This window comes from Trichechus manatus, unplaced genomic scaffold (assembly GCF_000243295.1).
Source record: "Trichechus manatus latirostris isolate Lorelei unplaced genomic scaffold, TriManLat1.0 scaffold00048, whole genome shotgun sequence".
Classification (NCBI taxonomy): Eukaryota; Metazoa; Chordata; class Mammalia; order Sirenia; family Trichechidae; genus Trichechus; species Trichechus manatus.
The window spans coordinates 2,772,584-2,842,565 of NW_004443984.1; the positions used below are offsets into that span (position 1 = coordinate 2,772,584).

The 69,982-nt window shown below is 47.3% G+C and overlaps 4 protein-coding genes across 5 annotated transcripts in view; 3 read left to right on the forward strand and 1 right to left on the reverse strand.

The window, feature by feature from the left end:
• The first annotated feature begins 15,596 nt into the window (after nucleotides 1–15,596).
• Nucleotides 15,597–25,886, forward strand: KDF1 (keratinocyte differentiation factor 1). Its single transcript, XM_004377068.1, has 4 exons — nucleotides 15,597–15,661; nucleotides 23,221–24,291; nucleotides 24,856–24,930; nucleotides 25,489–25,886. Exons 2-4 carry the CDS (start codon nucleotides 23,253–23,255, stop codon nucleotides 25,569–25,571), a joined length of 1,197 nt encoding a protein of 398 aa, XP_004377125.1. The 5' UTR covers nucleotides 15,597–15,661; nucleotides 23,221–23,252; the 3' UTR covers nucleotides 25,572–25,886.
• A 2,443-nt stretch (nucleotides 25,887–28,329) lies between these two features.
• NUDC (nuclear distribution C, dynein complex regulator) lies at nucleotides 28,330–43,826 on the reverse strand. Its single transcript, XM_004377069.3, has 9 exons — nucleotides 43,621–43,826; nucleotides 41,265–41,342; nucleotides 31,556–31,759; nucleotides 31,396–31,461; nucleotides 30,501–30,623; nucleotides 30,213–30,407; nucleotides 29,227–29,310; nucleotides 29,013–29,131; nucleotides 28,330–28,597 (listed from the first exon to the last, which is right to left on the reverse strand). The coding sequence occupies exons 1-9, from the start codon at nucleotides 43,699–43,701 to the stop codon at nucleotides 28,546–28,548; spliced, it is 1,002 nt and encodes a 333-aa protein (XP_004377126.1). The 5' UTR covers nucleotides 43,702–43,826; the 3' UTR covers nucleotides 28,330–28,545.
• A 12,990-nt stretch (nucleotides 43,827–56,816) lies between these two features.
• Nucleotides 56,817–58,572, forward strand: NR0B2 (nuclear receptor subfamily 0 group B member 2). The gene is made up of 2 exons (XM_004377247.1): nucleotides 56,817–57,357; nucleotides 58,331–58,572. Exons 1-2 carry the CDS (start codon nucleotides 56,817–56,819, stop codon nucleotides 58,570–58,572), a joined length of 783 nt encoding a protein of 260 aa, XP_004377304.1.
• A 4,826-nt stretch (nucleotides 58,573–63,398) lies between these two features.
• Nucleotides 63,399–69,982, forward strand: part of GPATCH3 (G-patch domain containing 3) — an 8,927-nt gene continuing 2,343 nt past the window's right edge. For both annotated transcript variants that reach the window (XM_004377070.2, XM_023732080.1), the window contains exons 1-4: nucleotides 63,399–65,725; nucleotides 67,433–67,854; nucleotides 69,414–69,588; nucleotides 69,941–69,982. The exon at nucleotides 69,941–69,982 is cut by the window's right edge and continues 18 nt beyond it. In XM_004377070.2, coding sequence (XP_004377127.1) covers nucleotides 65,275–65,725; nucleotides 67,433–67,854; nucleotides 69,414–69,588; nucleotides 69,941–69,982 — 1,090 coding nt within the window. In that variant the 5' untranslated portion in view covers nucleotides 63,399–65,274. The remainder of the gene's footprint in view (nucleotides 65,726–67,432; nucleotides 67,855–69,413; nucleotides 69,589–69,940) is intronic.

The following is a 69,982-nucleotide window of genomic DNA, read 5'->3' on the forward strand; positions in this document are numbered from 1 at the left end:
ACCTGGACCAGAGTGACCTGGTGACCAGAGAGGAAGGGCTTTGTCCACGTCTGCTTCTGTAACACCTCTAGAACTGCGCCCAACTCCAGGGGCTGCTGGGGCTGAGAGACTCAACAATAATGGAGACTGGATTTCCCACCAGCCAGGTGGAATGAGGGCTCTGAGTGGGTGTCTTAGTCATCTAGTGCTGCTATAACAGAAATACCAAAGTGGACAGCTTTAACAAACAGAAATTTATTCTCTTACAGTCTAGGAGGCTAAAAGTCCAAAATCAGTGCACCAGCTCAAGGGAAAGGCTTTCTCTCTCTGTTGGCTCTGGAGGAAGGTCCTTGTCATCAATCTTCCCAGGTCAAGGAGTTTCTCAGCGCAGGGACCTCAGGTCCAAAGGACACCGTATGCTCCTGGTGCTCCTTTCTTTGTGGTATGAGGTCCTGATGTCTTTCTGCTCGCTTGTCTCTTTTATATGGCAAAAGAGACTGGCTAAAGACACAACTAATCTTGTAGATTGAGTCCTGCCTCATTAACATAACTGCCTCTAATCCTGCCTCATTAACATCATAGAGGCAGGATTTACAACACATAGGAAAATCACATCAGATGACAAAACGGTAGACAATCACACAATACTGGGAATCACGGCCTAGCGAAATTGACATACATTTTTCGGGGACACAATTCAATTCATGACAGTGGGTTTAAAAAATAAATAGTTCATTTCTTGCCTACCTGTTTGTGCACCAGTATTCGTGCCTTTTTGCCTCCATTCCATCTCTTTCGGACTTTCTAGGTCTCTGTCTCCACTGCCCTCTCCAAGTTTTTTTCGGATTCGGCCTTCCACTCTACCTCCGACCCCTCCTCCTCCCCACCCTGCCCCCAGTCGCTCTCAGGGCTGACTTCCAGACCACCGCGAAGCGCTCTGATTCCAAGGAAAAGAGGCTTTAGTTGCAAGTGCACCAGATGTCAGAACCTTCCTTCCCTCTCCTTTCCTCCTCATCCATCCTCCTCCTCCTCCTCCTCAAACTCAGCAGCTGCCCCTCACTCCCACCCTGGCCCCAGACAAGCTGGGAGGAGGGGCAGCAGGGCTCTGGCTGCGGCCGGTTGCGAAGGAGCTTGGCTGGCTCATGTATTATTGAGCCCCTGTGCCGAGTACACCATTGCCAAGCACTGGGGAGCCCTGGAAACCAGCCCAGAAGAGCAGGACAAACTCAAGGTCACTCAGGTTGAGGCTATCAGCTCCCCTTCTATCCCCCCACCCAAGTCCCTAGGACTAAACCGGGCCACCACCTATACCCTTCTTAACCTGACAGAGAATGCTGCTCAGACCAGCTAGAGGTACCCCCTGACATCCACACAGTTTTCCTCCATCTTTCATCCCTTTAAACTGGGGACCCCTGAAATCACACCTGTGTACCCCCCACCCTTTCAAAGACTTTTCAGATTCCCTGCCTCATTTGTTACCCCTGCCCCATTCCCGCTCCATCCTATCCCAGCCTCACTGTAACTGCCAGGGACTTTGTGTCCCCACTGCTGCTGGCTCTACCAACCCTAGTGTCCTCCTCAGTGTCTAACCTGGGGCAGGGAAGTCCTGGGGCAAGACACTGTGCGCACACACACACACACACACACACATGCACACACACACACACACACACACACACGCACACAAACACATACCCATGTCCTTTAGAAAACCCCATCCCTTCCTTCCAAATAAACTCAAACCCGTTGCCACCAGAGCAGCTGGTGGGTTCTAATCACCAACCTTTCGGTTAGCAGCCGAGTGCTTTAACCACTGTGCTACCAGGGCTCCTTATCCCTTCCAAGTACCCTTGAATTTCATCCATTTCCTCAGGCCAAAAAACCGAGAGGGTTGAGGTAGACTTACATCAGTGACTTCCAGTGAACCAGGTCCCCTGCCCTTGTGTGGTCCCCTCCCACACCTGCTCTGGGCTTGGCTGTGTGACTTGCCTCAGCCAATGGGATATCAGGAAGTGTGAAGCAAGCAGAGGTTCAAGAAACAATTGCACATTGGGGCTTGTCACATTGGAAGCCAACCACCATGCTGTAAAGAATGCTGGTGTGGTAGGCTGAATAATGGCCCCCAGAGATATCCAGGTCCTAACCCCAGGACCTGTAAATGTTACCTTATATGTCAGGAAATACTTTGCATATGTGATTAAGTTAAGGATCTTAAAATGGGAAAATTATCCTGAATTATCTGAATGGGCCCTAAATATAATCACATGTGTCCTCATGAGAGAGACTCAGAGGGAGATTTGACACAAAAGAAGGTAATGTAACCACTGAAGCTACATTGCTAGCTTTGAAGTTGGAAGAAAAGGCCATGAGCCAAGGAATTCAGGCAAGGAAAGGAATTCTCACCTAGAACCTCCAGAGGGAGCAAGGCCCTATAAACACCAACACCTTGATTTTCAGTCCAGCAAAGCTGATCTCAGACGTTTAACTTCCAGAACTGTAAGAGAATAAAATGTATGTTGTTTTAAGACACCAAGTGTATGGTAATTTGTTACAGAAATGGTGGGAAACTGATACAGTCAGCTAGACTTCTGAATGATGAGAGGTCATATGACAATCTAGTCCCAACTGAGCTCCCAGTTGAATGCAGCCACAATGAGTGAGACCGGGTAAAACCAGCAGAAGAACCACCCAGCTTGAGCCCCAGCTATACATCATTGTTTGGAAATAATGATAATTATTTTTATAAGTAATACATTTTTTATTGTTTTAAGCCACTATGTTTTGGGGCACTTTATTTCTCAGCAATAGGTAAATGAAACAAGGGCTATCCTTAAGTCCTCTCTTCCCCTTTCCTCCACATCTAGTAATGTGGGTTCCACCTCCAGAATATATCATGTATCTGACCACTTCTCACCACTTCCACAGGCTCCATCCTAGATCAGGCCACCATTGACTCTCACCTGCATCATTGCAACAGCTTCCTCACTGGGCTTTCTGTTTCCAGTCTTACCCCACTGCAGTCATCATACAGCAACCAGAGTGAAGCTTTTGAAATACAGTTCAGATCAAGTCACCTTCCTGCTTATGACTCTTCAGTCACCTTAAAAACATCATGATGAGTGAAATAATTCAATCACAAAAGGACAAATATTGCATATCCCACCTATATGAAATATCTAGAATAGGTAAGTGTATAGAGACCAAAATTTATTCGTGTTTACCACGGGCAGATGGAAGAGAAGGGGAGGGTAAGGAAGACACAATGCTTAGAGGATACTGAGCTTCTGTTAAGGGTGATGGAAAAATTTGGGAACGGTTATGGGTGATGGTTGAACAACATGTTGAACGTAATTAATGTCACTGAATTGTACATGTGAAGATTGTTGAAACGGCAAAGGTTTTGTTACCTTTATATGTACCACACATACACAAAAAAGACTCTCCTGTCAGTTCCCATCTCACTTAGACTAAAAACAGAGTCCTCAGTGGCCTGCAAAGCCCCGTGGGATCCCATGCGGCTCATCCCTCCATTGCCTTTTCCAGGCTCTCTCCTCCTGTCCCCTGCACTCACCTGTACACTGATTTTCTCTCTATTTCTTGAACTTCCAGACTCCCCTGGTTCCCCCTAGCCTCAGGACACACTATCCTTTGGCCAATGAAAGGAAAAGGGAGAGGCAACTCTGAATGGCCATTGGTCCAATCCCTGCCCTGCAATGACAGCTTGACTGCAGGAGCCAAGACAGCCTCAACTGCCGCATTCTAATTCTGCTTCATCCTTCACATTCCAATTCTGCCTCATCCCACACCATTGTGCTCCCTTTTCACCCCACTGGGCTCACTTCTTATTGATTCCATTCCACTTATTCCATTCAGAATTCCAAAAATTCTGTCTGGGGAAGGATGATGATGGCAGGCAGGATTGAAGTTGATTATATAAAGGGAATTCTTGAGGAGAGAACTGCCCCCCCCCATTCTGCTGTGGCATGGGGTGGCCCCAAGGGTTCAGTCTCCAGAGTACCCAGAGGGGACATGACCAAGTGCTCCGCCTCTGGACCAGAAAGGCCTAGGCTCAGCTCTGGGCTCTGCCATTACCAGCTGGGCAAGTGGCTAAAAATCTCTAAGCATCTGTTTTCTCGGCTATAAAAGGGGGGTTTAGATCTAGTCACTGAATTATTGTGAAGATTAAAGCGAATGAGGGACCTAATATACCTAGCACATAGTAGGTGGTCAATGAGAGTACTTTGTTTCCCTGCTTACTCTCAAAGGCAGCAGGTGGTCTTGCCTCAGAGAGTCCTAGCCCCAAAACTACTGGGGATGTGGGAAGGTTAAAATAAAATAGATAACATGTGCTGGTCTCTGTTGGAATCACCACCGCCCTATGAGGCGGAAACTATTATTATCCCCACTTTACAGACGGAGCCCTGGTGGTGTAGTGGTTAAGAGCTGGGCTGCTAACCAAAAGGTAAGCTAGTTCAAATCCACCAGCTGCTCCTTGGAAATCTTACGGGTTAGTTCTACTCAGTGCTACAGGGTCGCTATGAGTCGGAACCAACTCAACGGCACCTAACAACAACAACAACTTTACAGACAAGGAGTCAGAGGCACAAAGAGGTTCAATAACTTGGTCAAGGTCACACAGTCTAGTAAGTGGTAGAACCAAAAAAAAAAAAACCCACTGCCATCGAGTTGGTTCAGACTCATAGCAACTCTATAGGACAGAGTAGAACTGCCCTATAGGGTTTCCAAGGCTGTAAATCTTTACGGAAGCAGTCTGCCACATCTTTCTCTTGCGGAGCAGCTGGTGGGTTCAAACCGCTAACCTTTTGGTTAGCAGCAGAGCACTTTAACCACTGTGCCACCAGGGGTCCTGTAAGTGGTAGAGCTAGGGCACAAATCCAGGCTCTCTGGCTCCAGAGTCTACATTCTAAACCACTGTTGCTATCCTACCGCGCGTTAAACCCATTTTTGGATTGAAAAATGCTGAGGTTCAAAGAGGTTAAGTTCACACTGCAGCTGAACCAGGGCACATCTAGGATTCCAACTCAGTGACTACAAAGTTCTGGCAATTTCCACTACTGTGTGCTGCCACCTAGTGTCCCCTGTGGGCAAAGCACACCAGAGGTGAGCTGCAGGCATCCCTGGGAGGGAGGGAGGGAGGCAACCCGACTCGGAGGCTGGCTCTGCACCCTGCAGACCACATTCCTCTGATCCGCCGCTGCCCCTCCCCAAGAATTTACTTCTGCAGGAACTTACTTCTCCCACCTGAGAGTCAGGGCCCATAACAGCCAATGCCATGACAATGACAATTAGCATCTTGCTGTGGTGGGGGCCGCATTTCTTTCCCTCCCGCTCCTTCCACCAGCCATTTGGTGTTGGGTTCTTTTCAGACTTAGCTGTATTTCTTTACTCTTCCTTGTCTTCAAATGGTCCCTTCTCTCTCTGCTTTCAAGATCTTGCTCTCTCCCAAGTCTCCTCCTGTTTATTGACCAGTGCCTCTCAGCCTCCTTCTTCCACTCACCCAAATAGATGTTAGCTACTTCATTCACTATCACAGGGTTGTGGAGAGGAGACATTTCCTTCAAAAAAATACTTACTGTGCACTACCATGTGCCAAATTTGAACAAGAAAGATAAGGAGCTTAGAGTCTAATGGGAAAGTTAAGGAGCTTAGAGTCTAACGGGGAAGTTAAGGAGCTTAGAGTCTAATGGGGAAGTTGGATAATATACAGGTAAATAAGATAAGTTCGCTGAATTCAAGATGGCACAAACAGCTAAGTGCTCATTTGCTAATCAAGAGGTTGGAGGTTCCAGTCAGTGAAAAAGAGAAAGGCCCTCAATCAGATGGATTGACACAGTGGCTGCAACAATGGGCTCAAACATAGCAATGATTATGAGGACGGTGCAGGACCAGGCAACATTTCGTTCTGTTATACATAAGATTATTGTAAGTCGAAGCCGACTTGACAGCACCTAACAAGAACAAGATAATTTAAGTGGGAGATAAATGCTGCAAAGAAGCTAAAGATTATTAGTGCAGGATTTTCCTGTAGAGAGAATAGGCACTTGCTAGAGAATAAGACCACCACCTGTATTACGGTGGCTTGCGTGTTGCTGTGATGCTAGAAGCTATGCCACCAGTATTTCAAATGCCAGCAGGGTCACCAATGACGGATAAGTTTCAGCAGAGCTTCCAGACTAAGACAGGCTAGGAAGAAAGGCCTGGCAGCCTACTTCTGAAAATTAGCCAATGAAAACCTTATGGACCACAACAGAACATTGTCTGACTCACTTGCTTTGGACATGTCAACAGGACGGATCAATTGCTAGAGAAGGACATCATGTTTGGTAAAGCAGAGGGCCAACAAGAGCGTGGGAGACCCTCAGTGAGATGGATTGGCACAACACCTGAAGTGATGAACTCAAACAAGCTGACAATTGTGAGGATGACTCAGGAGCAGGCAGTGTTTTATCCTGTTGTGTATAAGATCACCAGGTGTCAGAGTCAACTGACTGGCAGCTAACAACAAGAGAATAACAATCTCCACCACCCTTCCCGAACCCAGCCCAGCAAAAAAAAAAAAAAAAAATGAAAGAGGGGCAGTAAGATATATGTTTAACTTCGAGTGAATTTGTCCAGACTTTTGCAATAAAGAAACATAGAAAGAAACTGTTTTCATTGCATCATACCTGTTAGTTCTGTGTTTTACATTATGTATATAAGGGGAAGCATCATAACTTTTTCAGGTCTTGCAGCTTCTAAATATCACCCCAAATGTCATCCATACATACAATCATGATATTTCTTGACTATCTCACAAATCCTCAAATTCAACATGTCTAACACCAAGTTTACACTCTTATACCCCGAACTTACCCTCCCCAGTTGTCTTCATCCATCCACTAGCACAAGTCAGGAACCCAGTGTCATCCTTGACACCTCCCTATTCCCCTCAATCTGTCACCATCTTAGGAGCCTGAAGGGTGGCTGAGGAAGGTGACTAGAAAAGCAAAAATCAAACAGAACAGAGCAACAATTGTGGATGGAGAGGATCAGGACAATGGCCCCAGGTCATGGCCAAAAGGCAAAACCATGCTCATATGGTCTGGTTATAAAGACAGATCCTCTAATCAATTTGGAAAGATACCCATTCAGGAAGCCCAAACACAGCTTTAAGGGCATGGAGGAGGGCCCAGCAAGGAGCACTATGCCAGATGCCAGAGGGGCTGGGTTCCCACCACACTCCACTACTCATTCACAAATGGCCTAACCATGTGCCTCAGTTTCCCTATCTGTAAAATGGATATGACAATGCCTACCTCAAAGGGCTGTTGTAAGGATCAAATAACAAACCAAAAGTGTTTGCTCTGTAAACTATAAAGGGAAGTGCATAGGACAAGTGTGTTGTTATCTGGAAAATTCACCCCAGTAGACCTCTCTTTCCTTTGTCATGCTGAATATTGAACCTATAAGGTACCTTCAGTCTTCTTTGAGAAAGACTGAAGAAGAATTGATGCATTTAAATTATTGAAGAACATTGTTGAAGAACATTCAATATACCATGGACTGCTAGAAGAACAAACAAATCTGTCTTGGAAGAAGTGCAGCCAGAATATTCCTTAGAAGCAAGGATGGTGAGACTTTGTCTCACATACTTTGGACATGTTACAAGGAGGGACCGGTCCCTGGAAAAGGACCTCGTGCTTGGTAAAGTAGAGGGTCAGTGAAAAAGAGGGAGTTCCTCAATGAGACGGATTGACACAGAGGCTGCGACAATGGACTCAAGCATAACAATGATTGTGCGGATGGCACAGGACCGGGCAGTGTTTCGTTCTGTTGTACATAAGGTCGCTATGAGTCAGAAGTGACTCGAGGGCACCTAACAACAACAGCAACAAGATACCTTGTTTTGTCTTCAAAGAGTGTCATAGGTTGTTTTGGTTTTGGTTTTTGTCCAGCCTCACTGGCTTATGTGTGTGTTGAAATACATATACCATAAAATTTGCCATTTTAGCCATTTCTAAGTGTACAATCCAGTGGCATTATTTACATTCACAACGTTGTGCAACCATCACCACTATCTATTTCCAAAACTTTTTCATGTCATTGGTTTTCGACAGAGTTATTGAACATGGACTACGGCAGATCCTGGGCAGATCCAGTGTCTTCCAGTGCCGGAGGGGGAGGGGCAGCCAAGCAGAGAGGTTTCAGTGGGCTAGTAATTAGAATAGTAACAGCTAACTTGTGCCTGTTGCAAAATAGTCCATAAAACACTCTAGAGGGGAAAGTATTATCAACTCCATTTTACAGATGAGGAGAAGGGAAGTGCTTGCCCAAGACCACACAGCTGGTGAGAGGCAGGGATGGGGCTCCAGAGAAAGCTTCCCTCACACGCCAGAAGGTGCAGGCAGGACTTCCGATATCATAGCTCCTTTCTTTCTTTCTTCCTTCGTTTCTTTCTCTTTCTCTCCCTTCCTCCTTCCCTCCCTTCTTTCCTTTCTTTTTCTTTCTAGGTAAAGAAAGTAACTCTGAGCTACTTCAGTCATTATATTAATTTTATTTTATAATGGCATATGTAAAATATACATTATATATAATATAATAAGTATTATTATATATTATTAACCTACAGTATATTAGATACCACAGAATTAGAAATTTGAAGTGCAACTCTGACCCAAGCAAAACTACAGAGCCAGAAATAAGATCAGTACTTGCCAAGGGCTGGGGTTGAGGGGAGGGACTGACTACAAAGGGGTCTGGGAGAATTTTTTTGAGTGATGGAACTATTCTATCTCTTCATTGTGGTGGTGGTTATGCAACTGTATTTTCAAAACTCACAGAACTCTACACTAAAAAGAGTAAATTTTACTGTGTATAAGCTATACCTTAATTTTTTTTAATGAATGGAGAAAAAAATAAAACTCTAGACTCAATCACATGTTTGCATACTTTGGGAACTTTGCAATTATTTAGAGTTAGACCTTCAATTTCTATTTTCTCATTCATTCATGATAAAATGAAAGCCTTTGGATCCACCCCCAACCTAAGAACCAGAACATTACTAAAAATTAAATACATTTGTGGGTTCCTCCCTTATCCCTGCCTCTCCCCAGGAGGTAACCACTATTCTGAATTATGTGTTCCTTATTCCCTTGCTTTTTTTTTTTTTTTTTGTAGTTTTTCACATATAAATTAGGCTGAACCATATGAATTGCCATTTTTTGTAGGTCAAAACAGGTTGAATAACTGCAATTTCATATGGTTCAACCTAATATGTGCAAAGACCTAGAGTTAGAAAACCAAAAGAGAAGAACATGTTCTGCATTTCTCAAGCTGAAGGAACTGAAGAGAAAATTCAAGCCTCAAGTTGCAATATTGAAGGATTCTATGGGGAAAATATTGAATGACACAAGAAGCATCAAAAGAAGATGGAAGGGAATACACATTGTCATTGTACCAAAAGAACTGGTTGACATTCAACCATTTCAGGAGGTAACATGTGATCAAGAACCTATGGTACTGAAGACGTCCAAGCTGCACTGAAGACACTGGCAAAAAACAAGGCTCTAGGAATTGACAGAATACCAGCTGAGATGTTTCAACAAACACATACGGTGCTGGAAGCACTCACTCATCTCTGCCAAGAAATCTGGAAGATAGCTACCTGGCCAACCGACTGGAAGAGATCCATATTTGTGCCCATTTAAAAGAAAGGTGATCCAACAGAATGCAGAAATTATCAAACAATATCATTAATATCACATGCAAGTAAAATTTTGCTGAAGATCATTCAAAAGTGGTTGCAGCAGTACATCAACAGGGAACTGCCAGAAATTCAAGCCTGATTCAGAAGAGGATGTGGAACAAGGGATATCACTATAGATGTCAGATGGATCTTGGCTGAAAGCAGAGAATACCAGAAAGATGTTTACTTGTGTTTTATTGACTATGCAAAGGCATTCGACTGTGTGGATCATAACAAATTATGGATAACATTGTGAAGAATGGGAATTCCACAACACTTAATTGTGCTCATGAGGAACCTGTGCATAGATCAAGAGGCAGTCGCTCCAACAGAACAAGGGGATATTGCGTGGTTTAAAATCAGGAAAGATGTGGGTCAAGGTTGTATCCACACTTATTCAGTCTGTATGCTGAGCAAATAATCTGAGCAACTGGGCTAAATGAAGAAGAACAGGACATCAGGATTGGAGGAAGACTCATTAACAACCTGCGTTATGCAGATGACACAACCTTGCTTGCTGAAAGTGAAGAGGACTTGAAGCACTTACTGATGAAGATCAAAGACCACAGCCTTCAGTATGGATTACACTCAACATAAAGAAAACAAAAATCCTCACAACTGGATCAATGAGCAACATCATGATAAACGGAGAAAAGACTGAAGTTGTCGAAGATTTCATTTTACTTGGCTCCACAATCAACACCCATGGGAGCAGCAGTCAAAGCAATCAAAGACATAATGCATTGGGCAAATCTGCTGCAAACGACCTCTGTAAAGTTAAAAAGCAAAGATGTCACTTTAAGGACTAAGATGCCCCTGACCCAAGCCATAATGTTTTCAATTGTCTCATATGCATGCAAAAGCTGGATAATGAATAAGGAAGACTGAAGAAGAATTGATGCCTTTAAATTACGGTGTTAGTAAAGAATAGTGAATTTACCATGGACTGCCAGAACAAAGAAATCTGTTTCGGAAGAAGTACAGCTATAATGCTCCTTAGAAGCAAAGATGGCAAGACTTTGTGTCACATACTTTGGACATGTTATCAAGAGGGACCAGTCCCTGGAGAAGGACATTATGCTTCGCAGAGGGTCAGTGAAAAAGAAGAAGACCCTCAATGAGATGGATTGACACAGTGGCTGCAACGATGGGCTCAAGCATAATAAGGATTGTGAGGATGGCGCAGGACCGGGCAGTGTTTTCTTCTGCTGTACATAGGGTTGCTGTCATGGTTTGAATTATGTCCCCCAAAAAATGTGTGTATCAATTTGGCTGGGCCATGATTTCCAGAATTGTGTGGTTGGCCTTTATTTTGTGATTGTATTTTTATGTTAAAGAGGATTAGGGTGGGATTGTAACGCCACACTTACCTAGGTCACATCCCTGATCCAGTGTAAAGGGAGTTTCCCTAGAGTGTGGCCTGCACCACCTTTTACCTTACAAGAGATAAAAGGAAAGGGAAGCAAGCAGAGAACGGGGGACCTCATACCATCACGAAAGAAACACCAGGAGCAGAGTGCGTCCTTTGGACCCAAGGTTCCTGCACAGAGAAGCTCCTAGTCCAGGAAAAGACTGATGACAATGAGGACCTTCCTCCAGAGCCGACAGAGAAAGCCTTCCCCTGGAGCTGACACCCTGAATTTGGACTCCTAGCCTACTGGACCAGGAGAGAATAAACTTCTCTTTGTTAAAGCCGTCTACTTGTGGTACTTCTGTTAGAGCAGCACTAGATGACCGAGGCAGTCGCTATCAGTCAGAACTGGCCTGATGGCACCTAACAGCAACAACAATATTAAGCCTAGTAGTAGTTCTAGTCTTTTTTTTGAACTTTGTAAAAAGGATATCATTCTGCATGTCATCTTCTGGGACTTGCTTTTTTTTTTCACCCAATTTATTACCAAGATCCAGCCATGTTGCTGTGTTTCATTCATTTTTTTTTTTTGTTATTGTTAGTTGCCATCAAGCCAGTTCCAACTCACTGCGATCCCATGTACAACAGAATGAAACATTGCCCAGACTTGTGCCATCCTCATGATTTTTGGTATGGACAATATTCTGTTGTGATCCATAGGGTTTTCACTCGCTAATTTTCAGAAGTAGATCTTCAGGCCTTTCTTCCTAATCTGTCTTAGCTGGAAGCTCCTCTGAAACCTGTCTACCGTGGGTGACAATGCTGGTATTTGAAATACCAGTAGCATAGCTTCCAGCATCATAACAACACACAAGCCACCACAGTGCAACGAACTGACAGATGGGTGGTAGTTCATTTTCCACTGCTCTGTAAGTATTCCTTTGCATGAGTATTCCACATTTCTTTATCCATTCTCCTGTCAATGGCATTTGGGTGTCTTTAGCTTGGGACTATTGTGAACAATGTTTCTACTAACATTCTTGTATATGTCTCCTGGTGTACCTGTGCAAGAGCTTCTTGTGGCAGTACCCTAGTGTCTTAGTTATCTAGTGCTGCTATAACAGAAATTTATTTTCTCACAGTTTAGGAGGCTAGAAATCCAAATTCAGGGTACTGCCACCAGGGGAAGGATTTCTTTCGCTGTCGGCTCTGAAGAAAGGTCCTTGTTTCTTTAGCTTCTGCTTCCTGGTTCCTTGGAGATCTCCATGTGTCTTGGCATGTATCTTACCCCATCTCTTCTCTGCCTGCTTGTTTAATCTTTTTTCTATTTCAGAAGAGATTGACTCAACATACACCTGCAATGCAATGAATTACTTAATATGGCCCTTCTAGCCGTAGTCTTTGTGACTTACACACAACGATTGAGTGAAACTACGCAAATCAGTCAGGTATGTGGAACCGTAACGAAGGGATTGGTCAGTTTTGCCATCCTGCTAGGCTTAAAATGAGCATCTCAGAGGTGGAAAGGAGGATCTCACTATCACCAAGAAAGAAGAGCCAGGAGTAGTGTGTGTCCCTTGGACCCGGTTTCCCTGGGCTGAGAAGCTCCTGGAACCAGGAGACAGGGAGAGAGCTGTAACACTGAAGACGGAGAGAATCGGCAGCAGAGAAAGGACGGCAGCAGAAGAAGGAAACCGCAGGAGACTGCAGTGAGCTTCCTGGTCCACAGAGTGACAAAGCTGAGCACCTTCAGGCCCAGGCTTACTGGAGGAGGGGGGTGCCTCTGGGCATTTAGCAGCAGAGCTAAAAGATCTTTGTAACACTTGCCTGAGCAGGACAGAGGCCAGGCCAAGGAGCCGAGGGTCCAAGGGTCAGGGAGAGACCTGCCTGCAGGCACGGCTGAGAAGAGACTATCCTGATAGAAGAACTGTATCCTGAGCATTCCTGAACCAGAATTGTAACCTGTTAAACCAAAAAAAAAAACCAAACCCATTGCAGTCAAGTTGATACCGACTCACGGCAACTCTGTAGGACAGAGTAGAACAGCCCCATAGGGTTTCCTAGGAGCAGCTGGTGGATTTGCACTGCTGACCTTTTGGTTAGCAGCCAAACTCATAACCATTGTGCCACCAGGGCTCCTGCAACCTGTTACTTCCCTAATAAACTCCACAATCATGAGTATTGTTTGTGAGTTCTGTGTGGCCATTGCAATGAATTATCAAACTGAGCAGAGAAGTAGAGTATGCCATGGGAAGGACAGAGGTGTCAGAATGGATAAAAAGGGCTGGCGAGAGGAGGTATGTCTGACCTCTGACTCATAGGAATCAGCCTTGGTCTGTTGATCTTGATTCTCCCTCCCCCTGTGAAGTTAGAGGAGGTCAGATGCCACCCCCAAGGCATTTTTAGAATACCCTATACTAATCCTGCCTCATTAACATAACAAAGGCAACCCATTCCCAAATGAGATTATAACCACAGGATTTCTAACACGTTTTGGGGGGATATAATTCAACCCACAACACCTAGAAATAGACTTACTGGGTCTTAGGGTACAGGAATGCTCACTGTGTGCGGTAAGTGAGTCACTTTCTGAGCTCCAAATGAGAATAAAAGGAGCCACTTGCCCTGAGTGGAAACATGAAGCAGATGTGATGGAGGGGCAGCCACGGAAGCTCTCTGATGGCAACTGAACACCTACCGTGTGCACATGGGGGAGCAACTATGGGATGACACGAATCATCCTTCAAGAAGTCTCCCACCCTGGCCAGGCAAGGGGAGGGCTTGGCAACCCAAAAGGGACAAAGGGTTTGTCCTAATCAGCAGTACCTCCATTTTGGGAAGGGTAAAAGGAGGCCCAGGGGTGGGAGGTCAAGTGTCTTTGTTACAGCTTGGAGGGGAACGGGGCTAGGGAGCACTGAATTCCTCCCACTTACCAATCCTTGAAATCGACTCAACAGTACCTAACAACAACAACCAATCCTTGGGTGGTGCAAAGAGTTTACGTGCTCAGCTGCTAACCGAAAGGCTGGAGGTTCGAGTCCACCCAGAGTTGCCTAGGAAGAAAGGTTTGGCTACCTATTGCTGAAAAATCAGCTACTGAAAACTCTATGGAGCACAGTTCTACTCTGACACACATGGTGCCCATCATGAGTTTGGAATTCACTCAAGGGGCAACTGGTTAACCAATCTTTACCTCAGTTACTTTTTCTACATCCTTTATCTCCCTTTACATCCATTATCTGTTTAATCCTCTCAGCTGGAGAGAGGCAGTATTATCTCCACAGATAAGGAAGCCAAGTTCGTGCCAACTGCCTGAGCAAATAATTTCCCCTCCCTAAGCCTCGGTTTCCTCATCTGTAAAATGGGAATGACAATACCTGACCTACCTCTCAGATTAGCAGGAAGATTAAATAATACCACACAGATACAGTTTAGCATGGATCCCAGAGGTGCTCCCTAAAAGTCGTTTTTTATTGGCACTGATGTTTTTGTAGGAAACCCTGGTGGTGTAGTGGTTAAATGCTACCGCTGCTAACCAAACTATCGCAGTTCGTAAACCCCCAGGCGCTTCTTGGAAACTCTTTGGGGCAGTTTTGCTTTGTCCTTCAGGGTTGCTATGAGTAGGAAACTACTCGACGGCAATGTTTTTTGTTTTTTTCCTTAATTGTTGTCGTTAAATAGGGGAGCAGGAACTCAGGATAGTCTGAGCCCCGACTTCTAGCCACCCGACGGTGTTGCCTCTTGCAGAGACCCGCGTGGGTTGCGGATGGTGACCACAGCGTTTTGGCTGCCTTGGTGGATCTGTCTGCGATGTGTCTCTCAGGGCTGCAAGCCCCGCCCCTCCTCCACCCTGCTCAAGCCCAGAGCGGCGGAATGTGTATTCAACATCTGCAGATTTTCCGAACAGAGAAGGGGAACTGACCAACAAGTAGAGGACCCAGGCCCCCAGTTTGGCCTCAGGGCGAAGGAAGAAACCAGAGCCCAGCCCAGTCATTCATTCAGTCGAGAATGTTTGCTGAGAACCTCTGTGCCAGGCCCTGTGCTCGGCACCGGGAACATAGCGGAACAAGACCAGATTCTGTCTCCAAGGTCAGAGGCTAAAGGAGGAGACAGACGACAAAAAAACAACGGTGTGGTGAGTACTCTGACAAAGAAGTACAGAGAATGGTTCTGTATAACAGAAAACCAGACTCGGTCAGGGAAAGCTTCCCAGGAGACATGCCCTTTGAGCCTGGGCCTTTAAGGCCTGGCAAGCGCTCCCTAGGCGCTCAGAGACTGCTAGGACCACCTGCCCATTAAACAGAAGAGGAGACTGAGGCTCAGCTTCTGACCGCCCAGCTGCGCAAGGCCTTCCCCGGAGTGGGCCGGGTTGGGCTCTCAGTCGACAGGCCCAGCTCTCAAGCCCGGGGGCGGGGCCTCGGCCCAGGTGCGCGGCGGCCGAGGCGGCACTTCGCGGAGGCAGGAAGTGTGTCCCCAGCGGCGGCCCGTGCAGCGCTCCCGCGAGACGCTCACCTGGGACCCAGGTGAGCGGCGAGGGGGGCGGGGGGAGGGGGCCCGAGCCGGAGGCGGCTCACCTGGCGGGATAGGTAAGCCCTGCGCGGGGCCGAGGGGGCGCGTACCAGGGCTGGGCCGGTGTGGGGAGACCCCCGAGGTTGCGCTCGGGCCGGGGAGAGTCCACAGCCCCGTTCCTCGCGGGCCACCCTCCCACTTCCGGGGTGCGCCAGCTGGGCCGGGCAGCGGCCTGAGCGGGCGCCCGGGCTGGACGGGCAGAGCTGGGTGAGGGGGCCGGGATCGGCCTGAGGGCGGCGCTGGCTTGGGGCGGGATGCGTGTCCGCCTAGGGGGCAGTGTCTAGATAAGGGAGGGGGCCGTACTCACCCTGAAGAACAGTGTCGGGCTAGAGAGAGCGGGGTCCGCCCGCGCGCTGAGGCCCTTGCAGCTGGAAGGGGTGGTGCTCTTCCAAGGGCAGTGTTGGTGCAGCGGCTTTGCTCGCCCTGAGGCATTACTGGGGTCTGTTCTCCCTTGTCGCCAGGACTAGGTGCCCGCGGATGGGAGAGTCGCGGGCTGCGCTTTTGGGGGCAGGAGACCGAGGGTGTACGGATGCCCGGTGCCATACCCGACAGCAGTTTCGTGAGCAGGGCTGGGGACCCTGGGAAGAGAGGACGGTGTGGAGACAGACCCCTGAGTGTGTGCGTGCTCACAGGTACTGAGGGAGGGGGTGGAGGAGCATGCATCAATGAGAAGTCCGGGCAGGGCGGACCCGGGACCGGCTGACTTCTGGGAAGATCTGTACAGTGCCTTAGGGCGATCGGTGACTGAGCCCCTCTCCGGTGCCGGGCACCGAGCTAAGGCCCTGCACGCAGTGTGGCCCATGAAGATACTTTCCTTTTTACAGATGAGGAAATTGAGGCTAAGAGTCTTGCACCAGGCCCCTTAGCAGGGACACCCCGCCCCCCTTACTAAGCCAAGTGACCAGTGTACCTAGGATTTTGAGGGTTGGGACAGCAGCAGGGAGGGGAAGATGTAGCCTGGAAGCAGTAGGCTGGGTTTGACTTCAGGAGGGTTCAGGGCCTAGAGGAGAGGGGGAAACTGAGGCTTGGCCCTGTCCTTATCCCCGGCCTTGACCCCATCCTCCCACCCCCGTGCCACCCCCCACTCCAGATGTACAGTACAGAGCAGGACAAATCCTGCTCCTTTCCAGCTAGATGTCTCTGGGCAAGTCACTTTGTCTCTCTGAGCTTCAGATTCCTGATCTGTAAAGTGAGGATGCTAATACTTAACAGGGCAATTGTGAGGCTTAAATAAGACAAAAGTCGTCTTGGGCTGGAGCCTGTTTCTGGCCCATTAGCTACTGTTTCCCTAACATTTAGCACAGTATTGGGCACATAGTAGTAGGTGCTCAACAACTATTTATCAGATGAATTTGATAAATAATAGTGAGTCTTCCAGCCTTGGGAATGAGGGAGGAGCGGATGACCCAGCCCAACGTTAGTAACCCTTTGATGCTCTTACCAACCCCTGGTTCCCCAGAGCTCAATGTGATGGAAACAGTATAGATGCCCCCACCTTCCTCATCCAGACCTGCGCCCAAAAGTGGGCCCTGCTGGGCACAGGCTTTCCATGAAGCTGGCAGCTGGCTGCCTCCCTAACACCTCATCGTCTGTCCTCCTTTGAGAGATGGAATGGAGGAGTGGATAAAAGTCTGGAGCCAGGCTGCTTGGGTATAAATAGATGTGTGGCTTTGGGCAAGTTATTTAGCCTTTCTGTGCCAATACAAAAAAAAAAAGAAAAAGAAACCAAACTCGTTGCCATCAAGTTGATTCTGACTATAGCAACCCTGTAGGACACAGTAGAACTGCTCCATAGGGTTTCCAAGGAGCAGCTAGTGAGTTTGAACTGCCGACCTTTTGGTTAGCAGCTGAGCTCTTAGCCACTGTGCCACCAGGGCTCCAATAATAATAATAAATATCTACAAATAGGGTTGTTACTATATCTAAATCACTCAGAACAATGTAAACAATCAATAATTAACTCTTTCGCTAGAATGGAAGTTCCTGGGAGTAGGAAATTCTGTTTTACCACTGTACCCACAGAATTTAGAACAGTTTCTGACACATAGCAGACCCTCAGTAAATATTTGTTAGTTGAGTAGATGAATGAATGCCCACCCATCCCCACATTGCTCAAACCAAGGCAAAAGTTTTTAACCACCGCCTCTCTGGGTTGTGAAGGCCTTTAAAGTCATCTGTTACAATTTCAGGGGCCCTGGTGGCGCAGTGGTTAAGAGTTCGGCTGCTAACCAAAAGGTCGGCCCTTCAAATCCACCAGCTGCTCCTTGGAAATCCTATGGGGCAGTTCTACTCTGTCCTATGGGGTCGCTATGAGACAGAATTGACTCGACGGCAACAGGTTTGGTGTTTTTGGTGTTACAGTTTCAGTTTGCATACCTTTGGAGATGGGCTGTCACCCTTACCCCTACCCCCTGTACTGATGATTCCCATTCTGGTCAACCTAGAGTCTAAGTCCTTTTTCTTTCCCCCTAATTGTCCTGATTCTAGCCCTTAAGTCACACAGACCGTGTCAGTCCCTTAAAGCACCTGCTGTACCCAACCTGTTCCAGGCATTGAGGCAGAAAGGAATTAGATATAGTCCCCACCCCTTGGGGTCGTGGTCCTTGGAGATATAGCCTTATCCTCAAACCATGGGTATAAGGCTGACCCAGCTAACAGCCCAGCGGAAGGCTGGGGTGGGAGGCAAGGGGGGTGCTCCCATCTAACTAGGGAATCTGGAAGGTCCTTGGAGAAGGAGTGCTGAATAGGGGCTTGCAGAGTGGGTTGAAAAATTGCAAGTATAGTTAAAGAACTCCTGTATCCTCATCATCCCAATTCACCAATGGTTAGTATTCCCTCCATCTTCTCTTTTTCTCTGTACATATACCTTATTATTTTTCAATCATTTGAGATTAGGATGCAGAGATCGTACCTTTTTACCTCGAAATGCTTCAATCTATATTTCCTAAGAATAAGAACATTATCTTATGTAAACACAGTAATCAAATTCAGGAAAGTTAACATTGGTATATTATGGTCTCTGTTTTCAAATTTCATCAATTATACAAATGACTCCATTTCCATTTTCTCCCCCAGTACAGGATCCAATCCAGGATCACACATTTCATTTAATTGTTAAGTCCTTCAACTTGTCTGATGTTTCCTTATGGTTATATTCAGGTAATACATTTTTGGCAGGAGTATTTCATAGTGTTTCTTTCTTAGTGCATTGTATCAGGAGGCTCATGATGTCAGTTTGTCCCATTGTTGGTGATGTTAACTTTGATTAAAGTGGTGTCTGTCAGGTTTCTCTAGATTTGTGTGTATGTTTTAAGTTTTCACTGGCTGCAGCAAGTAGAAGGGAATGGAGGTGGCCAGAATGGGGCTTAGACAGTATTTGGGTGAGAGAGAGTGGTGACCTGGTTTAGAGAGGTAGCATTGATTTGCTGAAGACACATAGCCTATTAGTGCCAGAGCTGGAACTGTTGTTGTCATGTGCCGTTGAGTCAGTTCCGACCCATAGCGACCCTGCGTACAACAGAACAAAACACTGCCTGGTCCTGCACCATCCTCACAATCACTGCTGTGTTTGAGCCCATAGTTGCAGCCACTATGTCAGTCCATCTAGTTGAAGATCTTCCTCTTTTTCACTGACCCTATACTCTACCAAGCATGATGTCCTTCTCCAGGGACTGATCCTTCCTGATAACTTGTTCAAAGAACGTGAAATGAAGTCTCACCATCCTTGCTTCTAAGGAGCATTCCAGCTGCACTTCTTCCAAGACAGACTTATTCATTCTTCTGGCAGTTCATGGTATATTCAGTATTCTTTACCAACACCATAATTCAAAGGCATCAATTCTTCTTTGGTCTTCCTCACTCACCATCCAGCTTTCACATGCATATGAGGCGATCGAAAATACCATGGTTTGGGTCAAGTGCACTTTAGTCCTTAAAGTGCTTTGCTTTTAACACTTTAAAGAGGTCTTTTGCAGCAGATTTACCCAATGCAATGCATTGTTGGATTTCTTGACTGCTGCTTCCATGAAGTTGATTGTGGATCAAATAAAATGAAATCCTTGACTACTTCAATCTTTTCTCCATTTATTATGATGCTGCTTATTGGTCCAGTTGTGAGGATTTTAGTTTTCTTTATGTTGAGCTGTAATCCATACTGAAGGCTGTGGTCTTTGATCTTCATCAGAAAGCACTTCAAGCCCTATTCACTTTCAGCAAGGAAGGTTATGTCACCTGCATATCGCAGGTTGTTGAGTCTTCCACCAATCCTGATGCCGTGTTCTTCATATAGTCCAGCTTCTCAGATTATTGCTCAGCATACAGATTGAGTTAAGTATGGTGAAAGGATACAACCTGACGCACACCTTTTCTGATCTTAAACCACTCAGTATTCCATTGTTCTGTTTGAACCACTGCCTCTTGGTCTATGTACAGGTTCTGCATGAACACAATTATGTGTTCTGGAATTCCCATTCTTTGCAATGTTATCCATAATTTTTTATGATCCACACAGTTAAATGCCTTTGCATAGTCAATAAAACACAGGTAAACATCTTTCTGGTATCCTCTGCTTTTAGCCAAGATCCATCTGACACCAGCAAATGATATCCCTCTTTCCAAGTCCTCTTCTGAATCAGGCTTGAATTTCTGGCAGTTCCCTGTTGATGTACTGCTACAACTGCTTTTGAAAGATCTTCAGCAAAATTTTACTTGTGTGTGATATTAATATTGTTTGATAATTTCCGCATTCTGTTGGATCACCTTTCTTTGGAATGGGCATGTATATGGATCTCTTCCAGTCAGTTGGCCAGGTAGCTGTCTTCCTAATTTCTTGGCTTAGACAAGTGAGCGCTCCCAGCGTTGCATCCATTTGTTGAAACATCTGAACTGGTATTCCGTCAATTCCTGGAGCCTTGTTTTTTGCTAATGTCTTCAGTGCAGCTTGGACCGCTTCCTTCAGTACCATCGGTTCTTGATCATCTGCTACCTCCTGAAATGGTTGAACATTGACCAATTCTTTTTTGTACAGTGACTCTGTGTATTCCTTCCATCTTCTTTTGATGCTTCCTGCGTCATTCAATATTTTGCCCATAGAGTCCTTCAGTATTGTAACTTGAGCCTTGAATTTTCTCTTTAGTTCTTTCAGCCTGAGAAATGCCGAGCGTGATCTTCCCTTATGGTTTTCTAACTCCAGGTCTTTGCACATTTCATTATAGTGCTTTGTCTTCTCGAGCTGCCCTTTGAAATCTTCTGTTCAGCTCTTTTACATGATCATTCCTTCCCTTCACTTTAGCTACTCTGTGTTGAAGAGCAAGTTTCAGAGTCTCTTCTGGCATCCATTTTGGACTTTTCTTTCTTTCCTGTCTTTTTAATGACCTCTTGCTTTCTTCATGTATGGTGTCCTTGATGTCATTCCACAACTCATCTGGTCTTTGGTCATTAGTATTTAGTGCATCAAGTCTTATCTTGAGATGGTCTCTAAATTCAGGTGTGATATACTCAAGGTCACTCTTTGGCTCTCAGGGACTTGTTTTAATTTTCTTCATCTTCAATTGAACTTGCATACGAGCAATTGATGCTCTGTTCCGCAGTTGTCCCCTGGCCTTGTTCTGACTGATGACATTGAGCTTCTCCATCGTCTCTTCCCACAGATGTAGTCAATTTGATTACTGTGTAATTCCATTTGTTGAGGTCCACGTGTATAGTTGCCATTTATGTTGATGAAAAAAGGTATTTGCAATGAACAAGTTGTTGGTTTTGCAAAATTCTATCATGTGATACCCAGTGTCATTTCTGTCACCAAGACCGTGTTTTCTAACTACCAATCCTTTGTTTCCAACTTTCGTACTCCAATCACCAGTAATTATCAATACATCTTGATTGCATGTTTGATCAATTTCAGACTGCAGAAGTTGGTAAAATTCTTTAATTTCCTCATCTTTGGCATTAGTGGTTGATGTGTAAATTTGAATCATAGTCATATTAACTGGTCTTTCTTTTAGGCATGTGGATATTATCCTATCACTGACAGGATTGTACTTCCGGATAGATCTTGAAATTTCTTTTTGATGATGAATGCGATGCCATTCCTCTTCAATTTGTCATTCCTGGCATAGTAGACCATACGATTGTCCTGTTCAAAATGGCCAATGCCAGACCATTTCAGCTCACCAATGCCTAGGATATTGATCTTTAAGTGTCCCATTTCATTTTTGACGACTTCCAGTTTTCCTAGATTCATGCTTCGTACATTGCACGTTCCAATTATTAATGGATATTTGAGGCTGTTTCTTCTCATTGTACGCCGTGCCACATCAGCAAATGAGGGTCCTGAAAGCTTGATTTCATCCACGTCATTAAGCTTGACTCTGCTTTGAGGAGGCAGCTCTTCCTCAGTTGTATTTTGAGTGCCTTCCATCCTGAGGGGCTCATCTTCCAGCACTATACCAGACTGTCCCACTGCTATTCATAAGGTTTTCACTGGCCAGTTTTTTTAGAAGTAGATCACCAGGTCCTTCTTCCTATTTGTCTGAGTCTGGAAGCTCCACTGAAAAACTGTCCACCCTGGGTAACCCTGCTGGTATATGAAATACTGGTGGCATAGCTTTCAGCATCTCAGCAACATGCAAACCACCACAGTACGACAAACTAACAGACAAGTGGCAGATAGCTGGAATTAGAACCCAGATATCCTGACTCCCAGTCCCAGGTTCTTTACACATCACCAGCCCCAGGACCCCAGTGCCATTAAATTAGGGATAAAAAGATAAGGGATTTATGTCTCAGAAAATTCAGGCTAAGAATAGTTACTGCCTGACAAACATGTATTCAAGCCCTCTCCCAAATACATAGCTGCATAATCTTCCCTGACTCCCTCAGGTAGATTTATTTACTCACATAGTGTCTCACATAGCCTACATTTTCCATTTTATCAGTTTTCCCTACAAAGCCATGTGTGAATCATCAAGAGCTGGGTCTGTAGTTCATTCATCTTTCATTCTTCAGACCCAAAACAGTGCCAGGCTTAGTGTTTATGGAATGATAGAAGTTTCAACTCTGAGCTTCCTAGCAACCATGTCAAAAAAGGAAAGAAGATGTATTTTGTGACTCAGCTTATCAAAGGAAGCAAAATAGTGCTTGTTGTTAAATGTTGATAGGAGGGCAAGTCTGAGCCAGACGGAAATACTGACAGGGGGCCTGTTACATTGCATGCCTGATTTGAAAGAGGAGGGGAAGGAAGGGAAGGTAGTAATGATCAGGGTCCATAACAAGTCATATGGAATGGCACTTGTTGAGCTGCCTCAGAGGCTTTGCACTGGGCTCACCAACAGTGGGAAGGAAGTGGGGAAGACCATACCCCAGAAAATAGGATCCCAGGAGATTTTGAAATCTGGGTTAGACCACAGAGAAGACTTTCACTTTGGGGAGGGAGGAGCACAATAGTTTGGGGTTTATGGTTATATTGGACCCATCTCTATCCCAGGCCTCTCAGAAACCAGAAGTCTGAAGCTTTTCAGGTCAGCCTGGGAGCTTGCCCCTGACCTCTGATCTTGACCCCTTCCTGGTCTCTCCCCTACAGGTGCCTGGTTGCAGCAAACCATGCAGTGAGCAATGCCCCGCCCCAGACACCCTCGCCCAGTATCTGGGCCAGCCCGTTTGGGACCCTGGGAGCTGCCAACAGAGCAATGCCTGGAGGCGTATGATGAGCCACCTCAACCCCCACCAAGCCGTCACACCCGCAGGCCAGACCCCAGGGACCCTGGCTGCTATGGGCCTGAGAGTCTCACCTTCATATCTGGCTCTGCTGAGGCAGCCGCTGAGCCCTCTGCCTGCTGTCAGCTCTGGCGCCCCTGGGTGTGGGACTGGTGCCGGGCTGCCTTCTGCTTCCGCCGCTGCTGGGATTGCCTCCAGCGCTGCGGAGCCTGTGTGCAGGGCTGCAGCCCATGCTTGTCCACCAGGGACTCTACTGAGGGGGCTGCTGACGCCAGCTGGGCCAAGGAGCACAATGGGGTGCCCCCCAGTCCTGACCGTGCACCCCCTAGCCGGCGGGATGGCCAGCGGCTCAAGTCAACCATGGGCAGTAGCTTCAGCTACCCTGATGTCAAGCTCAAAGGCATCCCTGTATATCCCTACCGTAACACCACCTCCTCAGCCCCTGATGCGGACTCCTGCTGCAAGGAGCCACTGGCCCAGCCCCCACCCACAAGGCACAGCCTACCTAGCACCCTTGCCAGCAGTCCCCGGGGCTCGGAGGAGTACTACTCCTTCCACGAGTCGGACCTGGACCTGCCAGATATGTGTAGTGGCTCCATGTCGAGCCGAGAGATCGACGTGCTCATTTTCAAGAAGCTGACAGAGCTGTTCAGCGTACACCAGATTGATGAGCTGGCCAAATGCACGTCAGACACCGTGTTCCTGGAGAAGACCAGTAAGATTTCGGACCTTATCAGCAGCATCACACAGGACTACCACCTGGACGAGCAGGATGCTGAGGGCCGCCTGGTCCGTGGCATCATTCGCATCAGTACACGCAAGAGCCGTGCTCGCTCACAGCCCACAGAGGGACGCTCAACCCGGGCTGCTACCTCCGCTGCTGCTGCCCCTGACAGTGGCCATGAGACCATGGTGGGCTCAGGCATCAGCCAGGATGGTACGTGGGGACCAGGGGCGCAGAGCGGGAGGTTCTGGCCAAGGGAGAGTTGGACTGGGGTCTTTGGCCACTGTGATCCCAGTCCCCTCCCAGTCCCTGCTCTGCCTCCTCCTCTTCCTCTTCTCTCAACTCCTCTGCATCCCACCCCTCACTCCTGCCCTGGCCCTTCACAACTCAGCCATTCTGGGAAAAACTGAGAGGAGCATCCAGAACCTGGGAGATCTGTTGTCCCCAGAAAGGACAAGGCTCTCTCCCCACCAAGCTCATCTATAGGATCCTTCTATCCACCTGCCAAAGTAGCTTCCAGGCCTAGCCTGGTTAACAAGGCCCAGGGACCTGTATGAATTTGGATCTCTGATCTGCCCTGGCCTAACCAAAACCCCCATATAGCCACTACTTCATGCAGCGTGCACGCACACACATTATCTATGTGTCTCTGTTTTAAACATTCTCTCTCCAGCCCTGCCCAGGTTGAGTGGCCCCTCCCTCATTGGGTTGGGAACAGAGCGAGGGTGGGGTTGAAAGGAGACGATAATGACCTCTGCCCCCATGTTCCCTCCCTAGAACTGACAGTGCAGATCTCCCAGGAGACAACCGCCGACGCCATCGCCAGGAAGCTGAGGCCTTATGGAGCCCCAGGTCTGGTCCTGGCCTAATGAGGAATATGGAGAGGAGTAGGGACTGCCCTCGGGGCCCCCCACATGCCCCTCTCCCAGCTTCCTTCTGGGGTGGGTGAGGATGGGAACAGAAAGGGACAAGGGGGCTGAGCATCCACAGATTCCCTTCCGATCCTGCAGGCTGGCTTAAAGCGGTTCAGTTGGAAAGGATTCAGAGGGCTGGCCCTAAGCTAGCAGTGGCCAGGTGCCCAGGACTGGCAAACTGGAAAAGATTCAACCCCAAACCCTAAGCCCAGATTGCTGGGGGTGGAAAGCCAAGGGTCTCGTGCTCAAAAGGCACCCTGTGTGGTTTGCACTGCCATGGCCTTCACAATAACCCCCTGGGTGTGGGGTCATTACCCTTTTATAGAGGAGGCTGGGGCTCAGAGAGATCAAGAAGCTGAGTGGGTCACACAGCCAGGATCAGACTGACCCAGGCTCAAATCCTGCTCTCCTCCTCAGCAGGCTTATCCCTGGCTATGGACCTCGATGAGCTCTTTCCCCTCTCTGAGCCTGTTTCCTCCTCTCCCTTTCCCCCCAGGGTACCCAGCCAGCCACGACTCGTCCTTCCAGGGCACGGACACAGACTCCTCAGGGGCACCCCTGCTCCAGGTGTACTGCTAACCCCTGCCGGGCCCAGCAGCCACAGCCCCTTCTGAGAGAAGGCACAGCCTACAGAATGAAAAGGGAGACCAGGACCCCCTCTGAGCGAGTCTGGGCCATGAGCCTAGGAGCGGTGCCCACTCTGGCTCCTCCTCCCTTGGCTGACTGGTTCCTGGACCACGTGCATTTCACTGGGCCATGGTGTCCACATTCCCCTTGCATCACCAGCTGGCCTGAACCCTGCCTGGCTTGTTCCTTCCTGCCTATGGCCTTCTGGTGGCCTGGGTCATGGAAAAAGAGTTACCTTCTGGGATTGAATCCCGACTCCACTCCTATACAGGACTTTGAACCGGTTCATTCCGGTTTGAACCCCTGCTGAGAATTTGCATTTCCACCTCAGATATACTGAATTAGAATCACAGTTTAACAAGATCCCCGGGTGATTCTTATGTATAATAAAATTTTGAGAACCACTGCTCTACTAGTAGTTCTCAGAATTGGTCCCTAACCAGCAGTGTTGGCATTGCCTGGGAACTTGTTAGAAACACAAATTCTCAGCAGGGGCTCGAATCTGAATGAACAGGTTTGAAGCCCTGCCCCTGTAAAATGCCACCCTAACCAATCATGCAAACTTCTCCCTCCCTGGGGGACCCCAGCAGCTAAAAGAAGCTTGTCTTACATGGATTGGGTTAGGGGATGAACAGGGCTTCTAGGGAATCCTGTGGGCAGTGCCCACTTATGAGATGACCTACTTGAACATTGTGCCTGGTTCTTTGCTGATGATCTGCATGCTAACATGACTAGTTGCAACTACAAAGGTAATAGACATATATCCTTGGTCATTTCAACTGTGACACTGTCCTATTTGCCTGACTCCTGCCCCAAGCAGAAGACTGGATAGAACCCAGCCGGGCTATGTTGTGGGGTTGAAGTCAGAGGAGCTCCACTCAGCCACTTTGAGTTTCCTCATCAGTACGACGGCAGCGATAATGCCCACCTCTCAAGGTCACTGAGTTCCAGATGAAAGGCTGAGTGTCTGTACCTGAAAAGGCTTAGCAAGTGGTTTGTCACTGTTGAGAAGTTCTTGGCAGGCCTATCTGGACTCCTCCTGCTACCCCGCCAAGCCCACTGCCCACAGGCTGGCCTGCCTCTGGCCATCCCTTCAACTCCCCCAAATCCCTGCACGTTCGCCAGCCCCTGCCCAGTCCTGTTGCTCCTCTACATTCCTCCTGGTGCTGACCAAGTTCTCTTCTTGGCCTTCCCAACAACTATGGAGTGGGATGGAGTCACTGTCCTTTCACAGAGGAGATTCAGAGGCCAAGCAACTCAGTGGGTCACACAGCCTAACTGTGGCTCTAGGCTTGGAAGCTGGGAACTCTGGAACCTGGTGATTTTGCCCCAAAGCTGGCAAGCTGACCTCCTGGGGGCAGCACCAGGACCCCCTCGTTTGGGCACTGGAGCCCAGCTGGCCTCAGGAGGATTCTACTTAGCTGTTCCGTGCACAGACTATGTAGTTAAGTCCTCTTTTGGCAGGGAGGCCAGGACAGGCCCATAGGCTCATTCTTGACAACAAGCTGGCAAGTGTTTAGGATCCCTCATCCCCACTTCACCTACAGCCCTTTTTGTTGTCCCCAAGGGAACCCTTTGGAACGTGACTGGACGAACTGTACCTATCCAATTGCTATCATACACAGGATGGTCCCTCGGGGCTGTGATCACAGGGCCCAGCTGTAACTCCAGCTCCGGCATTAAGCCAGCCCCTTTCCTTAGGCTCTTCGGTCTCATCCATATCAAGGCCTCTCCACAAGACTGCATGACCACAGGCTGCTGGCTGGAGCCCAGGGCTGTGGCTGCAGAGTAGAAGCACTTCACCCCAGCCACGGCCCTAGAGCAGCATTTTCTAAACAGCCTTGGGAACCATTATTGGCATTTTCAGAAAACAAGGCTTTATCAAGTTTGGAAAACAGACAAGGCTAGGTATCACACCACCTCTCTGAAGTCCTCAATAAACTATTCTGAAATTCCAAAAGGAAGGACATGCTGTGTTCCAGAAATTCACGGGTCACCCAGGGCCCACAGAGCAGAGCACTCTGGGAAGGTCAACCTTGACATTCTTGCTATGGCCTCTGTTGCCCCTTGCACTCAGTGACCCTCACCCTCTGGCCAAAGTAGGGCAGGATCCAGGCAGAGGTGCGCACCTCAGCCTGGCCGAGGAGGCCTGCCCCAATGGCTGGTTCTGAGGCCTAAAATCTATAGAGGTCCAGGTCAGAGACACAAACAATGGGGCCCATGGACTTTACCCTGTTCGCTGGGCCAGGTCCCTGTGCCACACAGAGCAGATCCAAGGCCTAGGCAATCCCCTCACCCCACCTCCCAGCTAGGCAGGGACCCCTAGCCCTTGCTGCTCTTCCACCCCTGAGAAACAATGGTGCGAAATTGATCCAGGGCTGGAGCACAGACCAACTGCAGTGGAAGTTCTCTTAGAGATGAAAATCTAATCAAAAGTCTATAGTTGGTCTTAAACTTTGCTGGGTCACGGGGCCCTTTGAGAATCTGACGTATGTTCCAATCCTTGTAGGCAGAAAAACTCACTTTTGCTCAGAATCATACACAGACTAAGTCTTGTTTTAATACTCCCTTTAATGAGGAGAAACTGAGGCCCAGAGAGGGGCAAGTCACATGGCAGAATCTGGGCTGGAAGCCAAGCATTCAGCTCCTAAGAGCAACTCAAGAGGCCTGTGCCCCAGGGAAAGGCCAGAGAGAGACAAGGACATAGATGGAGTTGGGTAAACAGCTTTAATGTGTAACAGTAGGCCAACTGGGGAGGACAAGACCCCCAAGGCCCCAGCCCTTTTCCCATGATGCCCTGGGACCCATATGTCTGGGCCAGTCCCATGCCTACCCAAGCCCTGAGGCCCCCAAATCCCAGGGAAGGGTGGGAAAGAAAGCTGGATGGCTGGGATCTGAGTTCTGAAAGTTCAGGGTTGAAAACAGGTTAGTTGAATTTGGCCTTGGAAAAATCCATCTCCGGATGCTGATCCATGAACCTGGGAAGAAGGAGGAAAAGGGTAAAAAGGACACCTTCCTCTCCCCCAAAGCCAGTCCCTTTCTCCCAGCCCCTCAAGTCAGGTTAATCTCTTAAGGACCCTGAGCAACCTGGAAGGCAACCAGCCCAGGCTCGGCAGGGATGGGGCTCCAGGATCTCCAAGGCTGGAAGATGGGGTGCCAACACTGGCCCTGTTTTCCTGGGTGGCAATGACTGCCTGTTACCCTGAGTTGGCCTTGCCCTCAAGATGACCTCAGCAAGTGATTAGGGGAGGCAGGCCAGGGCCATAAAGCCATAAACGTGACTGACTCACCCTGGAAGGGGGGAGAGTAGCTCCTGCGCCTGCCTGTGCAGTGCCTGCCCACTCAGTGATTTCAGTCCCTGCTATCATCCACCTCTATCTCTGAAATGCTTACTTCTTCAGAATCTCCTGTTTCTTCTGCTCATCAGAGGTAGGCAGCCCCATGGATTTCTGTCTCTGATCATACATCATCTTCTCCACCATGCTGCGGGTCTCACTGTCCAGGTCTGACAGCTGGGAACAGGCAGTTACAGGGACGGGTGAAGCTCTGGGGCCGCCCCAGGCCCTTCACCTCTCTCCTAAAGCTCTCCCAATCAGTCAGGGCTCACCTTGGAGTTCTCAGGATTGATCTTCTTGGTATTGATCTCAGGGTCACTGGACACCAAGCGGCTCCACCACTCCATCTTGTTGATCTGCGAGGAAGGGGAGGAGAACCACCGGGGGATGGGAGGCAGCTCACTCTATGCCCTGGGAACCACCCCCAGCCCTTCCAGAACCAAACTTTCTCCCCCCACCCACATCCTGCACCCGATATCCATGGAGGCCTGTTCTGGGCACCAGGGGTCCAGATGAGTGAGATCCAGTCCCTGCCCTCTCCAGTGGCTGGGGGAGATAGACATGGAGACAAACAGTGAACAATCAGCATGATAAGTGGAAGAATGAAGTACAGAAGGAGATACTCATCCAGGGTAGAGGGAGAGAAGGACCTTAACAGACAAGCAGTATACCAGATAAAAAAAGTAGAGGACATTCCGGTTAGGAACAACAAGTGCAAGGGTGAGGAAGGGCAAGTGAGGGCAGCAAAGGCCAGGTGGGCTAGGAGAGGGCCTCAGGTGCTATGGAGGCTTTCCTTGGACCCTTGACTCTTTACAGAGATACTTTTATTTACTGGTATCCGTGTCCCCTCTCCCTGTGAAGGAAGTGGGGCAGGGAATGTACGTCCCCTGAGGGCAGGGATTTTTCTGTTTTGTTCACTGTTCTCTCTCCAACACTTAGAACAGTGCCTGGCACACAGGTATTCAAATGTTTGCTGAACTGAACGTATGTACCTAATGAAAAGAGAGAGGCTTTGGTACCAAAGAATATGTTTCAGCCCTGACTCCACCACTTCTTAGAGGTAGGTGCTTGGGCAAATCTCTGAGCGGCCCCTTTCTTGACTGTAAAGTGGGGACAGACCTACTTTAAAAGTCCTACTGTGAGGATTAAATGAGCTATGTCAACAGCACCCAGCACAGTGAATAAGCAGATATCCTCCCCTCCTGCTCTATCAACATCCCAGGTAGGAGTGCTGGGCCCCAGGCTGGGCCCCTCGCACCTTCTCCAGATGCACCGTCACCACCTTGCCATCCTCGATGAGCCATGAGCTCTCCTCCACCTTCACCTCGTTGTAGAGCTCCCCGTCAATGATCGCCGGCTGCCCCTTCAGCCCCACCCGGAGGTGCCGCCGCTGGATGTCCACCACCAAGTCCTTCCCCTTCAGCCGGAAGTTCACGTGGAAGGGCACCACCAGCTGCATGGGGCAGGGGAAGTCAGGAGAAGCCACTGGGGGCTGCCAGGACCCCAGACGGGCTCCCTAACCTCCATCCCTGGCCCTGCCACTCACATCCAGCTCCGATAAGGTCTGGGTCCAGCGGTAATTGGGCAGGTCTGCCCCGTTGCCTAGGTTGGGCTTCAGTTTCCCTTTGTCTTTCTCGTCTTCCTCCTCATCCTCGTCCTCCTCAGTCTCCTGCTCACAGTCAGGGGTGCTTAGTGACTTGACAGATAAAAACTGAGCCCCTACCTGGGCAGGCCCAGGGCTGGCACTGGGCAAACAGCCACAAAATGAAAGAGACCTGATCCCTGCCCACTCCAGGTTCCGATCTCTGCCTGAGAGGAGCTCAGACTGTTACACCATGTGATACAGGCCATGATTAGGGAACAGTGACAGTCAGAGATAGACCTAGAGGACCCAGCTATTCCAAGCTGAGGCAGTTGGGAAAAGAGCCTAGCACGGACTGGAATAGACGGCACCACCGCTGAGGTGGCCTTGAGCAGGGTTATTCTAAAATAAAACCAGGCTGCAAAATTAGCAATTTCTTCTTCTGTTTCAGAGACCCCCTAGTCTCAGCCCAGAACCTCTGGAAAGCCAAATGAATATCCTAAGGACTGCCTGGGAAGCTGGACTCAAGAGTCAGAAGAGGGGGGAAAAAAGAAAAAAAAAAAAGTAGTGGGAGGGGCCCTGAGGAGCACATCCTCGAGATCTGTTCTGAGTGGCCCACCACGAAGGGCCAGTCCAGCCCATAGAAACTTGACGGTACCTGTGCAGGCACTGTCCTCTCTGGCTCTTTGGCTTTCTTGCTCAAACTTAAGGTCAGTAGGTTTTGTTTTGTTTTTTAATCCAGATCCTGAAGTATGGGGAAGATTCCGGAACCCAAGGAGGAGAGGGAAGGCATTCCAGAAAGAGGGGAAGGCTGGCGAGTCACCCCCAGCTAGTCCTGAGCCCCTCTAGCCCATCTCACCTGCTTCCCTGGTGAGCCAAGGCTGCCATTCTTGAGCTGGTTCTCATGATTCTCTGTGTCCTTTTTCTGTGGCAAAGGGCAGAGCAGTTGGCAAGAGGGTCCCTCACTTCCCAGTGTCAATGGGGGCCTGGGAGGTGGGGGGAGGGAAGCCCAGTCTCACCTGGTCAATCTCCAGCTGCAGCCTCTCTGCCTCCTCATCAGTCAGCTCCTTGATCTGGGGCCCAGAGGCCTCTGACTTGGCTTCCTTGGCCAGCCGGGCAGCCCGCTCTGCCTTCTCCCGCCGCTCAGTCTCCTGTCGGGCTCTCTTTTCCCGCCGGGCTGTCTGTGCCAGCTGGTTATGGTGGTTGAAGGTCTGTGTGATGAGCTAGAGAAGGAAGAGAAGGTACTAGGGCAGGAGACCACGTCCCAAGGCCTGGAGTCTAATCCCATCTCTATCAGCTGCGTGCATGGCCAAGGCACTTCACCCAGAACCTCAGTTTCCTCATCTGTAAAACAGGGGTAATACATCTAGCTCACAGTTACTGAGAATACCTGCAAAGAAAACCATCAAGAGCTTGCACAGTCCTTGCCACACCATAGCCACATATAAAGTGCTGGCACCTTTGCCTGGCCTTTTTTTTTTTTTTTTTTTTTAAAAAATACAGCCTAGTAACCAAGCGCATAGACAGTGAAGGTGGACAAATTCTAATCTTTGTCACAACCTAGCTAGTGGCAAATTGCTTAACTTCTAAGCGCTTCAGATTCCTCATCTGTGAAGGAGAATCCTCACCTCACAGGGCTGTCAAACCAAAATGGTAAGTGCTCCGAAACTTTGGGTATTGAGTGAAGCTGTTACAAGCTATACGCAAGCCCCAAGCGCTATGAGAAGCCTCCCTTGAGCTCTCAGGCCCACACCGACCTGCTCCGCTGAATGATCTCTTACCTGCATGTACCCTATCTCCCTTCCATGCAGCACCACTCCCAGAACCACCACATTAGCAGGAAGCCAGAGATCTTTCTTGAAGGAAGAGGCTAGTCTCTTCTTCGTGCCAGCAAGCTATCAATTCCAAACCCTTTCTCTCCCACTGAGCCTCCCCGGAATGTCTCTCCACATCCTGCTACCTGGCCTCCCTGCCGCCAAGTGCTACCTGTCACTACCTGGCTGTGGCCTTGGACAAGTAAGCAACTTTTTTTTTCCTTTTTTTTTTTTTTTAAAAAAATTGTGCTTTAAGTGAAAGTTTACAATTCAAGTTAGCTTCTCATACAAAAATTTATAGACACTGTTATGTAACCCTAGTTGCTCTCCCTATACTATGACAGCACACTCCTCCTTTCCACCCCTGATTTCCTGGGTCCATTCAACCAGCTCCTGACGCTCTCTGCTTTCTCATCTCACCTCTGGACAGGAGCTGCCCATTTAGTCTCATGTACCTACTTGAGCTAAGAAGCACACTCTTCACGAGTATCATTTTATGTCCCACAGTCCAGTCTAATCCTTGTCTAAAGACTTGGCCTCGGGAATGGTTTTAGTTTTGGGCTAACAGACCATGTCCAGAGGCCATGTCTTCCAGGGTCTCTCCAGTTTCAGTCAAACCGTTAAGTCTGGTCTTTTTACTAGAATTTGAGTTCTGCACCCTACCTTTCTCTTGCTCCATCAGGGACTCTCTGTTGTGTCCCGTCAGGGTGGTCATTGGTGGTTGCCCGGCACCATCTAGTTCTTTTGGTCTCAGGCTGATGAAGTTTCTGGTTTATGTGGCCCTTTCTGTCTCTTGGGCTAATATTTTCCTTGGGTCTTTGGTGTTCTTCGTTCTCCTTTGCTCCAGGTGGGTTGGGAACCAATTGATGCATCTTAGATGGCTGCCAAGTGAGCAACTTTGACTCTTTCTAAGCCTCAATTTCCTCATCTGTCATGAGGATCAAATGTGACAGCACCCATCAAGAGCCTGGTACAGTTCTTGCCACATCAAAGCCACATAAAGTATTGGCACCCTTTGCCTGGTTGGGGCTAGCCAAATGTCAGCTGATAAGGAATGGCGACAAATACTCTCTCTGCCATAAAAATAAAATGGGAGACAGCTCCACCTTGCTGTTTACACCAGTAGCCCTCCTGGCCAATCCTCATGCACCCCTGAGAGTCACACCTAGGTTTGAGTTCCTGGTCTACTCTTTCTACCTGTGTGATCCTAAGGGTACCTCTCCGTGCCTCTATTTTATTATTTCTAAAAGCAGTCTTGGCATATGCTGTTCTTTGCCTAGAATGCCCTCATCCCCACTCCCAGGTCACCTGGCAGACTTCTACTCCCTCTCCAGAACTAGCTCAAGTGTCTCTTCAGTCTCTGGCACATACAGGCCCACATACACACACACATATCCCTGGAAGAACCCTCACAGAGTGCCTGCCATGTGATCAGTGGTCAATAAACCATCTTTCAAGCATCTTTCTAAACCAGAGCTGAAAGGAGGGAGGAATCTGCAAGAGCTGTGGGCCCATGTGGGGCCTAGGGTGACAGGAGCTGCCCATGGGCTCCCAGACCTAGTGTTCTGCTAAATGCCCTATGCATCATTCATCTGACGCCAATTCCTCCCGCCACCCCCAACCCCCCAGCCTCATGCCTCACTGAGTAGCTCCACACTCTGCAGGGTTAAAGGGCACTAAAAGCACTCCCCAAACCAAATGGGTTAGCAAAACGAAGGGTGAGAGGAAGGAGCCTCCTGCAGGCCATTCGGCTGTGAATACAAAGAATCAGTCACAAGATAATCATGCCACTGGGGGCTGCTCCACCACACAGCCTTGGTTCCAAGTCCCTAATCGGAGAGACCTTGAACTCAAGCCATGTGCCAGCCATTGGCCCAGGAGAGGCAGAAGCAGGGCCCTCCTCTCTCCCAGCTTTAGTGAACCATGTCACATCCCATCTGTCCTGTCCCTTCCTAGCTCCTGGAAGTTAGCTAAGGGGTTAGGCGAGGGCAAAGTTGAGCCGCCAGGCAGTCAGGGCCAATCACAGCAGCCTTTGCCTCCTCCTCCCAGTCTCCTCCCAAGCCCCCTCCGCTAGCTTCACCTAGGCCCAGCTCCAGCTGGAGACCCTGGTGGTATGGCAGCCCATTCAAAGGTGCCAATCAGCAGTGTGTCACGAAGTCAAGTGTTTGTGACTGGACACATCTTTGGGAACCACAGCCCAGCTGGGTGGGGAAGCGAGGAAAAGGCCTTCTCTAGAAGACAGGCTTGAATGCCAGTGAGAATACCTAAGCACAGGCTTTCCCTGACCCATGCTGGGATGATGGGGGAATAAAGCGTGGCTCCCACCAGCCTGGCCAGTGAAGACCTTGCTGAGGAGAAGTATTTCAGTGGAATCTGAAGGGGTGAGAGCAGGAGTTAGCTGATCCAGACAGAGGTCCTGAACCTGACCACCTCGGGGCGGGGGGTTCCCCCAACAAATCTGACCCACTCCAAACAGTAAATAACAGTGGCTAATTTTGGCAGGGATTCTCCTCCCTACACGAGGAATTCTCATATTCCCCCACCCTGAGAAACCAGTGCGCTGGAGTAATGCACACGGACCCCAACTCTCTCTTCACTTCCCAAGCTTCCCCGACACAAGGCCCTGGGGAAGACGAACTGACAGGCCATCAGCTGAGGGGATGCCTATGGTGGGCTGGAGTGAAGAGTAGGCAGGCTCGCCTCTAAGGCACAGATCCAAAAGGTCCCGGTGCTGCAACTACCCAGAACATCACTGGGAATCACTGCTATGAGCCCCAGAACCAACTTAGGTTCTGCTTACACACACCCACAAGCCAGCCCCCTCGGCAACTTTCTCCTCTTCCTGTGGCTCCCATCTCAAGGAGTAACATCACGTACCTCCATCCAGGTGCCTAAGGAGATACCGCAGTCATCGGTGAACACCCACCTGGTACCAGTCCTACCAGAGACACCACTCCACTATCCTCACCATCTCAGGCCAGACCTGTCCCTCTTCCCTAGAGTCTGGGCCTCCAGCAAAACCATCAGTAGCCCCTGCTTAAAACTGACCACAGCTCCCTCTGGCCTGCACTGCAGAGCCTGAGCTCCTCGGCCTCTCTCCACATGGATCCTTCTGCCTGGACTGCTCCTCACTGAGCTTGATCTCCTGGGAGTGCCTCCTCAGCCCTCAAATCAGCACAGCCATACTTTCTCCCAGGCAGATTTAGGCTCCTCGTCCGTAATCCTATTGCTACCACCGTAGACGTTCCCTACACCTAGAAACACCCTTCTGCCCATCTTCACCTGTCCAAATCCTACTTCATCTTTCAAGGCCAGATCAAATTCCACATCCTCCCCCAAACCTTTCCTGAGTCTCACCAAATAAGTGCCCTCTCTCCTTCTTGTGAACGCCACAGAATTTTATCTCAACTCCTCTTACCAGCACTTTCTTCCTTGAGTTATAATTATCTGGGGCCATGCCTTATTGCCCCTTGAAAGCAGGATCCTTGCCTCGTTTATCTTTGCAGCATCCAAAGTACCTCATTTTTTTGAAGGGGGGAATTTTATGGAACTGTTTTTATGAAAATGTAACCCACTAGGGAACTCTATCTCTACAAAACAGGAAATCTAAATACTCTGCTGAAATGATGCTGCATTTCAATGACACATGAGCAGAAAGAACCCTCAAGTATCCTCTACTGAAAGTTAGAAAACAGAGGAAGCAGATTTACCTACGCAGTGCGATTAATTACTTTTGTGTGTAGCCCTTCTAGCCATGGGCTTGTTAATTCCCACCCAGGTGACTGTGTGATAGGGTAATTGTGGCCTATCAAGGGGATTGGTCAGTTTTGCCTTAAAAGAGAGCCAATTCCAGAGCAGAGAGGAGGAGCCCACCACCACCAAGGAAGGAGAGACCAGCAGGAGGAGATGGTGCAGTAGGCTTCTCAGCCCATGGAGAGAGAAAGCTGAGTGCCTTTGGGCAGAGGCCTAGGGCCAGGGAGAGGTGTGCCTGTGAGCATGGCTGGGGAGAGGCTGTCCGGATGGAAAAACTGTATCTTGAGTGTTCCTGAGCTTGAACTGCAACTGTTAATTCCCTAATAAACCCCATAATTGTCAGTATGGTCTGTAAGTTCTGTGTGGCCACTGCAATGAATTACGGAACCCAGTAGAGTGCTGTGGGAAGGACAGTTGGTGTCAGAATTGGTAGAGATGGTGGAGACAGGAGGTGTGTCTGACTTCCACCTGATAGGAATCAGCCCTGATCTTGGTTCTCCTTCCCCCTTGTGGGGTTGAAGGAGGTCAGATACCTCCCCCATGCCATTTTTACAACCTAAAAGTAGGAAGAGGGGATCTGGGAAGTGCAGTAAGGCATACAAAACACAGACAACCTCGTGATGCAGACGGCTTTGTGAAAGTTGAGGGAGCACGCACAAGAAATAGGGGCAGGGCTTTACACTGGTGGCACTGATGCTGGTATGGCATCCCATGTCAGTATCTGGTGCCAAAATAGACTATGTCCTTCGACGTGAATTTCCACTTTGACTGACTCACTAGGGATCACAGATGGCATGCCACTGCATCAATAAAAATAACTGTAATGGAATGAAACACAGGGTATTTAAATCCATGGGTTTATGATGACACTAAGAAAAAAACTCACCTCATCGGTCACCTTTGGAAGATGCTAGGGAACCCAGTAATTATGCCCAAAACACTAAATAAGTAAATACACTGTATGCTCTCAGGTAACCAGTTAACAAGGGAAAGTTTCTTTAGAAGAATTATAGCTAATAAAGGCGAACAGAATGATAGAATATTAGCATTTTACAAACCTATCATAACGAAACAACAGATTTAGGCAACATCACATGAGAAACAACCAAGCATTATGAGCTTCCTGATGGGGTACACAAGACCATCTATGAAGTAATCTTGGGGAACAAAAAAACCCACAACTGAATCAGATCAAGCTTCTAGATCTAACTATCAACACGCAGAAAATGAAAAAGACAGAGGTTAAACGACATCACATATATGCAATACGCAAAATCCAGATTGTGCGAAACTTGCCAGGACAAAAAACCAGGTCTCTTGAACAAATAAACTGCAAGGGAAAAAAAAAGATGTCCCTTAATCCATAGGTTCCTCCTATCAATCAAAGAAATGTGTGGACCTTGTCTGGAACCTGAATCAAAGAAAAAACAGTAAGAAAGCATTGGGGCTGCAGTGAATCTGAAAATGAAATTAAGGAAACAATTCCATTCACAATAGCATCAAAAAGAATAAAATACTTAAGAATAAATTTAACAAAAGAGTACAAAACTTATACTTTGAGAATTATAAAAACATTGTTGAAAAAAATTAATGAACACCTAAATAAATGGAAAACATTCCATGTTCATGGGCTAGAAAATTAGCATTAAGACGGCAATACTCCTCTAACTGATCTACAGATTCAACACAATCCTGATTAAAATCCAAGGCGACTTCTTGGTACAAATTGACAAGCTGATTATAAAATTCATATGGAATTGCAAGGGAACCAGAATAGCCAAAAGAACCCTGAAAAAAGAACAAAGTAGGAAGACTAACATATCCTAATTTCAAAACATACTACAAAGTAATGGTAATCAAGACAGTATGCTAGTGGCACAAAGATTAATGAATAGAACTGGGAGTCCAGAAACAAACCCATACATCTATGGTCAACTGATTCTGAACAACAGTGTAAAGTCTATTCGATGGAGAAATAACAAAAACATAGTACAGAGATGAATGGTACTGAGACTGGATATTCACATGCAAAAGAATTAACTTGGACCCCTACCTCATACCACATACAAAAATTAACTCAAAGTGCATCAAAGACCTAAATATAAGAGCAAAAACTACAAAACTCTAAGAAGAAAACTTAGCAGTAAATCTTTAGGACTTTGGATTTGGCAAAGGATTCTTAGATATGACACCAAAAACATGAGCAACAAAAGAAAACAGATAAACTGGACTTCATCAAAATTAAAAACATTTGTGCTTTAAAGGATACCATTGAGAAAGTGAAAAGATAATCCAAAGAATGAGAGAAAATATTTGCAAATCATACGTCTGATAAGGGACGTCTATCTAGAATATACAAAGAACGCTCACAACTCAATAATAAAAAGACAAATAACCCAATTAAAAAATGGACAAAGGATCTGAACAGACATTTCTCCAAAGAAGATATACAAATGGTCACAAATATCTATAGCATCATTAGTTATAATAGCCAAACAGTGCAAACAACCCAAATGCCCATCAATGAACAAATGAATAAACAAAATGTGATATATCCATACAATGGAATATTATTCAGCCATAAAAAGTAATGAATTACTGATACATGAACGAACCTTGAAAACATACTAAGTGAAAGAAGCCAGTCACAAACAACCAGAGTATATGATTCCATTCATATGAAAGTCCAGAATAGAGAAATCTGAGACAGAAAGTAGATCAGTGAGTGGTTGCTTAAGGGTTAGGAAAGGAGCCCTGGTGGTACAGTGGTTAAGCACTCGGCTGCTAACCAAAAAGTCAGAGGTTCGAACTCACCAGCCACTCCATGTGAGAAACATGCGGCAATCTGCTTCCATAAAGATTACAGCCTTGAAAAATATTAGCCCAAGAGAGAAAAAGGACCACATAAACCAGAGACTCCATCAGCCTGAGACCAGAAGACCTAGATGGTGCCCAGCTACCACCAGTGACCGCCCTGACAGGGAACACAACAGAGTCCCTGATGGAGCAGGAGAAAAGTGGGATGCAGAACTGAATTCTAGTAAAAAGACCAGACTTAATGGTCTGACTGAGGCTGGCGGGACCCCAGAAGACATGGCCTCCGGACTCTCTATTAACCCAGAACTAAAACCATTCTCAAAGCCAACTCTTCAGACATAGACTGGACTATAAGACATAAAATGATACTCGTGAAGACTGTGCTTCTTAGTTCAACTAGATGCATGAGACTAAACGTGCAGCTCCTATGCGGAGGCAAGATGAGAAGGCAGAAAGGGACAGGAGCTGGTTGAACAGACACAGGAAATCTGGGGTGGAAAGGAGGAGTGTGCTGACATATTACAGGGAGAGCAACTAGGCTCACATAACAATGTGTGTATAAATTTTAGTATGAGAAACTAACTTGAATTGTAAACTTCACTTAAAGCACAATTGGAAAAAAAAAGATAATAGCCTTGAGAACACTACAGGCAGTTCCACTCTGTTCTATAGAGTCACTATGAGTTGGAATCGACTCGTCGGCACACAACAAGGGTTGGGGAAACAAACAGGGGAGGAGGTGAAAGGATGACAGCTAAAAGACACAGGGTTTCTTCTTAAAGTGATGAAAATGTTCTAAAATTGACTGTGGTGATGGATACACGTATCAGTGCATACAAGTAACCCCCACTCTTTGAAAGTTCGCTTTATACTACTTCACTTTTACGAAAGACCTACATTGGTACCTGTTTTTGCTAACTGAATGAAATCCGAAAAGGATTTTCACTTGCACAAAAAAAGATGAAAAGCAGAAATAGCATTTAGCATTGCAGCGAGCTGTTAAAGAGGCAGCTCGCACCCCAAGCAGCAAGAGCTCATGTCTCGAGAGTGGCATCACCAAGCTCCTTCCCCAGAAACTACACTCAGCATCTACTTTATATAGGCTGTGGATTTATCATTTCATTTCTGTTTTTACTACACATTAGTTTTATTTTAGGCTTCACGTGTTATTTGGTATGATTTGGTAGGTTATTTTTTGCATCTGGGAATGCTCAAAAACTTGGTAATGGTAATTGCTTCTTCGCTTTACATTTCAGCTTATGAAAGGTTTCACAGAAATGCTCTACTTCCGGATAGGAGGGGAAACCTATATACCGAAAACCACTGAACTGTACACTTTAAATCGGTGAACTGTATGGTATGTGAATTATATCTCAATAAGCCTGTTTTAGAAAAATAAAGAAGCAAAGCAGTAGGCGAAATCTGAATCCTGAGGAGACATTTGATGATATTTAAGGAATTATCATTTTCTATTTCTTTTTGGATAGAGTCCTAGGTGGTGCAAATAATTAACATGCTTGGCAGCTAACCGAAAGGTTGCTGCTTCGAGTCCACCCAGAGGTGCCTTGGAAAAAAGGCCTGGCAATCTACTTCCAAAAAATCAACCATTGAAAACCCTAGGGAACAAAGTTCTACCGTAATCTGACACACGTGGGGTCACCATGAGTCAAAAGTGACTTGAGAGCAACTGGTTTATTTTTGTTTTTTTTTTTTCCTTTTTGGGAGAATTTATAATCAATTAGCATTAAAGTTATGTTAATTAAAAAACTTTTCTTTTTAAATATTCACAAAATATTTACAAATCCAAAAATATGCCCGGAATTTGCTTCAAAGTAATCTGAGAGAAAGTGGTCACAAGTTAATGACTGTTGTAGCCAAGGGATGGGTTACACAGGGGTTCCTAGGACTATTCTACCTTTGCTTCTGTTTGAAATATTCTATAATAAAAAGTTTTTAAAAGCTACAATAATTCACTTTCACCAGCAATGTCTGAAAGTGTCCTTTCTTCCACATCTCTGCAATGTTCTTTTTAATTTTTGTCAGTCTTCTGAGAATTGCCCATTTTTCTGTTGTAAAAGATCCCCGACCCACTTTCCTCATTTGTAAAAATGGGATAGTAACACCTACCCCTCTTGCGGAACTGCTAAAGGATCATGTGAAATTGGGTGGATAAAGCACCTGGCTACTAGTGGAACTTCAATAAATGACAGCTTGCTTCCCCTCCCCCACTCCTTGCCCTTGGCATTTTGCTTCTGCTAGAGGTTACTATTACACCAAAGGAAGGCCAGGTGAATTTTTCTGAAGAGACAGAGCTGCCCAAGGGACAGCAGCACCTAACGCTTACCTTCTCTGCCATCCCCTCTTCTCCTCCAATGAAAAAGTCTGTTTTGCGTCGAAGGAAGCTGAAGAAGGTGTTCACAAGCTGAAAGAAAAGAGAGAAAACTGAAGCTATGGAGACACCATACTGGGAGGCTCTCCACTGAATAGAGGCTAATTTCCTTACTCTAGGAGGGAACTTGGGACTTATTCTCACCTTGGAGCCTCTTAACTGAGACATCTCCCTCCTCCAAGTCCCCTTAGTCACTCCCACCAGGAAGCTTACCCTAACTTTAGACCATCTGGGAGGTCTCACCTCTTGTGTGTGTTTACATGTAGCTTGAAGATGTGAAATATTCACTCCTCTGTATCCAGAGCATGAAATGCCTGGGCCCAACTTTACTCTCCAGAAAATTAAAAAAACCCATCCAGAGTGGCGCTGGCTGAGCTACCACGGCAGAACTAGGAGAGGAGCAAACAAAGCCACTTCAAAGGAGGTCAAGACCAACTAACACTGGTTGGGGTAGCAGTGTAGCCAAGTGGTTAAGAGCTTGGGTTTTAGTTTCAGACTGATATTAGCTGTGTGACGTTGGGGGCAGTCTCTTAACTCTGTAAAACAGGAATAGCAGCAGGACCTATTTCTGGAGACCCTGTGAGGATTAAATGAAGTAATGAAGGTAAGGCCCTTGGCAGTGTCTGGCACAGAACAACAGATCCACTGCTAGAGGATGAAATCCTAACAGGAGGAACCATGAACTTAGTCTGTCTACATCCCCAGGGCTCGGCACTGTATCAGGCTCAGAGTATGTGCTCAGTAAAATACTTGCTGAATGAACTGATCTAGTGGTGATCTAGAGTTTGCACGTTCAAGCCATTTTATTTGCCCAAGGGTTCTAAATCTGATGCTAGAATTTATCTCAATGGTTTCAATAGGAATTGAAACTTCTAGACATGTTTTCAATTCTCAAAAATGAACTCACTCCCAAATCTGGTTTTGTGTCAACAATTTAGGGGAATGGAGGAGCCTTTTTACACTTGCAAATTAGTAACATCCTCCGGACCTCAAAGAGCTTGGGAGTCCTTGGTCACAAAAGGCACCTGGGTGAAAGAATGGAAATGGACAGCTCAATGAAAACCTGTCCTCAGTGAGAAAGAAAATCAGCAAAGGACTGCGGAAAGCAAAATGGCCTGAGGAGCCTGGTCTCCAGGAGGTCAGGAGTCTCTGGGCCTCCATTTCTTCATTTATAAAATGAAGTTCTGGACTGATTTTGACAGGCTATTCTACCTCTAACTTTCTAGGTTGCTGCTTCAAAAAATCGACTCCAGAATCCACACTAGTTGATCCTTACCGTTCAGACTATGTGTTATTATCGTGTGGTCACTCAGCATGCATTACGTTTTTTTAAAAAGCTCCTTGTAAGCTCCATCAGGGCAAGGACAAGTTTCTGCTCACCTATGTATCCCCAGGACCCAGCCCAGTGAGTCCCAGTGAGTGTCTTAAAAAAAAAAAAAAAATCACTGATGGAGTGGCTTAAGACGCATAGCGACCCTATAGGACAGAGTGGAACTGCCTCATAGGGTTTCCAAGGAGCAGCTGGTGGATTCGAACTCCTGACCTTTCGGTTAGCAGCTGAGCTTTTAACCACTGTGCCAGCAGGGCTCCAGTGAGTGTCTGGCACACATAAATCACCCAACAAATACTTGATGAATGAACAAGCCTGATTATTTAGAACTCCTCACTGTTTTCAAGATACCACTCTTCTACAACGATTCAGGAAAACAAGGATTTGTAGCTCCGTTTTAAGAGAGAAGAAAAATGAGGCTTGGAGAGGTGGGAAGGTCCCAAGCTTCCCAGGCAGTGGAAACCAATTGCGAGCACAGGCCTCCTACTCCCCCATTCACAGCCTAAAAAGACCACGTGCTAACATCATCTCTCCACACACACCCCGCACACACTCATCGGCTCACTACACGTCTTGGTACGTGCAAATACCAGAGTTCAGTATGACTCGTCCTAAAGGACGCTCTCTGGGAGAAGCCACCTGTGGGGGACCAGGGCTAGAAGCATGTGTGAGACCAAGGGGGTATACCAAGGCTCTGGAGGAAGGGTTTCAAAGGGTCGGGTTCAAGAATGCCACAGTTGCTGAGTTAGAAGTTACTGAAGGGCGCCGGGGGCCTGGGATTGATACGAGGGAGTGGGGCATGCTGGCTGGGCGGCCAGACGGGAAGCTGAGGTGTAGTGAGAATGTGGGGGCGTCCCGGAAGCCCGTGAGGTCCAGGAATGGCCCTCGAAGGCAGAGACGGACTGAGAGAGCTTGGCTAGGGCCGCCTGAATGGGCGGGCAGCGCCAGACCAGGCCGGGCCGACGCCGCGCGGGCGGTTACCTCCTGCACGCCGCCCTCGTGCTGCTGCGCCATGGCCAGCAGCATGCCGTCGAACCGCTCCTCTTCCTGCTCCCCTCCCATCGCGCCAGCCACCTTCTGCGCTAGGAAAGCCGAGCTCGGCACTGGAGCCCAGCGCTCTCTGCTCCTTCGGGTCGCGTTGGGCCCAACCGCTCCAGGCCTCCGCCTTTCGCAGCGGAGCAGGAAATACGCACTTGCCGTACCACTCAGGCCCGCCTTCTCCCCTTGCCTTCCCGCCTTCCTCTGGTCCCTCGGCCATTGACCGCGCATTTAACAGCCCGCTTCGCCGATCATTGGTCGGCTTTCTGAGCCAATCAATGAGCGAGTCCAAGAAGTGGTGGGCGGAGCCCAGAGCTCGGGAGTTTGGCGTGAGTTGCTATGGTCACCAGATGCTTTGGAACCTTCCAGAAAGCATTGGGCTCAAATCTGGTGGGGTTGGAAGTTAAAAAGGGACAAACTTTGTTCCTCTGCCTTGTTCCCTGCTTGTAGAACGGCGGAGCTGAGATGAAAGTGCCCTTATCATCTCTTCCAATCCTTCCATGAGGCAATTGAGGCCCGGAAAGAAGGAGCTTGCCCAAAGGACAGCTTACCTCCGTCATCATCATATACTGGACCACGGCCGGCTTCATGAGCATCCAAACTATGTGGTCGCACAGGGTCCCAGGCCTGAAGAGCCTTGCATTTGGTTTTCTTTTCTTAATTAGGGAAATTATTTTTCTTTTTTTGTTTATTGTTGTAGTTTAAGTGAAAGTTTACATTTCAGGTTAATCTCTTACACAAAAATTTATACATACATTGTTACAACTAAGTAAGCTGTTCACTCTTACTGTTGAAGTGTTAGTCCGACTTTAAGAGAAATCCAAACTCCATCAGCTTTTGATAGTATCTTGGTTTTTTAAATAACTTCAGTCTGTAATTGGCATTCAGAATGCTCTTGGCATACCAGTTTGTGATGGCATTAAAGACCTGTTAAGACACTTGAGCCCAGCTTTATTAACCAAAACTGATACACCACCTTTATCATCTAAATAAAGTCCGCTTTATCTAAAAAAAAAAAAATTTATACCTACATTGTTATGTGACCCTAATTGTTCTCCCTGTACTGTGACAGCACACTCCTCCTTTCCACCCCTGATTTCCCATGTCCATTCAACCAGCTCCTAACCCTCTCTGCCTTCTCATCTCACCTCTGGACAGAAGTTGCCTGTTTAGTCTCATGTATCTACTTGAGCTAAAAAGCACTCTCTTCACGAGTATCATTTTATGTCCCACAGTCCGGTCCAATCTTTGAAGAGTTGGCCTCCGAAATTGTTTTAGTTCTAGGCTGATAGAGAATCCGGGAGCCATGCTTTCCAGGGTTCCTCCAGTTTCCGTCAGACCATTAAGTCTGGTCTTTTCACTAGAATTTGAGTTCTGCACCCTGCCTTTCTCCTGCTCCATCAGGGACTGTCTGTTGTGTTCCCTGTCAGGGTGGTCATTGGTGTAACCAGGCACCATCTAGCTCTTCTGGTCTCAGGCGGATGAAGTCTCTGGTTTATGTGGCCCTTTCTGTCTCTTGGGCTAATACTTGCCTTTTGTCTTTGGTGTTCTTCATTCTCCTTTACTCCAGGTGGTTGGGACCAATTGATGTATCTTAGATGGCCGCTTGCAAGCTTTTAAGACCCCAGATGCCACTCACCAAAGTAGGATGCAGAACATTTTCTTAATAAGATTTGTTATGCCAATTGACCTAGATGTCCCCTGAAAGCATAGTCCCCAGACCCCACCCCTGCTACTCTGTCCCTCAGAGTGTTTGATCATATTCAGGAAACTTATTAGCTTTGGTTTCGTCCAGTTGCCTAGCACTTGGTTTAATGCTCTGCTGGCACAGTCTTGAAATTCTTAATAATTTTTTAATAAGGGGTTCCACCTTTTCATTTTGCACTGCACTCTGCAAATTATGTAACCAGTCCTGTAGTCTACCTTCACTCCTGTTAATGTGAGGGATAGGCCCCAGCCATCTAAGGCCAATCCCTCCACTAGTGCAATGAATTTCACCATTTTTAGTCTTCTCAGGGATCCTAACCCTGCGATTATCCCTTTTTTATCTCCTGCATCACACATTTCTTTCTTCTGGATCATTCCCAGCAACTTACAAACATGCTTTAATATCACTTTTTTAAAAAAAATTCTGCGACCTCACTCTGATCCTGTTACCTCCCCACTTTTTAGCTCTTATTCTCAGCGAAACTTTTTGAAAAGTTTGCTACACTTGTTTCTCCACTTCCTCAACTCCCATCTCTCTTCAACTTACTCTAATTTAGTCTGTTCTTAAGATATTTGATTAAGGTCACATGGTCTACATATTGTCAAAGTCAGTGGACCACTATTATCTTACTTGATTTCGCAGCTGCATTTGACACAGTTGACCCCTTACTTTTTTTTTCTTGAGGCTTCTGTGTCACCACAATGACCTGGTTTTCTTTCCACCTCACTAACACTCTGTCAGTGTCTTGTGCTACACAGACTTATAAATACTGGAGTCTCTAGCAACCGCTCGCTCTCTTTTCCTATCTATACTCTCTCCTTAGGTGATCTCATTGAAACAAATGGTTACAATTACCATCTACATGCTAATGAGGCCCAAATGGACATCTCTGGCCCAGACCTCTTGTGAGCTCCAGGCTCACCTCCACTGGAGTTAGTAGATATCTCAAAACGAATATGGCCTACATTAATACTCCCTCTTTGTTGTTGTGGAGCCCTGGTGGCGCGGTAGTTAAGAGCTCAGCTGCTAACCAAAAGGTCAGCAGTTCAAATCCACCAGCTGCTCCTTGGAAACCCTATAGGGCAGTTCTACTCTGTCCTATAGGGTCGCTATAAGTTGGATTTGACTTGACAGCAACAGGTCTTGTTGATGTTGTTGTATGCCACTGAGTAGACACAACAAATTAATTCTTCCCAAAATCTTCCCCACTGAGTTAAATGACCGCTTCAAGCACCCATTTGCCAAAGCCAAAATCTCCACCATTTTCCCAGGCCAAACTCTAAACTAAAATGGCGACCCTATGTGTTGCAGAGTAGAATCATGCCCCCTAGGGTTTTCAAGACTGTGACTTTTTGGAAGCAGATCACCAGGACTTTCTTCCAAGGTGCCTCTGGGTGGGTTCAAACCACCAACCTTTTGCTTAGTAGTTGAGTGTTTAACTATTTGTGCCACTCAGAGACTCCAGCCAACCTCCAGACTCATTTAATTCATTAGTAAGTTCTGTCTGCTCTCCAAAATATATCCTGATTCTGTCGCCCTCCCACCACCTCTGCTGCTGTTCCTTCAGTCTAAGTCAGCACATCTCTTATTTGGGCAGCTACTTCTATGGCTTCCTAACTGGTCTCCTTACCACTTTTCTTGCCCCGTTTAACAGTCCGTCCGCCCTGCACCCAGCAGCCAGAGCAATCCTTCTAAGATGTGAGTCATATCTTGTTACCCCTTTGCTTAAAATTAGCCCTTTAGTGGATTGCCATAGCATTCAGGATAAATGCCAAACTCTCAAGCATGACCTCCGAGAAGCAACATCATCAGGGCCCTGGCTACCTTTCCAGTCTCATCTTGTCCCACGCCATCCTTCACTCACAAGGCTCCCTCTTCACTGGCTTCTTTCAGCTCCTCAAATGTCCTGTCCTGGTTCCTAAGCCTTGCCAGCCAACTCCTTCTCATCTATCAGGTCTCAGTCCAAAAGCCACTTCCTCTGTGAAGCTTTACTAATCCTGATATACAGATTAAGTCTCCATGATTTTTGCTTACAATGCTCCTATAATGTAAATGCTGTTATCATCCCCATTTAGGGGTTGAGAAATAGGGACAGAGAAGTCACGTGCTCAAGGTCACACACGTGTAAGGGAGAGCCAGGATCTAAACTCAGGCAGCCTAGCCCCAGAGCCCACACACTTACTCACTTCATCTTAGAGTTCTGCCTCCCTAAATTGGCATTCTGACTTTATAAATCATTCCAGGCACTGTTTGATGTGACTCCTCCCTGAGAAACCAGGCCTGATCTTAGACCCTGGTGAATTCACCTTGATGACAAATTTTGCCCAGGATGGCGTCTTGGTGACCAATCAGTCTCCTCTAGTGACCTCTGACCCCATCAACATTTGAACACTACCACCAGCAGGTAAGTGGGTAATTACAGCACTGTCTTAGTTATGTAGTGCTGCTATAACAGAAATACCACAATTGGATGGTTTTAACAAACAGAAATTTATTCTCACACAGTCTGGGAGGCTAGAAGTCCTATTGCAGGGTGTCACCTCCAGGAGAAGTATTTCTCTCTCTGTTGGTTCTGGGGGAAGGTCCTTGGCAACAATCTTCCTCTGGTCTAGGAGCTTCTCCGCGCAGGGACCCCAGGTCCAGAGGACATGTGCTTCTCCTGGCACTTCTTTCTGGGTGGTACGAGGTCCCACTCTTCTCTGCTAGCTTCTCTCTTTTATATCTCAAAAGAGATTGACTTGAAATACAACCTAACTCTGTAGATTGTATCTTGCCTCGTTAACATAACTGCCTCTAACCCTTCCTCATTAATATCATAAAGGTTAGGATTTATACAACACATAGGATAATCACATCAGATCATAAAATGGTGGACAACCACACAATACTGGGAATCATGGCCTAGCCAGGTTGACACATTTTTTGGGAACACAATTCAATTCATAACAAGCACCATGTGTTAAATGCTCTATTAGGGGTGTGGATTAGATGACCTGGGAACTCAGAAAGGGAGCAATTTGTGTTGCTGAAGAGGTGGAGAAAGAAAGACGGGAAGGCTGTGGATGGTAACATCTGAGCTATACCAAGAAGGATGACCAGGAGCTTATCAAACAGACTGGCTTTGGGAAAGGCATCCCAGGCAGGAGGAACAGCATGAGCAAGAGCTTGGATGCATGAAGGTGCATGACATGTTCAAGGAATGAGAATTTGCCTAGTGCTGGCTCTCTCCCAATTCCAAGCCTAAACTCAGGCCCTCTGCACCTGAGATTCCCAGCTGCACCTCCACCAGTCTGAGGCCTCTGTACACAGCAAAAGCAAACATGTGCACCCTAGTCATGGGATTGTAAAGCATTTTCAAACACCTTATCTCATTGGCTTCTCTTTATTTTTACAGATAATGTCCAGCCCTGTGCCTGGCACAGGTGCTTAATAAGTGGCAGTCATTACAGTTATTAGGATGATGATGATTGTTGCTCCTGCTTGAATAGTCACACCTTCATCCCATTGTTACATGAGAAATGAGATAATTGTGAAAGTATTTTGTAAACTGTAAAGTACTGTACAGATGGGAGAGTATTATCGTTAACTTTTCCTTTAGAAAAAGAAAAAAAAAAAAACAGTTGTTGTTGAGTCAATTCCAATTCATGGTGACCCCATATGTGTCAGCAGAGAACTGTGCTCCATAGGGTTTTCTTTCTTTCTTTCTTTTTGAACATTTTATTGTTGCTTAAGTGAAAGTTTACAGAGCAAATTAGTTTTCCATTCAACTACACACAGCTTGTTTTGTAACATTGGTTGCAAACCCCTGAATGTGTCAGCACTCTCCTCACTTCTTCCCTGGGTTCCCTGTGTCCATTTGCCCAGCTTTCCTGCCCCTACCGTCCTTCTGAACTTTGCTTTTGGGCAAGTGCTGCCCTTTAGGTCTCATATAGTTGATTGTTCTGGGGTGTACATTCCTCACTGTCTATTGTAGGGCTATAATGTGATCTCTCGGAGTGATTTTAGATCCAAGTTTGAAGGGTGTCTGAAGGCCATAGTCTCAGGGGTTCCACCAGTCTCTATCAGACCAGAAAGTTTGGTCTTATTTATGAGTTTGAATTTTGTTCTCCGTTTCTCTCCTTCTCTGTCCATGATCTGTTATTGTGGTCCCAGTCAGAGTAGTTGGTAGTGGTAGCTGGGCACCATCTAGTTCTCCTGGTCTCAGGCTAGTGTTGGCTGTGGTCTACTTGTTTCCTTGAGTCTTTGGTTTTCTTCACTCTTCTTTGCTCCAGATGGGAAGAGACGAATTATTGTATCTTAGACGGCCGCTCGCAAACTTTTAAGACCCCAGTTGCTACTCACCAAGGTAGGATATAGAACATTGTCTATATGGATTATGATATGCCAATTGACCTAGATGTCCCTCAAGACTGTGATCTCTAGCCCTTAAGCCCAGTATCTCAGTTCTGGGAGGTGTATGGTTATGACTCATAGAGTTTTCAATGGCTGATTTTTTTGGAAGTGGATCATCAGGCCTTTCTTCCAGGTGCCTCTGGGTGAACTCAAACTTCCAATATTCTGGTTAGCAGCTGAATGAGTTAATCGTTTGCATTGTCCAGGGATTCCAGAAAGCCTTCCTAATTCAAGCTACTCAACTCCACCACTCCGTTTTGTATTTTCTCCCACCAGTGTTGTGGGTGTCCTGGTTCCTCTATCAGACTCGGAGCTACTGAGAGCAGAGCTGTGTCTCTCTCCTCAGAATGGGAACTTTTGAGGGTTGGCCTGTGTCTCCCACATTAGACTGAGGGCTCCCAAGAGTAAGGTTCATCTCCTACATCAGACTATGGTCTCCGAGGGCTGGCCTCTGTCACCTCAATCAGATTTGGTGTTCCCCAAGGCAGGACTATCTTCCACATGAGGCTGAGGGCTTCTGAGGGCAGGGCTCTGCCCCGCCCCCTTCTCCCCCCATCAGACTAAGGGTAGGGCCTGGTCAGAGGGCAGCTGATGGGCTCTCTCCCCCACACAGGCCTCCCACCCCTCTGAATGAATGGCTGAGGTCTTCCTCACCCGCCAAGACCTCTAGGACTGACACAGGCAGGGCTCAGGAAACACAATTCACTGCAGTGCAAAGAACTCAAGACTTAGAGCCAGGGACCCAGCTTCCAGCCCAGCTTTGCCATGACCCCTGCAGGAGGGCCTCCTCTCTTCTCTGGGCCTCCTTCTCCTCCAACCTCCTAGAAAATGAGGGTGGCAGCAACAACAATAACAATTACCGTCACTTCCTGTGTACCAGGTACTTGATGTCGTCACAAACACCTCATCTGATCCTTGTAAATGCCTAGGAAAGGCACTACCAGAGGCGGATTTTCTGTGAAGCAATGAAGCTTGAACTGCAGGACCTCACACTTGCAAGGCCCCATCCAAGGCACTGGGTGAGGCCCCCGCAATGTCTTCACAGGATCAAATACATTTTTTTTTCTTTTTAATTTGGAAAAATAAGATTTTTTAACTGAATCAGTTAAGACCACTGTTTCTTCCCATTCTATCTCACTTCCTCAAAAATCAGGTGATGTTGGGAGAGGCCACGGGAATTTTGGGATCCAGTGAAGGAGAAGTTAAGTTGGGGATACATTTAGTCTGGATTTGATGGGATATAGTTAGGGGGTTTGCAGTCATTTTTCACAATGTGTCATCATTCTCATTCCTTCCGTTCTGGTTGTACCATTCCCAGTACTCTAGTTTCCCTGCCCCCTTCTCATCTTTGCTTTAGAGTAATTTCTGACCATTTGATCTCCTAAGGATGATTTTTTAAGGACGCTCATTACTCACAGGCAATATTCTTTATTTTATAAGCCAACCTGTTATTTAGGTAAAAGGTGACTTCAAGGAATATTTTTGGTTTATTGTTTATAGAGTGTCTCAGGGTGATAGTCTCAGGGAGTCATCTAGTCTAAACTGGTTCAGTAAGTCTGGACTGTTTAAGAATTTGAGTTCTGTTCCACATTTTTCTCCCATTCTGTCAGGATCCGTCTAATGTGGCCCTGATCAGAATGGTCAGTAGCAGTAGCCAGGCACCATCTAGTTCTTCTGGTCTCAGGGTAGATGAGACTGCAGTTTATGTAGACTATTAGTCCTGTAGACTACTTTCTTCTCTGAGTTTTTGGTTTCCTTCTTTCTCTTTTGTTCCAGACAAGTAGAGACCAATAGTTGTATTTAAATGGCTGCTCACTAGCTTTTAAGACCTCAGACATTACTCACTACATTGGGATGTAGAACATATACTTTATGAACTATATTATGCCATTTAACTGAGTTGTCCCCCAAGACTATGGTTCCTAAGCCTTCAAATCCGGAAAACCAACCTCACGAGATGTTTGGTTTAAAAACTTGTTTTTAAGACCACTGACAGCTGTACCTCTTCCTCTTCTCTCCCTTCCTAAAAAATTCAGTCCTAAAATTGTTAGGGAGAGCAAAACTAGGTAGAAGTCTGTGCCAGAAACGGGAGGGAGGCACCCAGAACAGGTGTCAGAGCCCTAGCCGGGCAAGGAGGGTGTCTACACAGAGTGGTGGCCTGGCACGGCATGGGGTGACAGAGCCTCAGCGGCATGAAGCAGGTGTCCCTGAAGGCGAGGGGGCAGCCTGGCACAAGGCGTCAGAGCTCAAGTGGAGTGAGGAGAGCATCTCACAGGGGAGAGGTTGGAGGCAGAAATGGAGATTGGTTACAAGCAGGGGCTTGATCGAGTAAGTAAATAAACTAAGGATAATGGGAGTCAAATTTTTCAGTGACAGAGAAAGCAAAAAACCAAACCTGTTGCCGTCGAGTCAATTGCGATTCATAGCGACCCTATAGGACAGAGTAGAACTGCCCCATAGGGTTTCCAAGGAGCAGCTGGTAGATTTGAACTGCTGACCTTTCGGTTAGCAGCTGAGCTCTTAGCCACTGTGCCACCAGGGCTCCAGTAACAGAGAAAACAAAAACAAAAAACCAAACCCATTACCATCAAGCTGATTCCATCTCACAGCAACCCTATAGGATAGAGTAGAACTGCCCCCTAGGGTTTCCAAGGAACAGCTGGTGGATTTGAACTGCCGACCTTTGGGTTAGCAGCCAAGCTCTTAACCAGTGCACCACCAGAGCTCCAGTGACAGAGAAGGGAGGTATAAATACAGAAAGGGCAAAAACTAGAATGAGCCCTGTTGTGTTGATTGGAATTGGAGATATTGATCTGAACTCATGTATTTCAGTATGTATAAATAGATATAGAAACAAATGTAAATGTGTGCGTGTGTGTGTTTATGTACATTCACCTCTTGGCTCTGGGAGGGCCTGGGAGCAGTGATACCCTAATAGCAATGAACAGATGTTGGTTTCCAAACACAATTCTAGTGTCCAGATCATGATTTGTAAATACCATTCTCCTCTAAAAGACTGAATCAGAGCTCCCTGGAGTACTGATTGATCTCCAGGGATGGAGCTGGAGAACTAGTATCTTATATCAGAAAACAAAGAAGTTTTCAAAGAATGATGGGAACATGTCAGAAGGATGTAGACTTCAGCTTGAAAGTGCTCCCATTGGCCAAATCTATGACAATCTGAGCAACAAAATAATGATAATAGATTAGGAATCCCTGAGTGGTGCAAACGGTTAAGCGCTTGACTACTAGCTGAGAAAGGTTGGTGGTTGGAACCCACCCAAAGGTGCCTCAGAAGACAGGTCTGGCAATCTGCTTCCAAAAGATCACAGCCTTTAAAACCCTATGGAGCTGTTCTACTCTGCACACATGGGGTCGCCATGAGTCAGAATTGACTGGACGGCACAAACAACAACAATAACAGATTACAACTCACTGAATAAAATCGAGGCCATGAGTTCATACGGCTATAAATACGTACACACATGCATGCATGTGTTCAAAGCATGAGGTGGAATATCTACATAGTTTTGAAATATTCATTCATTACGGAGGGGAAAGGAGCAACTGCAGTAGAGAAGCCTGGCACACACCACCTTAATCAAGTGACCAAAGTGAATAGTGGACAAATGGAAGATGTACTGAGAAAGTGACCAAAGTGAATAGTGGACAAATGGAAGATGTACTGAGAAGAACATGGTATCACTTCTGTGATATTCCTGCTAAAGATGCATAACCTGAATCTAATCACAAGGATACTGGTGTTTCAGTGGTAGAATTCTTGCCTTCCATGCAGGAGACCCAGGTTCGGATCCCACCCAGTGCACCTCAAGCATAGCCACCACCTGTCTGTCAGTGGAGGCTTGTGTGTCGCTCTGACACTAAACAGGTTTCAGAGGTGCTTCCAGACTAAGATGCACTAGGTAGAAAGGACTGGGATCAACTTCCATAAACCAGCCAATAAAAACTTATGGACCACAGTGGTCAATCTTTAACTCATTATGGGGATGGCACAGGATCAGGCAGCCTTTTGTTCCTTTGTGCATGAGGTCATGATGAGTTGGGGGTTGACGGGAAGACAGCTCACAACAACAACAACAATCACAAGGAAACCTCAGACAAATCCAAATTGAGAAACATGCTTCAAAATAACTACTACTCTGCAAAAATGTCAGTCGTGAAAGGCCAGGAAAGACTGAGGGGCTGTTCCAGACTGACAGAGACTAAACAGCTATGACAAACAAATGCAGTGTAAGATTTTGGACTGAGTCCTCTCAGTGTAACAGATTTCACTGGGGTATTTAGTGAAATTTAGAAGTGGTTTAAGATTAGATGGTGATAGGGATTGAATTGTGTCCCCCAAAAAGATATGTTGAAGTTCTAACCCCGGTACCTGTGATTGTGACCTTGTTTGGAAACAGGGCCTTTGAAGGTGTCATCAGTTAAATTAACATGAGGTTATAGTGGAGTAGGGTGGGTCCTAATTCAGTCTGATGGGTGTCTTTATAAAAGAGAAGAAGAGACACAGTGAGACGGACAGTGGAAAGACTGCCTCGTGAAGATGAATTCACGCATCGAGGAACTCCTGGGGCTATACCAGAAGCTAGGAGAGACAAGAAAGGAACTTCCCCTAGGGGCTTCATACACCATGGCCCTGTCGACACCCTGAATTCGGGCTACTGAACTCCAGAACTGTGGCACAACTAATTTCTGTTCTTATAAATTACTCAATTTGTGGTGTGTTACAGCAGCCCTAAGAAACTAATACAGATGCTCAATGTTTAACATTAATTCCCTGATTTTTATGGTTTTATTGTGGTTTGTAGGAGAATGTATGTGGTTATTTCCTGATTCTGATGGTTATATTATAGGGAATTATGGGACATTCGATTGGCAAATTACTCTCAAATGGTTCAGGGGAAAAAACTTCCCTGTACTGTACTTGCAACTTTTGTGTAAGTCTGTGATTGTTTCGAAATAACAACAAATAAATTATTGACATGTGAAGAGGTGAGCAGAGTATATAGCTAAAAATTGTAGGCAAAAAATGTTGGAAATAGTGGTGATAGTTGTACAACGCTGCGGATGTAATTAGTGCCACTGAATTGTACACTTAAAATGGTTAAAATGGCAAATTTTATGTTATGTATATTTTAACACAATTTAAAAATACGTAGGCAGATATTATCAGGAAATTTGTTAACAAAAATATCTTGGTTTTCTCCTGGCTTTCTTTGTGTTTTCTGTCAGTTTATTTTAAATTTATAATTTGTAGTGATTTGTTTTCTCATGTTTAATATTCACATTCATATCTGATTTTCTGTTCTTTTCTTAAAGAGCATCCTGCAATTTGTATAAGCTTTAAGCCCCATAAAACCAGTATCCATCCCTGGCCATTCTTGCTACTGTTTTAAAGAGGAGGAAACTGAGGCACAGAGAGATGAAGTGATTTGCCCAAGGTCACTCAGCTAGGAAGTGATGAGGCAGGATTTGAACCCAGGCAATTTGAGTCCAGAATCTCCTTCAGTGGGATGCGGTGAGGATCCAGTGAGATAAAAGGACATGAAAGGAACTTTACGAATTCAGGGAACCAAGATTATTCACAATCAAATGGAAGATGTGTGCCTGTTTTTCTGCCGGTACTTAGTTCCTTAGTCAGTCACCCTACTGTATGCCAGAAACTGCTTGGAACTTGACATCCAGGATTTCACTTTGTCCTCACAGAAGCCCTGAAGGCAGGTATTATTGTCTCAGATGAGGCTCCTGAGGCCCACAGAGGCCACATAGCCAGAATGTGATGGAGCCAGGAGCAGGTGCCAAGACTGGGTGGTGCCAGCGCCTATGTCTCCCTTCCCAGGGTACCAGGCTGCCCTACACTGTGATAGCAAAAGGTTTGCCAGGCTGAGCTTGCCCAGGTCCAGGGATGTGACACAGGTGAGGACCTCCTCACCCCCTCCCACACCCCACGCCCCATTGTGAGACAGATGCCCAGGACAGAGGAGCTGTGTGGTGGGCAGGGCATCACCTGCGGACCCGGCAGCAGCAAGGTGCGTGCTCACCCCGGTAGCCACCAGCTCTGGTTGCGTGACTGGGCCAGTGGATGAAGGGAACAAACAAGGACTTTCGAGTCAGACAGATCTGGGCTCTGGACCTTCCTAGCTGCATGACCCTGGACAAGTGGCTTCACCTCTTTGAGTCTCAGAAAGTGAAAATCTTGCCTCATAAGGAAGTTGTGAATATTAGAGTGCAAAGTGCCTGGCACACAGTAGGTGCTTAGTAAACAGCAACCATGTTTCATTTTTAATCTGTGACGATTTAGCAGATGTGGCTTTTCAGGATCTCTGGGAATCCAGAGTGGGGAGAGGGAATTCGGAAGGACCATATTTCTGCAGGGCCCCCAGAGCTGGAGTTAAGGGAAGGGCCTCTAGATAGCACAGTGGGCACAGTCCTTCAGCCCCTCAGGGCCCTGGCTCCCTGCCCTGTTGCCTGTTTCTTACCAACAACAGGCGCAGGGCCCCAAGGTTAGGCAAACAAGCCAGTGATAAGACACTTCCAGGTTGGGCTTGCGTTCAAGGCTTGTCCAGCTCTAGGCTGGCTGCCTGGCTTAGTGAGGGCCCTGGTCTTGTGCGTACACAAGAGCAGGGCACCAGTAGGGACACCTGCCATGGTCGCCTGCTGATTGTGCACTTGAGGCCTTGGTGCCCTGGTACAGCCTGGGTTAATGACCCTGTTTATCCGCTTGAGTCACCCGATAAGGGGCAGTGGGGTCAGCTGGCAGGCGGCCTTATGCCCTGCACCAGCCCTTTCATTGACTGAAGTGATATCGCTGCCACGTGGAGCGCCCCCTGTGCCCCTCCCCCGCCACTTCCCCGCCAGTCCTGCCAGGGTCAGTGTGTGTGTGTTTTTTTTTCAATGAACATGATCCTGGAGTCAAGGTTGTCTGGGCGGTCCCCCCTCCCGCCCTGGGATATATAAATAGCACCCACAGCTCAGAGCAGAGGGCAGGACAGCTGGGAGGAAGAAGCAGCAGATCCCGACCATGAGCTTCAGCCAGCCAGGGGCCTGCCCATGCGGGGTTGCTGCAGGCCGCCCACCCATCCTGTATGCACTCCTGAGCCCCAGCCTCAGGGCCAGGCCCTCTGTCCCCCCAACCGATAGCCGCTGCCTGTGCCAGCAGCACAAGCCTGTCCGCCTGTGTACTCCCCACCGTACCTGCCGAGAGGCCTTGGATGTTCTGACCAAGATGGTGACCTTCCTTAGGAATCTGCCATCCTTCTGCCAGCTGCCCCCCCAGGATCAGCGGGGGCTGCTGCGGGACTGCTGGGGTCCCCTCTTCCTGCTTGGGTTGGCCCAAGACGCTGTGACCTTTGAGGTGGACGAGGTCCCGGTGCCCAGCATACTCAAGAAGATCCTGCTGGAGGAGCCCGGTAGCAGTGGCGGCAGTTGTCAGCTGCCTGACAGGCCCCAGCCCTCACTGGCTGCAGTACAATGGCTTCAGTGCTGCCTAGAGTCCTTCTGGAGCCTGGAGCTGGGGTCCAAAGAGTATGCCTACCTGAAAAGGACCATCCTCTTCAACCCTGGTGAGCTTCCAGACACTCCTGCAGGGGAGGGGGTCAAGGCTGGGAGGGAGGGGTGGATAAGGCCCATCCAGAGACGGCACCTTCCAAGGGCTTGACATCCTTTATCTCATTGGGTCCGAATGATCATTAAATACCCATCTCACAGAAGAGGCCCAGAGAGGCTAGGTGACTTCTTGAAGGTCACACAGCCAGGTAGGGGGAGGACAGGGATTGGGAACTTACATCTATTCACTCCAGAGACTGGCCTTTGTTATTCTGCCCCAAAATGTTTCGCTACCCTTAGGGAAGGCAGGAATGTGGGAGGTGAGAATGGGCAGATGCAGCTGTGTCTCAATCACATCTCCAGGGGCAGACTATGTAGTGAGTTTCTGAAGGTAGAACTCCACGGGTTCAGAAAAACCACATAGAGGGGAGGAACAAAGGGCGTGTCCTGGGGAGGGAGTCTTTGTGAAATTCAGCCAGGAGAGCAGCAGATAGAGATACCATTCTTTTAATCTGGAGAGCATCTGAGATGAGAGTTCCCTACCAAAGGGCCTCACAGAACGCTTAATGACAGTAATTATAATAATAGTAGTGAATGCTCATATTACACTTACTGTATGTTAGGCCCTGTTCTAAGGGTTTTACATACACTAGCTCATTTAAACCTCATAATAAGCCTGTGAAGTAGGTATTCTTACTTCCATTTTACAGATAGGGAAACTGAGGCTCCAAGATTAGGTAACTTGCCTAAGGTCACATAGCTTCTAAGTGATAGCACCGGGATTCAAATCCAAGCAGCTTTTAACCATTACTTTATACTGCCTCTCCATAAACGTATGGATGAATAAAATGAGAAATAAATAGAAGGAGGAGGTCATGGTGGGGCCTCCAAGGCTGAGGAAAGGCGGCAGTGGGTGTCTGCTAGTAGCCTCGCCCTTTGGTGGCTGGGAGTGGGGTGTTCACCAGCCCTCTTCACCCTATCTGCCCACAGATGTTCCAGGCCTCCATGCCCCTTCCCACATTGGATACCTACAGCAAGAGGCTCATCAGGCACTGTGTGAGGTCCTGGAGCCCTGGTGGCCAACAGGCCAAGGCCGATTGGCCCGCATCCTCCTTATGGCCTCCATCCTCAAGTCCATTCCACCTGGCCTGCTTGGGGAGCTCTTCTTTCGCCCTATCATTGGAGATGTCGACATGGCTGGCCTCCTGGAGGACATGCTTTTGCTGAGCTGACCTGCTGCGGCCTAGGCGGAGATCAGGTGTAGGCTGGACAGAGGTTAGCAGCACTGACTCAGCCTGGCTGTCCCCAGGAGTGACCTGGTGCTCCTGGAAGGGGCAAGCCTGTACAGACAGCAAGCTGGGCCTGGTCCAGCCAGATGCGCTATGGGGCCCTCACTCAGCCCCACCAGGCGTTGGACTTCTTTGGTTTGGACCCAGTGCTCTAGCTGTCTGGCTGACCCTTGGTGGTTCCCAGAGCTTCTGGCCCAAGACTACTGTCCCCTCTGGGATGAGGACAGAAACTTAGGCTGCTCATTGGGCCAAAAGTCTACCAACTTTGTACAGAACTCACTTAACTTATTGGTTTTTATAATAAAAAGTTGTGACACCCTCGGAGTCTGATACTGTAGTTTGTGCATATGGAAGGGACCATCTCACCTCCAGGGCCCATCCTGCCCCTTTCAAAGGGAGTCCAAGGAGAAGGAGCCATAAGGGGTGCAGGAGTTGTGCCTTGGGAAATTGGGGTATTAATTTTTCAGGATGGGGTGATGATTTCATTTCTGGGAAGGAGATTTATTTTGCCTCTGGGTCTGAACTCAGGGACAGGATTAGTTCACAGCCCTCTCACCTCCTTTCTTTTATCCTTGGAGGGAGGGGGCTTCTCCCCCATCCCCAAACCCTCACTGACCCCTTCTCTGGTCCTCACCCTCTACAGGCTCCCACTCACCTCAGTGAGAGTCTGAGCACAGCCAATCAGGAAAATGAAGCAGCCCATTCCCAAACTGAAACAGACAAGGCCACTGGAATTTCTGTAGCTTAGAATAATTCACTTTCCCCATTCCTGAAGCTAATGGGAGAGGGTGATCCATTTCTCTCCCAGTGGGTGGAGGGAAGGGGCCCTAGGGCTGGCCTGGCAGCTGCTTGGAGGAGAAGACAGACCGACGGTTAGCTGGCCCACAATATAGTACAGTCATTTGTTGTTGTTGTTGTCGTTGTTAGGTGCTGTCGAGTTACTTCTGACTCATAGTGACCTTACAGGACAGAGTAAAGCTGCCCCATAGGGTTTCCAAGGAGTGGCTGGTAGATTTGAACTGCTGACCTTTTGGTTAGCAACTGAGCTCTTAACCACTGCACCACCAGGGTCCAAGGTATAGTCATACAGGTGGCTAAAAATCTGCATCACTTCCATGACAGTTGGCTCAAAGCCACTGCCCTGAGCCCCCTTCAATTCCCTTCAACTGTGCCTCTGCCCCAGCCCCTCTCCTGGGATATTCCTCCCAGACATTCCCACTGTCCCGCAACTAGAGGAGCAACACTTGACATAGCCATGGCCTCCGGGACTGCTCCGCTCAGAGCCAAGGCTTGTGTCTGTTCTGATTGGTCGATGTCTGTGCCTCACGGTTTGTTAAATATTTTGAATATCACCCCTGGATCAGGGTGACTGACCTGCAGGGTGGGCAAAAGGGATGATAACACACAAGCCTATAGACCCCCTTTCAGGTGTCTTCCTTTCTCCAGCAATAGGGCCTGCCCTGACCAGGCCCCACCCCACCCCCCTCACCACCACAGTCTGGATTCTTCTCACGGGGGGCCAAGTTAATTATTGTTCAACAAAAGGTCATTCACTTGGAGACAACAATCTAGGAGTTGGCACCCAGCCAGTATAGGGACCATAGCTGGACTGGCCATGTAGCCGATATGGGCACCAGTGCCAGTAGCAAGGGCACCTCTGTCCCTTACCCAACCACCCATTCACAACTCAGACATCCAGACAGAGAAAGAAACACACAACTCAGGCCCCACAACAAAGATACACACAACTCAGACCTACAACTCTGACACACACAGTAAGACTACCACTCAGACATACCTACACAGACCCATAAATCAGACTCCCACCCACCTGAAATGCACAGCCCAGATCCACTCAGTTAGGGACATACGGCAGATGCTCACCCAAGCCAGACAGTCACACATACACCCTGCTCTGAGGGTGGGGCACACAACAGGACATATCCTCAAACAAGGGAATGTTCTTTGTCATCAGTATGTAACAGTAAACGGGAAAGCGCTCCCCAAAGGAGGTAGACCTATGTCTGTACATTTTCAGGGTCCTTCCAGAACCTGGAAATCCAGGCCAAACTGCTCTGCCTGCCATCTGAGGCCTCAACTAACCAATGAGCCCCTTTCCCCACGGTGACTCCAACATCTGCCCTCCTCTCAGCCAGGCCATGCCTTGCTTAACAACTCCACCTAGAAAGTGCCCTCCCCGCAGCGAGGACCTAACCAAATCCCCAAAGTGAAGCATCCTCTGGAACCCAGAACAAGCCCTGCACCAACCCCACTCCCCATCAGATTGCCCAGACCTCAGGCTCTCAGCCGTCTCTCCCTGGCCTACCCTCTACAGTCGTCTGGTTCATACTACCCCATCTAATCTCGCAGACTTCTGAGGTCACTCTTTCAAGAGCATAAGCCTTGTTCCCCAGTCAGCTGTCAGGGCTGAGGTCCACTTGCTTTTTTCTCTTCTAACACCCCATTCTGGACACACAGAAGGAAATTGGTTCAAGTTTCTTAAACAGAATTCTAAAGTTCATGGAGTCAAATTGAGTAGATTCAGGGACTTTGGGTCATTCTGTATCTTTTATGCCCTTCATCATCTGCCCTGTTAGTTAGCTGCTGCACCTCTCTGAATCCACAGGCTGACTCTTCCTGCCCCACCACTCTCTTCCTCTAGCCTTAATCAATCTCTACAAAGCAGTCCTCTCCCCTCCCCACCCTAGCCTTCTTTCTTCAACTTACTCAGTTTCCATCATCCACATAGCTTCCTTTACTGACTTTACCTTGCTCCTTTCCAAATTTCTTCCCTCCCCCTCCACAAGGTTGGGGACCTATACTCCTGTCTGTTTCTTGTTTGTATCTCTGTGTCACTCCCTGTGCCCTACCCCCAGACCTTGTGCTAGGAACATAAAGATAAATATAGCAAAACTGAAGAGACAATTATGCTACAATACAATAAGGGCAATAATGGTTTCTCCATGAGACTGAAGGCTCCCAAAGGTGGTTGACTCTGTCTCCATTATCAGTGGCTCCTGGGGGTGGGATCTGTGTCTCCTCTCCCAGGGAGGGCAGAGGGGGACACAGGCTCAGACAGGGTATGTTACTCAAGGTTCTGGGTTGATACTGCCTGCCTTGGGATTCAAACACAGGCCTTTGTGATACTGGAGGCTGGGCTTTCACCACCAGCCCAGGCTGAAGTGAATCGTGGTGGAGATCAGGCAGTCTGGAGCCAGCTCAGCCACTGTTTACTGACCGTCTACCTCTCAGCCAGGATAGAGGCCTCCAGCCCCGGCCAGGGATGACTCGTTGGGAAGCAGGAGTGTAGCTGTGGCTCTGGGTCAGCCTCAAGTACCTTATTATTGCCACTGTTATCTCTACCTTCATTAGCCAAATCATCGACTGCTTATTAAGCAGGCTGTCAGTTAGCTGACGTGTGTGGTGCCCTGCACAGACACACCCTGCCCTTGGAGCATTCACATTCTAGAATCAAAAAGCCAACCCCGACTAGCCTCCCTCCATTCTTTCTATCACTCAACGTCTCTTGACGTCCACTTGCACCAGACTCTGTGCTAGATGCCGGGGACACAGAATAAAAAAGGCACGGTCCCTGCCCTCTTAGAACTCCCTGTCTGTGGCAAAGGAAGACACATAAGTGATTATAGCAGAATGATCTGAACTGTGATAGAGGGACGTACAATCGGCAACAGGAGCACAGAAGAGAAAGTGGTTAAATCTTCCTGAAGGTGAGAAAACGCTTCATTCAAGTGACGACTGGTTTGAGCTAAAGAGGATTATTAGGGGTTTGCCAGGCAAATCAAGGATAGGCATTCCAGATAGAGGGAACGATATGCACAAAGGCACAGAAGCGTTAGAGAGCAAGTGACCCAGGGAAGCAAGAAATGAGCCTGGGGAGGTGCACAAAGACCACATCGAGAAACAAGGCAGCAGAGAAGAGAAATCCCAATGAAACTGGCGGAGTGACAAGAATAATGTCTCCAGGGAATGCGGGTTAACAAAGGGGACCTTCCATTCCTGGCAGGGCATGTCCAGAGGAGACCCCAGCCTGTCAGCTGCTCACTCTGGGTAGCTACCAAACAATAACCAGCTCACATGTATTCAGAGCTGTGTTCTAAATAGTTAGAAGGATTATGTTATTTAATTCTCACAACTATGTGCTGTTAGTACTATCATCACCTCCATTTTATATGTGAAGAAATTGAGGCACGATTGAACAACTGGTTCAAGATCACACAGCTAATAAGTGGCAGCACCAGAATTTTAACTGAAGTGGTCTGGCTTCAGGGCCCACACTCTTAAACACCACGCTATGCTACATTTTTAAAAGTCAGGGATGGACAACTAGAGAATAAACACCACCTAGACGCCTTCTCCTCTCCATCCCATTATAAGGTAGAATGAGAGTGAAAATGAAATCTTGGTTTCTTTTGAGTTTAGGTTATTGATGAGAAATCTGGCCTGTGTGTTCCCCCAGGGAAGTGGCCCCACTTTCCCTGAATAGCCTGGATAGAGTCCCCAGCCACACGGAAGGGTGCATCCCCATGTTAGTTCCAGGGATGTTCATTCTGTCAGTGAGGATTTATTGAGAGTCTACTATGTAACAAGCATCATTCTAGGTCCTGGAAATTTAGCTCCACAAATGGGGAAGGACCCATAAACGAACAACTTCTTGGGTCATCTAACAGCTTCTCCAGAGAACATCATCTTTATTTTGGACTATATTGTCTGCTCTATAGCATTTATTTTTCAATTTCCAGATTTCTGTAAACTTAGTTTAAAGTAAACTTTTTCTGTACAACATACAGGAAAGTATACATATCCTAACTGTATAGCTTGATGAATTATCATAAAATGAACACACTCCTGTAACCACCACCCGGCTCAAGAAATAGAGCATTAGCAACACCCCAGAAACCCTGCCACAACTACACTGTTCCTCCTCTCCACAGGTCACCACCGCCCCTAGTTTCTAACACCATAAATGATTGCCTGTATGGAACTTTATATAAATGGTATCACACTGCATGTACTCCTTTGTATTTGGCTTCTTTCACTCAACATTATGCCTGTGAGATTCATTCTATTGCTCTGTGTAGCAGTAATCTATTCACTTTCATTGCGGTAAAGCATCCCTTATACCACAATTTATCCATTATACTGTTGATGAAAATATTTGGGTTGTTTCTCATTTTGGGCTATTATAAATAATTCTTCTAGGATCATTCTTGCATAGGTCTTTTGGTGCACAGTTGTATGCAGTTATTTTGCTATCAAACAAGAACTGGAATTAATGAGTCATAGAATGTATGTTCAACTGTAGTAGATTTTGCCAAGTTTCCAAAGTGATTGTACCAATTTGCACTATTACCAGCAGATCTATAGCACATTTAAAATCCATGTATGATGTTGTTCCTATCCATAACTACCCAGCCACCCATTAAAACTTTTTTTTTTTAAATTCATTTTATGGTTGTATATTTGTGATCACTACAAAGTAACCACTTGCTTTATGGCTTTTCAAAATACAAGTTATATTTCCCTTTTAGGATAGTTTTTATTAAATGTTGAGTAAAACAAAAATATTTATAAAATATATGTAAAGTATAAGGAGTAACAGTACAACAAACCCTCATCATTGTTTCATAGAACATTATTACCATTAACTTCGAAGTTTCTTCTCTAAACCCATCACTTCCCCCCAGAGATAGTCACTACACTGAATCTTGGGTTAATCTAATCATTCCTTTGCTTTTCTTTATGGTTTTACAACATATTTATTTATGTATCCCTAAAAAATATTTTTAGTTTGCATTTTTGAACTTTATAAAATGGAGTAAGTCTGCATGTATTTTGCGACTTGCTTTTTCACTCAATATCATGTATCTGAAATTATTAGTACTAAATGCCAATTTTTTGCACTGCAGCTATGAACATTCATCTGAAAGTCTTCTGATAAACATGTGGGTGAAAGATATGTGTACCTTAAGTTTTACAAGATAATGCCAAATTGTTTTCCAAAGCGGTTGCACCAGTTTGCGCGCACACCAACGGTACATGAGAGCTCCAGTTGCTCCACATCGTCACGGACAGTTGAGGACTTTTTAATTTTTGCCAAGTTGGTGGCTGTGAAGTAGGTCTCATTGCATTTCCTTAATCATTAATGAGGCTGAGAAACTTTTCATCGTTAATTAGTCGCGCGTGTTTCCTGTTCTGTGAGGTGTCTTCGGCCCATTTTTCTACTTGCGTTTTTCTTTCTGATTTGTGGGAGTTCAATATGTTTTGGAAGAATAAATGGCTGAAAAGGTCCTGAAATTAGGAAGAACTGAGATCAGCTTTGGGAAATCCCCAAAAGCGAATCTTAAAAAATTGCCCCTCCCGCAGGCTTCTTAGTTGATTCTCATTACAGCCTTATGAAAGCCCTTTATAATCTCATTTCTCAGGTGAGTTCTTCCATCCTCGCCAGTTTCCCCCTGTGGGAAAAGCGCCCGGACGTAGTCTCCGGATCCGTCCCAGCTACAGGTTCCAGATCGAAACAGCAGCGAACCAATAGCAGATCTCAAAGTACTGCTGCGCAAGAAACCGCACTGCAGCGCACGATGTTCTCGCGATACTTGGCACGAGGCGATCATGTGACAACCCAAAATGGCGACCCCCAGCGAGGCGGAGGAGGAGGAGACCTTTTACTTGGTAGTAAGTGGTATTCCCTCGGAGTTGCGCTCGGCCCAGTTACGGAGCTACTTTAGCCAGTTCCGGGAACAACGCGGCGGTGGCTTCCTCTGTTTCCACTATCGGCATCGGCCTGAGCGGGCCCCTCCTCAGGCTGCTTCCAACTCTTCCCTAGCACCCATCGATCCTGCCGCTGAGGGCCAGGTTCTTGCTCAGACTTCGGCCGCCGATTCCCGTGCTCTCTCCGCCCGGGACTCGGCACCGGTCCAGACCCGCACCTGCTGCTGCGTCATCTCGGTACGGGGGGCGGCTCAGGCCCAGAGATTTCTTCGCATGTACTCGGGCCGCCAGTGGCTGGATTCTCAGGGGTCTTGGCTGCCCGGTCGCTGTCTCATTCGCAGACTGCGACTACCTACCGAGGCATCAGGTATGAGTGAGAAAGACAATAGCCGGGGACAATGGCTTCTGGAACAGAAACACCTTTCCTGGGGGTAATAAGGATAAATCACGCTTTCTGGTTCTGACTCATTAAGAGTTTAGGTCATTTCTTTTATTTCTGGACAGAGCTTCAGGCTCAACTGAACTTTAGTGTAACTGTAAAATAAAATGGTAGTGGTAGCATCAGAACCTGTGTTAACTTCAGGGGGGATAACGCGAATCAAGATCAGCCTAAGGCTGATCCCTATGAGGTGGAAGTCAAACATACCTCCACTCCCCAACCTTTTTACCAATTTTGACACCATTCATCCCTCCCACGGCACTCCCTATTTCTCTTATGAACTCGATAATCTGTTGCAGTGGCCACAGAGAACTCACAGACCATACTTAGAGTTAAGTGGTGTGTTAAAGAAGTAACAGGATACAACTTGGGATCAGGATCAACAGGCTACAACTTAGGATCAGGATCAGGAAGCATTTAGGCAAGGTCTGGAAGGTTCTCCTGAAGTGGAGAGGACATCCTTCCTTCTTCAGTGCAGGAAAGTTCTCTCTGCTCCTCTCCACTGTGCAAGCAAGCAAGTCCTTCTCTCTGCAAAGTATGCCCCCCTCTGAGCAGGCCTCCTCTCAGCCCACCCTCTCTCAGCCTTGCAGGGATCCTTTCAGCCTTCTCAGGACAGGCCTCTCTGCCTTCTGCCTCCCTCCCGTCACCACCGACTCTGAGGCAGGGCTCCTTCTGGGCCTGTCAATGCTGGCTCTGCCACTGGGCTGCTTCTGGGCCTCTTGCCGTCTTCAGTGTTACAACCCTTGACCTGTGTTACAGCTCTTTTAGGAGGTTCTTTGCTTCCTCTCTCTCTGCTTTTTCTCTGTTCTTGCCTCTTTTGCCTTTTCTCTGTTCTTGCCTCTTTTGCCTTTTCTCCTTTCTGCCTACCAACCTCTGTGTGTTTGGCTGCATATATAAGCAAACCTCCTGGTCAATTTCAAGGCATGACCCTCTTGGTAGGCCACAGACACTTCATTTGCATAGTAGGCTATAGTCACTTCATTTACTTAAGTATATTGACCAATCACACAGGAGGCTACAGCCCAGGCCAGACAAAAAGTATCAAACTACAAGCTGTTTACAGTTTACACAGGAAATGTCAATCAACCTGGACAAAAGTAAAGTTAGAGAACTAGGGCAAACGTAACTCATTGAGGCTTAAGGGAAGAATCTCTTAAGCTGTTTTTCCAAAGAACCAGGGCAAAAGGCCACATAAAGGAACTCATTTCACCACAGTGATGCAGGGAAAAAAAAAAAAGGGAGAGAGGCTTATTCAGATGATCTTCCATTTCCCAATTTATTGAGTCATTTGCAAACACATAGAGCTGTGAAAGCCCATGAAACTTTCAGGACATGTTAAATCATTTAGTGTGGCTGGAATACATGGTATGAGGGTGTGAAAGGGGTGGGAGTTGGTGGCAGTTGAGACTTGAAAGGTCAGCAGGAACCAGGCCTGGAAAAACTTGTGTGTTGGTCCGAGGTGATGAAAAATGGCATGAAATTGCTAGGTGGGTTTGGCCAGGGAGGGGAGGAGGGGACTCTGGAAAGAGGAAAACGGTGTTAGGCTAAAGGATTTAAACTTTGACCAATTTCTGGCCCGAGTGTTGCTGGAGGCTTCTGGGTTTCAAGATCCATTCTTCTTCCTTCCTTCCCAAGATTTGGGCTCCTTTCCCTTCAAGACCCGGAAGGAGTTGCAGAGTCGGAAGGCCAAGAGTGAAGCCTTCACCCTGGCTGACCTGAGACAACTGCCAGAGCTGAACCCACCGGTGCTGATGCCCAATGGAAATGTGGGGACTCCCCTGCGGGTCTTTTTGGAGTTCATCCGGGCCTGCCGCCTACCCCCCCGGATCATCACCCAGCTGCAGCTCCAGTTTCCCAAGACAGGTTCCTCCCGGCGTTATGGCAATGTGCCCTTCGAGTACGAGGACTCAGAGACTGTGGAGCAGGAAGAGCTTGTGTACACAGCAGAGGGCGAGGAAATACCCCAGGGAGCCTGCCTGGTAGCTACACCAGCCAGCCCTTGTGGAGAGCCAGAAGAAGAGGATAAGGAGGAGGAAGAAGAGTCTAACTCAGATGATGTGAGTATAATGAGGCACCTATCCTTGCTGACAGCTTGGAGAGGCCAGAGCATTAAGAATACCAAGCTTCAACTGTAAATTACAAGAGTTCTTAGTTAACCTGGGGTCCAAGGAGCGTTCTGAGGAGCATGAGAACTCCCTGACGTTGACTGTAAAACTGCATTTGCATGTACATATATGCATTTCTTTAGGAAGAACGTCCACAGCATTTATCAGAAGATTCTCAAAGGGGTCCTCTTTTCATTCCTTCAGAAGGAATGTAAAGAGAGTCCCTTTTCATAACGGAAAACCTACCAACCAAGATATGTGCAATCACTTCTCTAAGACCATCTAAGGAAGCAGAGACAGAGCTGAGATGTGAAGTCAGTCCCCCTCACTGCTTCTGTAACCCCTATGTGCTTTCATCTTGTAGTTGAGAAGTCACTTCTAATTTTCTGACCTTGAGGCTGTGGATTGAACACTAGCCTCCACTCTTACTTTCTTATCAATGAAGTAGACATTTTTTCCACCCCTTTCTCTAAACTTGGTTGTCCATCCATAAAAATCAGGTGAGCTGTGATTTGTTGGGAAAGTTTTTTTGTGCACACTCTAAATAAAAATAGCGCATCCATGTCTTCAAAGTTCCCAGTGCAGCGTTGCTAATACATTTGGACTACATCCTTAGTGTGGTACTGCCTTGACTTTTTGCCAGCACCTGGTCTGTAGCAGTGATTCTGAGGCCTCTTAGGAATTTAACTGGGACAGGGGCCCACACAGTTTTGAGCCGAAGTTATCCCATTATTCCACAAGTCCAGTCAAGCAATTGTACGCCAGGAGCTTGTGCAGGATTCCAAAGACACTAAGGCCTATTTCCTGCCCTCAAAAAGCCTAAAATCTCCCTAAAGAGAGTACCAGCACCTGGAGAGGCTGCATGGTATGGTGACCTCAGTCTGAACACAGACTCTGCCACTCTTTTGACGTGCTGTCTTGAGCAAATCGCTATTTCTCTGAAGCTAGGTTTTCTCATCGGCAGAATGAGAGTAATGGTACTTATCTCACACAGTTGTTAGGATGATTAAAGGAGTTAAGTTATGTGAAGGGGAAGCCACACAGTAGACAGTGTTTTTGTTCCTTCTCCTTTCTTTGTAAAATAATGTGTAAAGGACTAAACAGTACATACTGATTACCACTGAGTTGTTCAGAGACCAGTGAGAGCACTGTGGGCCTGAGTGTAGGTGGGCTTCATGTAGACTGTAGGACTTAAGGATGAGGAGGATTTAACTAAGTGGAGAAGAGGAAGGCAGATATTTCAGGCAGGGGAACAATGTAGCCAAAAGTGCAGAGACAGGAATGAGTCAGGCTTGTGGGGGGAAAGGGAAAAGTATGTTGAGAAACAAGGGATGGAGATATTTTGAGCACGGCCTCCAGTGCCAAATACGTACTGCTTCTCAGAGAAATTTGAAGGCATGGAGCCAAGGGCCCAGCCTCACATGACTCCTGTGCTCCGAGCATCCCTCCTCCTGGGCCTGAGGTCAGGAAGCTAGACCAGCAGGTCACCTGTCCTGTCCCACCTTCCCCAGGACGATGACCGGGGTGAGGAGTGGGAGCGGCATGAAGCGCTGCATGAGGATGTGACCAGGCAGGAGCGTACAACTGAGCGGCTCTTTGAGGAGGAGATTGAGCTCAAGTGGGAGAAGGGTGGCTCTGGCCTGGTGTTCTACACTGACGCCCAGTTCTGGCAGGAGGAAGAAGGAGGTAATGCTCACAACCAGGCAAGGACATTGCACCCAGACAATGCCTGCTGCATTCTCTTGGGGTTCTCTGTTCCATGTGGTGGATTCCCTGGTAGTGAGCCCAAACAAAAGCTAAGGAAGCGGTTTACCTTTACTATTTATGAGAGAATAATCATCCTTTTTAGGGGTAGGGGAGATCAGTGGGGTGGAAGGAAAATACCCACCCCAATTCTGAATGACCCTCCTCCCAGAGAAGAGATTTAAAAATACAAGCAAAAGCCCCAAATTCTAGAACATGTATCTAACTCTATATTTAGCTCTCAACAGAACTGAGTCCTTAGCGCACTCCTCTGGATGCTTTTATGTCTCTGCAGACTTTGATGAACAGACAGCTGATGACTGGGACGTTGACATGA

Bases quoted from the DNA above. Each gene is read 5' to 3' on its own strand.
- KDF1 (XM_004377068.1), top strand. From the start codon at position 23,253: ATGCCCCGCCCCAGACACCCTCGCCCAGTATCTGGGCCAGCCCGTTTG. The intron at 24,292-24,855 runs GTACGTGGGGAC...TTCCCTCCCTAG, and splicing joins CTCAGGCATCAGCCAGGATG to AACTGACAGTGCAGATCTCC. The intron at 24,931-25,488 runs GTCTGGTCCTGG...CTTTCCCCCCAG, and splicing joins GAGGCCTTATGGAGCCCCAG to GGTACCCAGCCAGCCACGAC.
- NUDC (XM_004377069.3), bottom strand. From the start codon at position 43,701: ATGGGAGGGGAGCAGGAAGAGGAGCGGTTCGACGGCATGCTGCTGGCC. The intron at 31,760-41,264 runs GTAAGCGTTAGG...TTCCTTCTCTAG, and splicing joins AAGAGGGGATGGCAGAGAAG to CTCATCACACAGACCTTCAA. The intron at 29,311-30,212 runs GTGCGAGGGGCC...CCTTCCTCGCAG, and splicing joins TGACGGTGCATCTGGAGAAG to ATCAACAAGATGGAGTGGTG.
- NR0B2 (XM_004377247.1), top strand. From the start codon at position 56,817: ATGAGCTTCAGCCAGCCAGGGGCCTGCCCATGCGGGGTTGCTGCAGGC. The intron at 57,358-58,330 runs GTGAGCTTCCAG...ATCTGCCCACAG, and splicing joins GACCATCCTCTTCAACCCTG to ATGTTCCAGGCCTCCATGCC.